At 39.3% G+C, this 72089-nt stretch overlaps 1 protein-coding gene and 2 long non-coding RNA genes across 3 annotated transcripts; all 3 read left to right on the forward strand.

Annotated features, from left to right (window-relative positions):
- The first annotated feature begins 17933 nt into the window (after positions 1-17933).
- LOC138898605 (peroxisomal and mitochondrial division factor 1-like) lies at positions 17934-18914 on the forward strand. The gene is made up of 2 exons (XM_070184682.1): positions 17934-18118; positions 18485-18914. The coding sequence occupies exons 1-2, from the start codon at positions 17934-17936 to the stop codon at positions 18912-18914; spliced, it is 615 nt and encodes a 204-aa protein (XP_070040783.1).
- An 8662-nt stretch (positions 18915-27576) lies between these two features.
- LOC104116777 (uncharacterized) lies at positions 27577-50972 on the forward strand. Its single transcript, XR_011411290.1, has 5 exons — positions 27577-28138; positions 28213-28687; positions 29020-29142; positions 49430-49517; positions 50741-50972. It is a non-coding gene; the product is annotated as an uncharacterized lncRNA (long non-coding RNA).
- A 14137-nt stretch (positions 50973-65109) lies between these two features.
- On the forward strand, positions 65110-69541 carry LOC138899576 (uncharacterized). Its single transcript, XR_011411291.1, has 2 exons — positions 65110-65811; positions 68750-69541. It is a non-coding gene; the product is annotated as an uncharacterized lncRNA (long non-coding RNA).
- Positions 69542-72089: the final 2548 nt, after the last annotated feature.

Here is a 72089-nt window from a genome sequence, read left to right on the forward strand (position 1 = left end):
AGTTTTCTCTACCGATCATGAGCGCTCTGAGTATCGTAATTCTCTCTCGAGTAACTATCATAATTTACTAGACATATTCTTCCGAATTACGCTAGCTGGCACTAAGTACGGCTCACTCGGATCGCACCAAGGTTTTGTTATTCCTAATCCCACCTTTAAACCCTCCGTATTGATCCCTTATATACGTTAGGAGTGATGTTGTTCAACAACTACCTAAATATGCACTCTCTTCCGAGTAATATACACTAAATAGGCACAATCGATTGAGAGCTCCTCAACCAACCACAATAATAACGTAGTTGAACAAGTAGAGAAATCCAACGGCTCAATTATATAAAATCATAACAAGAATTCATCCTACAAAAGGTTCTATCAAAACTCTAGATAACAAATTAGCTAATCATAATAGTATGCAAAACCACAATACTAGAATTCTTAACCAATAATGGAAATAGGAAGAAGGAAGTGAAAAACTCGTAGAAGAATTTCCCGCCTTGCTTCTAGTGTGTTCTTGCCTCCTTAGGTCAAAATCCCAGGTCTAATCTCAGTCTCCTCTCTGTCTCCCTTAAAAATTATGTTTAATGACTATTTATATGTGTAGGGTAAAGACCTAGATGAAATAACTAAGTCCAAAACCAAATAGGAGACAAAATATGTGTCACGACCCAAAATCTCACCAGTCGTGATGGCGTCTATATCAATCTTAAGCAAGCCCACAATCTTAATAAACCACCATATCTTTTAAATTTGAAAATAAAATAATTAAATTTAGTGAAAGAAATCTCACAAATACAAATATAACACTCCCAAAACCCGGTGTCACTGAGTACATGAGCATCTAATATGAATACAAATCTGGAAAATACGGTCCGTAATAGTCTGAGACCAAATGCAGTAATTAAGGAGATAGGGAAGGAGAGTCAAGGTCTGGAAACACGTCAGCTACCTCTGAATCTCCAGAATATCAACTGTGCGAAAGAAATCAACACCCGCTATGGCCGGGAATACCTGAATCTGCAGAAGAAATACAGGGTGTAGTATGAGTACAACCAACTCAGTAAGTAACAATAATAAATAAAGAACTGAAGATAGTGATGAGCTACACAATTATAGTTCACTTTCAGTAATTCCAGCAAAGAATAGACATGCTTTCAAATCCAGCAGTTTAAGTCAAATCAATTTTATACAGTTCAAGTTCATGTAATCCAGATACAAAATCTCTCAGAGAATTTCACAACAATGACAGATAACAACTAAGTGCAACAACAAATGAAAAGCAAGTATAGCCTCCCAGGGCAACAGTCACTCAACTCGTCACAACAGCTCAACCACTCGGCTCTCAGCCCTCAACACTCACACTCAATGGGTACCCGCGCTCACTGGGAGTATGCAGTGTCCGGAGGGGCTCCTACATCCCAAGCGCTATAATCCACACGGACAACCCACGTGCTGCACGGATAACTCACGTGCTATAGTATCAATATCTGGATCCGCACGGATAACTCACGTGTTGCACGGACAACTCACGTACTGCACGGATAACTCACGTGCTACACGGACAACTCACGTGCTATAGTATAATATTTGGATCCGCACGGACAACCCACGTACTGCACGGACAACTCACGTGCTATAGTATAATATCTGGATCCGCACGGACAACTCATGTGCTGCACGGACAACTCACGTGCTATAGTATAATATCTCACAATCAGGCCCTCGGCCTCACTTAGTCATAAATCTCCCCAGTCTCTCGGGCTCTCAACAATCATGAAATCATCCCAAACAACAATGATATGATGGATCAATAATGAATAATAGAGACTGGGATAAAATAATCAAGTAGACTATGACTGAGTACAAAACAACAATTAAGCAGATAGTTCAACATATACACGACCTCTGTAGGTCCCAACAATACCAATATATAGCCTAAACATGGTTTCTAACATGACTTACAGTTAAATTTTCACAACACATAGAGAGCACATAGCTAACAACAAGTTATTCAACTTTACAGTGTCCACGGGACGGACCAAGTCACAATCCCCTCGGTGCACGCCCACACGCCCGTCACCTAGCATGTGTGTCACATGATACCAAAATCGGAGTTCCATACCCTCAGGACCAGATTTATAACTGTTACTTACCTCAAACCGTGAAATTCTTATTCCGCTAAGCCTTTACCTCGTGAATTGGCCTCCAAACGCCTCGAATCTAGCCACAAATAATTCGATTCGGTCAATAAAATTTATTGGAATTAATTCCATAAAAAAATGCTAATTTTCCATAAAAATCCAAAATTTAGCTCAAAACACTCATGTGGGGCCCACGTCTAGGAACCCGACAAAAGTTACAAAATCTGAACTCCCATTCCGATATGAGTTCAACCATACCAATTTTATCAAATTCCGATAACGACTCGACCTCCAAATCTTAAATTATCGTTTTTGGAAGATTTTGCAAAAATCTTGATTTCTTCCATTTAAATCCGAAAATAAATGATGAATATAAACATAGAATCATGAAGTATAATCACTTTTGGATATAGAACGCTTATCCCAATCCATATGGTGAAAATCTCCTAAACAATCGCTTCAATCCGAGCTCCATAGCTCCAAACATGTTAAAAATGGCTGAAACCACGGAATATAGCTACTGCCCAGGTATTTACTCTTCGCGATCGCGAAGCACAAAATTTTTCAGCTCCAAAATCTCTCTTCGCGATCGTGGAAAACCAATCGCGATCGCGAAGAACAAACTCCCCAACTCTTCCAGACAGCCTCTAGTATAATGGTCATAACGTTTTATACAAAACTCCAAATTGTAAATGGTTTAACTTTCTGAAAATTAGATACCAAGGTCTGTAACTTTCATTTGTTTTGCATCTCCCAATTCCTTATAGATTGCTAGATATAAGCTTTCAAAGTCAGCCTTGTGCAACAAAGATTTCCAAACTCTTCCTAAATAGCCTATAGTGTATCCACCTTAACTTTTTGTACACAACTCCAAATGACAAATGGTTTACCTTTCTGAAAACTAGACACAAAGGGCTATAGTTTTCTTTGTCTCCAAATTCCTTATAGATTGCGAGATATAATCTTCCAAAGTCGTTCAGGTCAGTGCAGCAGAGGTTTGTTCTATGTGATCGCGAAATAGCTTCCGCGATCGTGACTCACAAGGCCCCAAACTGCTGTTTACTCTTACCGAACGCGACCTGATGTTTGCGATCGCGATGTACACCTCAATAGGCAGAAACCAGCAATTAAAAATGGCCTAGAAATGGTACAAAACTACCCTGAAACTCACCCGAGCCCCTCGAGACCTCAACCAAATATACCAACAAGTCCTAAAACATCATACGAACTTAGTCAAAGCCTCGAATCACATCAAACAACGCTAAAATCACGAATCGCACCTCAATTCAAGCCTAATGAACTTTGAACTTTTAAATTCTATATCTTGTGCTGAAATACATCAAATCAATCCTGAATGACTTCAAATTTTGCACACAAGTCATAAATGACATAACGAAGCTATTTCAATTTCCAGAATCAGATTCCGACCTCGATATCAAAAGGTCAACCCCCGATCAAACTTTCCAAAAATTTAACTTTCGGCATTTCAAGCCTAATTCCACTACGGACCTCCAAATAAGTTTCCGTATACGCTCCTAAGTCCAAAATCACCATACGGAGCTATTGGAATCATCAGAATTAAATTCCGAGGTCATTTACACATAAGTCAATAACCGGTCAACTTTTCCAACTTAAGTTTTCAATTATGAGACTAAGTATCTCATTTCACTCCGCAATCTTTTCGGACTCGAACCAACTAACCCGATAAGTCATAAATCAATTGTAAGGCATAAATTGAGCAGTTAATTGGGGAACAGGGTTATAATACTCAAAACGACTGGACGGGTCGTTACATTCTCCCCCACTTAAATATACGTTCTTCTTCGAACATGCCAGGAGTTGTTTCCAAGCCACCACATCACTATTCCATCTTACCACGCACATACCCGGGGTGATATCACGTCACCCTATTCTATATATGCCTGACCATACAACATAACTGAAAATCATTAATTTAACCTTAGCCCAAAAACCTTGGAGCCCAAATTTCTAACATCCAGAATTCTTTTCAAGACCCGAATCTCACATCAACACACTATATAAGCCTGAACAAGATGTACCTAGCCATAACCATAATCCCAAATACAATCGCATAACATACTACACAACTCGCATACTCGTAACACCATTTCTGAGCACAGTAACTACTCAAAACCAACCAAGTACTAGTATAAAACCTCGCATTTAACAGAACTTCATTTTAAAACCTTCGTACACTGCCAATGATGAAAGAAACAATCAAAAACTCATAACCACTCATCAGATCAACTAGCCATAGATCTCTCTCTCCCCAACCAGAACCATAATCCTCTTGAATATACCATAATCAAGCCTGATAGTACCCATTCTAGGTCCAATGACCATATATTATTAAACACAACTATCCCACAGACACGCCACATCAATATAACTCCAGCCACTACTGCGCAATTCGTGTACCCAAATATGGGAGATGTCTCAAGGAAGAGAACCATATTGCAAGTACAACAAGCACTACCACAACCACAATGTTACAACCAACTCCTCAAATTTCGTGAAGAGGATAACCGTAGGCGCATATGCACAATTGTAGAGGAAGGAAATTAATGAATCAGATAAATTATCATAGCAATACAATTCTCACATACGGCACAAACAACTCTCGTGCCAATAATATGAATCGCCCGGCATGGTCACAGGCCTCCAGCCCCATCATATCATGCATGAGCAATTAAACAAGTACACTTGTATATGACAATGAAATAAGATTCTCATGCTCCTGGACTGGTATAAATAGCACACCATAGTGTAAGCATGTGCAAAGTCTGCTATCACACTTCAAATCGATAATTTTACGCAGAATTAGTAACTACCCCATTTAATTAGGGAATCATCTTCTTTGTAACCTCAAGTATAGCCCAGATAGTTCTCAACAAAGGTACGAATACGGGAAACATTATAACTTTATACTTAACAGTCAACTCTAGGCTTATTATAGCCTAAGCATTCTTCCGAGTATGAATACTTGCTCTAATGCCAGCACATGGGCTCAAACCTCACATATATGCGCACTCATAGCGCATAGCTATTACAAATAATTAACGCAACTAGTGCCTCCACCAAATTTTAAATAAAATAGTCACCTCAATTAGGTCGCAACCCCGAAACAATATACTTCTGAGAACTCCCAGTCTCCAAATTCATCGAAAACATGAATCACTGTAACTGATCCCAACTACAACACTAAAATGACTAACACATCTTCCATTCACGATAATCCCATGAGGAATACTTTCATAATTCTTCCGTGTCACATAGCAATAATTTGAATATCAGCAGTCTTTCAACCAGGTGAGTATTACAATACCGATGAACATCTGTAAGTCAAAACACAATGCGCCTTCTGAAATACGCACCCTTCTCAGGAATTACCGCGCAGTTATAACATTCATCGAAATATCTGAAACTGACCATGCTATCCAACATTCGTTACCTTTTCTTCAAGACTGAACTGCCACCTTGTACATGTAAATCCTAATCACACACACCACATCACATCTATTATACCATCATGTGACAAGCACAAGAATCCCATTATCAACTCTGAGTCACCAGCAAATTACATACCTTATTAGTTAGAAACCTCTCTCTTGCTTCTTTCCAGGGGAAAATCACAATACACAACATGTTCCATATACCGATAGAAAATATCCGGTTCAAATCATGGTAGAAACCATCATGAACACTTTAAAATCCATTTGCACATAATCAAGCTATCAGAACTGAATTCCTCTAATTCGACCAAACCGCGTAGGTCACTAAAACCCAAGAATATTGCCACCAAAACATCTGTAGAGTCTCACCACATCATAATTACCCCTATAAATACCACAACCGAAACACCACTCTGAAAATACCTTATGCGAATTTAAATTTGTTCCTCTTTTCTTTCTTATACTGAAATATAGAATCCATAGTCATACAGAATTACGGCACGTCCCGATACCATCCAATGTAAGTAACTGATTCTAGTGATATACAAATTTAAAAATTTTTCAATTTCCACATATACATTTTGAATCCATTAGAACCCTCTCGATAGTCATCCACTCTGCTCAAATCTAATTTACTCCGTCCCAAACGGGCCGAAACACATGTGCTCCTTTAGCACAATCAACACTCAAATAAGTAACCATGCCTTAACATGACCAATCAAATTCATACTTCATGTGCACTACATCCTTCAAAATAACAACTTAATCATTCCATAATTTTCATATTTTCATAAAGTGCAATGCAACCCGTATCCAGGAATTTACTTACCCGAGTCATCCTCGATCTTTACCTCTGTAAGTCATAACTAAACCACAAGTATGCCTTAGACCAAAACTAAAATTTAACACATATGCATGAAATTGAATTGTCAATAGCAGACTCCCCCGCTTAGCTCAAAGCCATAGAACAAAACACTCGATAACTCATAATTCCCATACTTTATTACTGCCATAATACTGCAGTCAGTTCAACGAAAATTCTTCTCAAGCTTATGCAACACCCACCATAAAATACCTCAATCATCCGCTAAGTTCGCATTTATTCTCGCGACAATCAAGTCAACTTTCTCAACAAGATTCAAATTCAAATCTCAACACATACGCCCCGCTGGTAGAAAAGAAACTCTCCACTCAATATTATAAGGAGCACACCTACGTAGATTACTCTGCAGGAGATAACCCACCTGCTTAGTCTCAAATTGGTATCTTGTTATACCCCTTCGCGGCCACAATTACTATGAAATCACTTAATCTTTCTGAGTCCAAACTCATTAACCAGACACGAGAATTTAATTTTCCCCAAAATTTAACAACGTGAAAGATCTTTCAAAACATTCACACTCGAGATTGTACGCCACATCAAAACGAAAATAAAGCACCCAATGGCCTCCCTTTACATTTCAAGGAAACACTTATCGTCACATTCAAATCGTCTTAACACATCCCGCAGTTACATCATACTCATCACAAAGCTATTCCACTATTCATCGAGCCACAAATTCCATTCGTAGGGACATTACCGGACATATGAGTCCAAATGTACATGTTACAACTGAAGCTACCGAGCCTAAGCTGCAGTCTTAACCTGGCCTCAAGTCCTCCAGATTGGCCCATCACCAGAACACGGAATACACATCTCAATAATCATTCATGGAACCACAAGCCAGTGATGCACAACTGATACCGAGCGTTCATGTGCGCATACGAATGTGTGGAAGGAATTCAAAGAGTTATATTTCAAGCTGAATCAATTATGCACGATAGAATACAAGAAAGTGAAATTTTCCTAAGGGTTCGGCAACCTCTCGAAGATAAGTGCAGACGTCTCCGTACCGATCCACAAGATTCTACTAAACCTGCTCATGACTCGTGAAACCTATGTCACCTAAAGCTCTGATACCAACTTGTCACGACCCAAAATCTCACTAGTCTTGATGGCGTCTATCTCAATCTTAGGCAAGCCCATAATATTAATAAACCACCATATCTTTTAAATTTGAAAATAAAATAATTAAATTCATCGGAAAAAATCTCATAAATACAAATATAACACTCCCAAAATCCGGTGTCACTGAGTACATGAGCATCTAATATGAATACATGTCTGGAATATACGGTCCATAATAGTCTGAGACCAAATGCAATAATTAAGGAGATAGGAAAGAAGAGGCAAGGTCTGCGGAACACGACAGCTACCTCTGAATCTCCGGAATATCAACTGTGCGAAAGAAATCAATACTCGCTATGGCCAGGAATAACTGAATCTGCACAAGAAGTGCAGGGTGTAGTATGAGTACAACCAACTTAGTAAGTAACAATAATAAATAAAGAACTGAAGATAGTGATGAGCTACACAGTTATAGTTCACTTTCAGTAATTCTAGCAAAGAATAGACATGCTTTTAAATCCAGCAGTTTAAGTCAAATCAATTTATACAGTTCAAGTTCATGTAATCCAGATACAAAATCTCTCAGAGAATTTCACAACAATGACAGATAGCAACTAAGTGCAACAATAAATGAAAAGCAAGTATAGCCTCCCAGGGCAACAGTCACTCAACTTGTCACAACATCTCAACCACTCGGCTCTCAGCCCTCAACACTCACACTCAATGGGTACCCGCGCTCACTGGGGGTGTACAGACTCCGGAGGGGCTCCTACATCCCAAGAGCTATAATTCACATGGACAACTCACGTGCTACACGGACAACTCACGTGCTGCACGAACAACTCACGTGCTATAGTATCAATATCTAGATCCGCACAGATAACTCACGTACTGCACGGACAACTCACGTGCTATAGTATAATATCTGGATCCGCACGGACAACTCACGTACTGCACGGACAACTCACGTGCTATAGTATAATATCTTACAATCAGGCCCTCGGCCTCGCTCAGTCAAAAATCTCCTTAGCCTCTCGAGCTCTCAATGATCATGAAATCAACCCAAACAACAATGATATGATGCATCAATAATGAACAATAGAGACTGGGATAAAATAATCAAGTAAAGTGTGACTGAGTATAAAACAACAATTAAGCAGATAGTTCAACATGTACACGACCTCTGTAGGTCCCAACAGTACCAACATATAGCCTAAACATGGTTTCTAAAATGACTTACAGTCAGATTTCCACAACACATAGAGAGCACATAGCTAACAACAAGTTATTCAACGTTATAGTGTCCACGGGACGGACCAAGTCACAATCCCCTAGGTGCACGCCCACACGCCCATCACCTAGCATGTGCGTCACCTCCAAAGTAATCACATGATATCAAAACCGGGGTTTTATACCCTCAGGACTAGATTTATAACTATTACTTACCTCAAACAGTGAAATTCTTATTCTGCTAAGCCTTTGCCTCGTGAATTGGCCTCCAAACACCTCGAATCTAGCCACAAATAATTCGATCCAGTCAATAAAGTTTATTGAAATTAATTCCATAAAAAAATACTAATTTTTCATAAAAATCTGAAATTTAGCTCAAAAATCGCCAGTGGGACTCACGTCTCGGAACCTGACAAAAGTTACAAAATCCGAACTCCCATTCCGATATGAGTTCAACCATACCAATTTTATCAAATTCCGATAGCGACTCGACCTCCAAATCTTAAATTTTCGTTTTTGAAAGATTTTGCAAAAATCTTGATTTCTTCCATTTAAATCCGAAATAAATGATGAATATAACCATAGAATCATGAAGTATAATCACTTTCGGATATAGAACACTTACCCCAATTCATATAGTAAAAATTATCTAAAACATTGCTTCAATCCGAGTTCCATTGCTCCAAATATGTTAAAAATGGCTGAAACCACGAAATATAGCTACTGCCCAGGTATTTACTCTTCTCGATCGTGAAGCACAAAATTTTTCAGCTCTAAAATTTCTCTTCGCGATCGCGAAGAACAAACTCTCCAACTCTTTGAGACAGTCTCTAATATAATGGTCATAACGTTTTGTACAAAACTCCAAATTATAAATGGTTTAACTTTCTGAAAACTAGACACCAAGGACTATAACTTTCATTTGTTTTTCATCTCCCAATTCTTTATAGATTGCTAGATATGAGCTTCCAAAGTCTGCCCTGTGCAACAGAGATTTCCAAACTCTTCCGAGACAGCTTATAGTATATCCATCATAACTTTTTGTACACAACTCCAAATGACAAATGGTTTACCTTTCTGAAAACTAGACACAAAGGACTACAACTTTCATCGTCTCCAAATTCCTTATAGATTGCGAGATATAATCTTCCAAAGTCGGGTCAGTGCAGCAGAGGTTTGTTCTATGCGATCGCAAATTGGCTTTCGCGATCGCAATTCACAAGGCCCCAAACTGCTGTTTACTCTTCGCGAATGCGACCTGATGTTCGCGATCGCGATGCACACCTCTGTAGGCAGAAACCAGTAATTAAGAATGGGTAGAAATGGTCCAAAGCAACTCTGAAACTCACCCGAGCCCCTCGGGACCTCAACCAAATATACCAACAAGTCCTAAAACATCATACGAACTTAGTCGAAGCATAGAATCACATCAAACAATGCTAAAACCACAAATCATACCTCAATTCAAGCCTAATGAACTTTTAAATTCTATATCTTGTGCCGAAATACAGCAAATCAATCCAGAATGACTTTAAATTTTGCACACAAGTCATAAATGATATAACAAAGCTATTCCAATTTCCAGAATCGGATTCCGACCTCGATATCAAAAAGTCAACTCCGGTCAAACTTTTCAAAAATTCAACTTTCGATATTTCAAGCCTAATTCCACTACGGACCTCCAAATAATTTTCCGGACACGCTCCTAAGTCCAAAATCACCATACAGAGCTATTGGAATAATCAGAATTAAATTTTGAGGTCGTTTACAAATAAGTCAATATCCGATCAACTTTTCTAACTTAAGTTTTTAATTATGAGACTAAGTGTCTCATTTCACTCCGAAATCCTTCCGGACCCGAACCAACTAACCCGATAAGTCATAAATCAATTGTAAGGCATAAATTGAGCAGTAAATTGGAGAAGATGGTTATAATACTCAAAACGATCGACCGGGCCGTTACTATAGACCTGAAACCCGGAACACGCGAACATCTCGCGAAGGCCTCGGGGGAGCCTGCTCTAACGCGAGCTTTTTCGCTCGTTTCGGCTGATGCTTCTCTGCTTCAATTCATTTTGTTGCCTAACGTTTGCTTCAACTTTCATTCTTGTTTCTTGTCTTCTTTTGTAATTGACTTTTGTCTTCTTTTGTAATGTTACACTTTACTTATTGTATATCCAATAATTAATTGATCATAACTCCATTCTTGTAGTGTATAAAATACACATAAAATCTCTACTTTGCTCTCAGTTTCGTCTTTAATGTACCTACACATAAAATAAGCTCAATTAAGAACAAATATAGTATAGTTTAGCATTAAAATCCCAAAATGTAAGGTAAGTAATGCACTAAAAATATATAATTATAGCCAAACATCAGCTTGTAAAGCTTGGTCTTGATCTCCTTCTTGAACTTGGATTTGGATTTGATCGCGAACAAGTAATTTGATCTCGAACGCTTTGGTATATGATTTACCTTCGATCTTGATCTTGAACTTGAACTTGAACTTGTAGCTTGTAGAGAAATCTGCGGTGTTTGGTCCACAAGCTCTCTGCTTGCTTCTTATTGTCATTTTTGGTGTCTTCTAGCTTTATGAAGTCCTCTATTTATAGTTGTAGGGAGTGGTGTGGCTCTGCGATTTGATTGGTCCATTTGAACTGACTAATACCATCCATACACTTGGCACAACTCGATTGGTTGTTGATTTGACTTGGTATGCCACCCTCTCTTTACACATGGCATAATTTTATTGGCTCATTTATTTTTCTTGGATCGCCACATCATTTGACATGTGTCTTGATTTTATTGGCTCGTTCTTTTGACTTGGATTGCCACATGACTTGACACATGGCATGATCCTGGGGTTTTAAGATGGGCTAATAGCCATTTGGACATTGGGCCAATGAAGTGGGCTTGTCATTTAAATTATCGTCTAATTAAATAGAATACCCCAACACATATATTGAATTTAAATAATGTATTGAATTTAATATGGTCCAAATTATTTTATGCGTTTAAATCCGATAAAATTTAAATTCTTACAAATACCCCTACTTCAAGGTTTATTGGGGGTATAAGTTTATTAATCCTCAAAGATTAGCCTTGAAGTAAGACAAAAGATTTTTAATTGTCTTCTTGCAATTTCTTTCAGAGAGTGGTTGATTATAAAATCAAAGGTTTAATAGTCTTGTTTCAAGATTAAAACCTTAGTTAAGGTCATTATATATCACATATGACCCCACGTGAAGCACCTCATGAGTTTAGCTACTTTGAGCTTAACTTTTTAAAAACTAAGCAATAAAAGTTGAGCTTAACTTTTAAAAAACTAAGCAACAAAAGTTGAGCTTATCTTATTAACCCACCAAACTCCACACAATCCTCTCCCATCTTTATGCCTAATTCCACAGAATTTGAATTTGTATGTGTTTGACTGAAAAATATTGATCTTTGGTTAAACGAATTAATTAAAAAGATGAGGGATTAATCCTAGTTAAAAATAATGACTTCAGATCTAAAATCGGCCTGTATGGGTTGCGTAGAATAGTGAAAGAGCAAATTTAATGTGATACGCATTAAATGTTCACGATCACTAATGGGATGAGAATAACAAGCATTAAATAATAATAAATGACACTAAATGTAAATAAGGAAGAAGATTCACCCAATATTGAATGAGGTGGAAGATTCTTCCCTCTGACAATGAAATATGACAAATAACTACGGGGATATTGGAGACTTTCTCGGATCTGATGTGAAAAGTATAGAATAAACAGCCAATCGAATCTCTTTAGAAAGGTAGTATTTGTATTTATCTAGAGAGTCAACTTTTCAAGAGAGTTCTTATCAAAATCAATAATATCTGCCTTTCACCTTCTCTCTCTTTCTATTTATTTGGGACATGCCCCCAATCAGACCTAAAGGTACAAGTACAGAGAATATTCAATGGAATATTCTCCTAAATATCCTATTACCAAACTAGCCGTTACTATTACTCTTGGCCTTCGACCTCGACCATGATTGACTGCTCGGCGGTGAACCCATCAGTCATTGGTCGACCTCGGCTTAACTGCTTCTAATAGCATCTCTTCGTGCCGAATATCCTTAGTTAGATTTTGACCCATACAGTTAGTCCCTCCGCTTATCGAGGTCGTCCCTCGGGCGGCTTGGATGAGCGGACTTCACTAGTCATGGTTGAGAGATTCTAGGTGGGCAGGTCGAGCAATGACACTCATGGTGAGGAGATAACGTGGCGCTTTGTGAGCCATAACTTTACCGTTACGTCGGTTCAGAATGATGTCATGACATCATGCGTCATTATTACGCATTTTTCCGATGCGTTATGTCGTTTCCCGCGCCCCTGCCATTTCGATATTTGTGCAGTGACGATTGGCATTTTCGATTAAGGTACCTGAATTTCTTATAAATAGGGACAGAAATATTCTTCTTGATCCTTTGCGTTTCCAAATACTTGAACCTCTATATCTTTCTTCTTTTCCATTATTCTCGATCTTGTAGTCTCCGTTTTCACAGCCCAGTTCTCCCTGGTTTTGTTTTTGCAATTTCTGCTACTCTTACCCCTTCTGTGTCCGTAATTCTTTCACGTGCAAACAACCAAAAATGGTTAATACATCTTCCACTTCCGGGGGTAACTCTGACCCGATTCCATTGGCGGTGAGCAACCCCCCTCATGACGATGGAGCTGCCATTGTTGCAGAGGATGAGAGTTTTTCCACCGTAGATGAGATTTATAATGACCCAACCAGTCATTTTAACTCTTAGAACCTCAGTTCCTCTAAATAAAGCTCCCCGTATGTGCTTTTATAAATTTATGACTTACGGGAATGGTTGGTTCGGGATTTGTAAGGGTTCGGGTTGAAATCTGAACACTTGATTCCTTAAGTTGGCCTTAAAATGCTAAGTTTGACTTTGGTCAACATTTTGAGAAAATGTCCTCGGAATGGAATTTTGATGATTCTAACAGCTCTGTATAGTAACTTTGGATTTAGGAGCGTGTTCGAAATTTTATTTGGAAGTCCGTAGTTAAATTAGGCTTGAAATGGCTAAAATATGAATTTAAGCTTGGAAGTTTGACCGGGAAATTGACTTTTTGATACCGGACTTGGAATCTAGTTCCAAAAATTTTTATAGCTCCGTTAAGTCATTTATGACTTGCGTGCAAAATTTGAGGTCAGTCAGACTTGATTTGATAGGTTCTGGCGTCGTTTGTAGAAATTAAAAGTTTCAAAGTTCATTAGGCTTGAATCTATGTGTGATTCGTGTTTTTATTGTTGTTGAATGTGATTTGAAGACTCGACTAAGTTCGTATGATGTTTTAGGACTTGTTGGTATATTTGGTTGAGGTCCCGAGGGGATTGGGAGTGTTTCGGATGGTATTCAAAGTATTTTCCTTCATTTTGGCACTGCGCGATCGCGAAGATTGGGACGCGATTGCGTAGGCTTAGTTGAGGCAGTGTTAATTTATTCTTCGCGATCGCGTGAGGTCAACCGCGGTCGCGTAGGTTTGGCAAGCTGTGCATCACGATCGCGTGATGTTGTTTGCGATCACATAAGGTTAATTGGGGCTGCTGAGTTTTGTGCTTCGCGATCACGTGAAGCGGGATGCAATCGCGTAGCTTTGATATTTTGTAACTCGCGAACGCGTGAAGAAGGTCGCATTCGCGTAGAGTAACGAGGCATAAGATGGGCCACACGCTTAATGCTTCGCGATCGCGTGAGAAGGCTTGCGATCGCATAGGCTTGGGAAGACTGTGCTTCGCGATCGCGTGGGATTTTCTGCGATCGCGTAGAGTTAAATCTGGGCAGTGGAAATTTGTACTTCGCGATCGCGAAGAGTAAAAGACTGGGCAGAGAGGTTAAGTTCTGAAAATGGAACTTTGTCCCATTTTCCATTTTTAACGATTTGGAGCTCGGATTGAGGTGAGTTTTGGGAGATTTTCAGAGAAAATATCGGGGTAAGTGTTCTTAACTCAATTTTGGTTAGATTACCCAAATCCATCACTATTTTTATCAGTTAATTGGTGATTTAAGTTAGAAAATTTTGAAAATCCTCTTAAATAGATTTGAGGATTTGAGGGTCGAATTGTTATTGAAATTTAGTCATTTTGGTATAGTTAGACTCGTGGTTGAATGGGCGTTCATATTTTATAAGTTTCGCCGGATTCCGAGGCCATTTTTGAGTTAATTTCGGATTTTATTGAAAAATATAGTATTTTCTTATGGAATTGATTCTATAATTTTTGTTGGCTGTATCGAATTAATTATGACTAGATACGAGTCAACCGAAATCGAAAAATTGAGAAAAAAGGCGTACTACTTAGTTAAATTGGAGCAAGTCGAGGTAAGTGACTTGTCTAACCTTGTGTAGGAAATATTTCCCTAGGATTGGTATTAATTGTAATGTGATGAAAGTCGTGTACACGAGGTGACGAGTGTGTACATGGGCTAAATGTGAAGGATTATATTTTTAAATTGTGTAGATCACTGTTGCATATTAATTAAATTAATAAATCTTGTTATATTCTCCATCATTGATTTGATTTATATACTTTAAATTTGCTTAACCTTTTTCCTGCTAATTGTTTTACCTGTTTAGTTGGAACTTGGTTTCTTTTATTCTGTGCATTATTTGAAGGTTTTTTTTCTTTAAAATAAATATTATTAATATGAAGTATTTGACATTTTTTAATTTGGCATTGAAGCAACATATTAAAGATTTTAAAATATTATTTTACTGAATATTTTTGTAAGATTTTCGTACTCATTGTGATGGAGCCGTGAGCTCTTTATTGTAGAAAATATTATTGATGATTTATTTTGGCATGAGCCGTGAGCTATTTCTTGTGGAAAAATATTGTCATTAAATTATTTTGGCAAGTTAAATTATTTGAGCACTTGAGGTGCAAATTGTAATATATTGAGATATTGATACGCATGCGGTGGTATAAGGTCTGGGTATTGAAACGCATGCGGTGAGATAAGGGTGGCTTGATACGCGTGGCTAGTAGGGGAACTACTAGAAGTCATACGATGTGATAAGGATGGCTAAAACACGGGATGCTATTTCGGGAAAAATGATTTCTTTAAAATAAATTGTGAAGGCTCCCGCGGTGAGATAAGGGAAATGAGATATTGTGAATTTATTATGACTTGGGACTACGAGGCGGTACCTCGGGAGTGCCCTTGTTGATATTGATTTATGGCCGTAGTTGCCTTTGATTTTGTTGTGATTTTTTTTAAAGTTGAAAAGAAATTCTGTTTTGTTTCACGAGGTATTATTTGCTATCATTTGTGTAATTAAATGGTGACCTACTACTTGATTTATTTCCATTGTCATTTTATTTTATTATATAGTGAAAAATTTTACCATGCCATTTATTATTATTTTCCAGTAGGGCCTGACCTGACCTCGTCACTACTCTATCGAGGTTAGGCTTGGCACTTACTGGGTACCGTTGTGGTGTACTTATACTATGCTTCTGCATATCTTTTTGTGCAGATCCAGGTACTTCTTACCACCCCAGACATCAGTGAGTACCTGTGCACGGAGACTTCGAGGTATATCTGTCAGCGTTCACAGACTCCGGAGCCCCCTTCTATTATTGTTATGTTGTTTCCTTATTTTTTTAGACTCTGTTATATAGAGACATTGAGGATAAATCCTTAGAAGCTTGTGACTTATTTCTACCAGGTTTTGGGAGTTGTAATTATGTAAAGTCTCAGATTTCTATTTTTATTCCGCATTGATAGGCTTACCTAGTCTTAGAGACTAGGTGCCATCACGACATCCTACGGAGGAAATTTGGGGTCGTGACAAGATTATCCCTCGCAAGAAGAAGGCTAGGTCGGATTTCTCAAAACGGCCCGAGGACGATCCAGAACCTGTAGAATCAGAAATGGACGTTGTTGTCCTTGACGACTTTAAGGCTAAGTTCAGAATCCCAGCTCACATCGACCTGGTCCCGGCCGGCCACGATGTAGTACAGGTTCACCACCTTGGATATTGTGTATTCTACGCATATCTATTTCTTGTGGGCTATTTTCTTCCCCTTCCCTTATTGGCGGAGGAGTTCTACCCTTACTACGACGTCTGCCCGGCCCAGCTTTCCTCTTACATCTACAAGCTTATCCTCATGTTGACAAAGTACGCAGAACTGGCTAGCCGCGGGATCTCTATTCACCACCTACTGTATTTTTACGCGCCTAGTTTCCACAGGGGGACGATTTTACACCTTCGTCACCGTGGAGGCAAACGTTTGGTGGTGAAGATGGACGATAAGGCCAATCATCAGTTTTGGTTTAACTTTTTCTACGTTAAGACCGAAGACGTAGTGGCAAACACTAACGGGTTCCCCGAAAAGTGGAACTATGCTCGTAAGTACCTTCGCCGACTGTTCATTTTGCTTATTTTGGTGGTAGTGTAATCGTTCCATTTTCTATTCCCTTTTTTTTAGCTGAGAAAGAGCCCCCTCCATTGGTCGCAGATATTCACGACTGGGTCAGTCAGGTCTTACCCCATACGGTGGGGATCCGTGAATGGCCGACTTTCTATAAGAAATTTAGGCCCAAGCCCTCAGCGACTGGTGACTTGCTTACTTGAATTTTGTTGCTTCGGCCTTTAGGTTGTCCTTTCCTTTTTTGTATCGTAGGGGTTGACTTAACCCTATTTTTGTCATTAGGTCGAAGAGCATCGAGGAGGATGAGGGCTCCTACTCATGCGTTCCGCCTATCGGGTGCCGTGGCGGGGTCTTCCCATGCTACGACTGCGGATCAGTCTGCCCAACCGACCTCTTCTTATCAGACCCCGATATTACGTGGACCTAGTCGACTGCCAATGACCTAATTGACAGGGACTCTGGCCACTGCCGTACTACATTTGATCGATAAGTCATCACTAAGCGACGAGGAATCGACTCCGCTCAAGAGGAGGAGGGTGGATGTCGGCGACGTGGCAGTTAGAGCTGCGAAATCTACAATGGACGACCACGAGCTGACCGTTGTTGCGTCAGAGGGAGATGTAGATCTGCCGACTCCAGCTTCGGTGTCTATTGGGATTGTAGAGGATGTTTCTTTTCCCGAGGTCGTGGTTGAAGTTGGGGGCGATCTGAGGCTACTGATGCCATGCTAATGAATGATCCATCGTCCTCGGGGCCGGTCGGCGTTCCTTCGTCGGCCGAGGAGAGAGCAAAAGGCATTGTCAAGGAAGGTTATGAAACTGGTTCTGACGTTGACCCCGAGGAGGTGAGAGCAAAAGGCATTGTCAAGGAAGTTTATGAAACTGGTTCTGACGTTGACCCCGAGGAGGTGCAAAGGTATAGTGAAGGATTTACTCGGGTGGAGGTGAGGTTGGAGGGGTCTTCTTGTACCATCTCGATCCCCATGGATCATGACCTTTTGGTTGACATGGAGGATGTAGTCCCCTCTTTGGGTCCCCTCTATTCTAATACGAAAAGCAGAACCTTGGCGACGTTCAATGATGCCGCCCTGTCGTCGGGCATAGCCGGCCTCGCCTTGAGGGTAAGTTTTTTGATCTTCCTAGTTCCCATGCTTGCATCTTTTCCTCCTTTTTATTTTTAGACTAATTCTCTTTTCTTTTATTTTTTATCGACCATCATCTTGGAAATTGAGAATGCTAGCCGAGAGGAGAGTCACAGAGCTACTTTCAAGAAAATGTAAAGGAAGTACTGCGAGTACTACAACAAGCACCGCGAGATCTACAGGCAATTTGGTACGAGTGCGAATTTCCAAGATATCAGAGACGAGCTGAAGCAAAAGGACGATGAACTTATGAAGGTCATTAGCAAATGCAGCGAGCTCGAGGGGGAGCTTAGGGACAAAGAAGAAGAGCTCGAAATGAGCAAGAGAGTTGAGGCTGAGTGCGTGGATCTTCAGACCCAAGTGGTATCTTTGCGGGCTGAGCTCAAGCAGTGTACGATAAGGGCTGATGTATTGAATAGTGAAGTTGCCGAGAAGTCGGCGGAATTGGAGAAGGCCAAGTCAGCTCGGTTGGTGGCTTCGGCAAAAGTGGCAGAATTGGAGGATTCGATCCGCGTCCTCCGATCTGAACGGGCGAATGATATGGTGGCGGCCACGCTCAGGGAGGCATGACTTGATGAACGGATTGAGGGGATGGAGAAAGAGGTCTCGAACCTTGGAGATTAGATTTCTGCCCTCGAGGCCGAGAAGGCGCAGTTGTTGGCTCAGCCATCCTCCTCTCACACTTTTGCTTACCCCGATGTTTCACGGGACTTGTATGAGATGTGGATCCATGCCGAGGCCCAGTTAGACATATTCAAGAATTTGATGATGGAGGAAAGAGTTCCTGAGGCTGATTTTGAGGATGTTCATGCTAAGGCGCGTGCAGCTCGGATCGCCCGTGGTTATTACCCAGCTACTCTGGGGACCGGCGACGAGGAGGATGAGGAGGAGGAGGAGGAGGAGGAGGAGGAGAAGGAATTGGACGGGATTGAGCAGGACGCATGGTATGAAGATGAATATCCTCAAGGCAACAGTGGAGATGGCGGTGTTGGGCTAGGTGGTGAATAGTTATTTCTTTTGTAATTTTGTGCACATTTTGTGGGCGTCTGCTTAGCCCTTGTAAATGATATATATTTTGTGAAGTATGAAATATTATTTTGCTCGTTCGTCTTCAAATCTTCTTTGTTTGGTCGTGTGCTTCTACCGTTTGGTCGCCTTGATCGTAATAAATTCGATTCTAGCCATGGCCGGGGTAGGTGAGTGTGAATTCGAATGAGGTCGAATGTGAATTAATTCGAGCGAGGTCAAATGTCACTTTAATTATTTTGAACGAGGTCAAATGTGAGTTAATTCGAACGAGGTCTAAAGTCATTTTAATTAATTCGAATGAGGTCAAATGTGAGTTAATTCGAGCGAGGTCGAATGTTGCTTTAATTAATTCGAACGAGGTCAAATGTGAGTTAATTCGAGCGAGGTCGAATGCCACTTTAATTAATTCGAACGAGGTCAAATGTGAGTTAATTCGAGCGAGGTCGAAAGTCACTTTAATTAATTCGAACGAGGTCGAATGTGAGTTAATTCGAGCGAGGTCGAATGTCACTTTAATTAATTCGAACGAGGTCGAATGTGAGTTAATTCGAGCGAGGTCGAAAGTCAATTCGAACGAGGTCGAATGTGAGTTAATTCGAGCGAGGTCGAATGTCACTTTAATTAATTCGAACGAGGTGGAATGTGAGTTAATTCGAGCGAGGTCGAATGTCACTTTAATTAATTCGAACGAGGTCGAATGTGAGTTAATTCGAGCGAGGTCGAATGCCACTTTAATTAATTCAAACGAGGTCGAATGTGAGTTAATTCGAGCGAGGTCGAATGTCACTTTAATTAATTCGAACGAGGTCGAATGTAAGTTAATTCGAGCGAGGTCGAATGTCACGTTAATTAATTCGAACGAGGTCGAATGTGAGTTAATTTGAGCGAGGCCGAAAGTCACTTTAATTAATTCGAACTAGATCGAATGTGAGTTAATTCGAGCGAGGTTGAATGTCACTTTAATTAATTCGAACGAGGTCGAATGTGAGTTAATTCGAGCGAGGTCGAATGTCACTTTAATTAATTCGAACGAGGTCGAATGTGAGTTAATTCGAGCGAGGTCGAATGTCACTTTAATTAATTCGAACGAGGTCGAATGTGAGTTAATTCGAGCGAGGTCGAATGTCACTTTAATTAATTCGAGCGAAGTCGAATGTGAGTTAATTCGAGCGAGGTCGAATGTCACTTTAATTAATTCGAGCGAGGTCAAATGTAAGTTAATTCGAGCGAGATCGAATGTCACTTTAATTAATTCGAATGAGGTCGAATGTGAGTTAATTCGAGCGAGGTCGAATGTCACTTTAATTAATTTGAATGAGGTCGAATGTGAGTTAATTCAAGCGAGATCGAATGTCACTTTAATTAATTCGAGCGAGGTCAAATGTGAGTTAATTCGAGCGAGGTCGAATGTCAATTTAATTAATTAGAATGAGGTCAAATATGAGTTAATTCGAGCGAGGTCGAATGTCACTTTAATTAATTCGAACGAGGTCGAATATGGTGCGGTGTTGTTTAAGTGAAAACGTGGGCAAACTTCATGTATGTGTGCTTTGCTTATATAAATTTGGAGAAATTTACATGTTTTTTAGGCTGGCATTCCAGTCCCAGTCTAGCTTTCCAGGCTGGCATTCCAGTCCCAGTCTATCTAGTCCCTTCATTGGTTGACCTGGACAAGTATTGAGAGGTTGAGCAATGAACTGATCAGCCTGCACCCTCATATATTCGCACTTTAGCTTGAAATGTCCTCCTCGCTGCATCTTTGAAAACCTTCCCGAGAAAACCCAATTGGGACAAAACTCGGGTGAGGGAAAAAGAGTACGGCTCGGAGAACATTTTTCCTTAGAAGTTAAAGTACTTGAGGTGGGAGATGTTCCAGTTGTTTGGTAGTAATTTTCCTTCCATCGTTTCCAGTTGGAATGACCCTTTGTTTGCTATTGCCGTGATTTTGTATAGGCCATCCCAATTCGTTCCCAGTTTGCCTTCCCGAGGGTCCTTGCTTGCTTGTGTTTTGGGCTTGAGTACGTAGTCTCCGACTTTGAGTGGTCTGACTTTAGATTTTTTGTTGTAGTAGCATTCTGCCTGTTGTTTTTGGGCGATCATCCTTATGTAAGCCATATCTCTTCGTTCTTCGGCTTCGTCGAGGTCCTGCCTTCTGCTTTCGTTGTTTCTTCACCCGCTCTCATGGGAGTATCTCAGACTTGGTTCTCCGACCTCGACCGGTATTACTGCATCAGTCCCATAGACTAATGAGTAGGGCGTCTCTCCTGTGCTTGTTTTTGGCGTTGTGCGGTATGCCCATAGCACTTCCGGCAGTAGTTCCAGCCATAGTCCCTTGGCGTTCTCGAGCTTTTTCTTCATGATGTTCAGTATTGATTTGTTGGAGGACTCCGCTTGCCCATTTCCCGCGGGATGGTATGGGATGGAGAGTATTCTTTTGATATGTCATTTCTCGAAGAACTTGGCGATCTTTTTCCCGGTGAATGGGGCTCGTTGTCACAACTGATCTCTTTGGGGAGCCCGAAGCGGCACACAATATTCTTCCATATGAAGGCGATCACTTCTTGTTCGCGTATCTGGGCGAACACACCTGCTTCCACCTACTTCGAAAAATAGTCAGTTAAAACTAAAAGAAATCTTACATTACCTCGCCCCGCTGGGAGGGGGCCGACGATGTCCAACCCCCATTTGATGAAAGGCCAAGGTGAGGTGACCGAGTGGAGGTGCTCGCCCTCTTGGTGGATCATAGGGGCATAGTTTTGGCATTGTTCACATTTTCTCACGAAGTCGGCAACCTCTTTTTTCATGGTAGGCCAGTAGTAGCCCGCTCGTATGAGACATCTGACCAGAGCTCGATTGAAGGAGTGAGCTCCGCAGTGGCCTTCGTGGACTTCTTCTAGAACACGTCATGTCTGGTTTGGGCCTAAGCATTTTTCTAGGGTGCCGCCATACGTCCTTTTGTATAGGTCATCGTTTATGATGCTGTACCTGGCCACCTACATTCGAAGCTTTTTGGCTTTTTTTTTATCGTCTGGGAGCATGCCGTCCTGCAAGTATGTAACAATACGATTGCGCTAGTCCCAAGTTAGGTTTATGGTTCTTACCTCGATTTGATCGATCAATGAGTGGAGGAGAGTGACCACGTTTCCTTCTCCGGTGATGCTTTTAGTGGCTGCCGCTAGTTTGGCGAGGCTGTCCGCCTCGATATTTTGTGCCCGGGGGATCTAATCGAGCTGACATTCATCAAATTCGGGCAGCAACTTGCAGATCTCGGCCTGATACTTCTGTAGTCTGTGTTCTTTGATTTGGAAAGTCCTTGTGACTTGGTTGATGATGAGTTGGGAGTCGCAACGTAGGACGACTCACATTGCTCAGTATTTGAGTGCTAGCCTTAATCCTGCAATCACGGCCTCATACTCGGCCTCGTTGTTAGTCATGTCTGGGCATCTTATGGACTGTCGAATTACTTCTCCTGTCGGGACCTCGAGTACGGGTCCTAGTCTAGACCCTGATGCATTAGAGACACCATCAGTGTATAAAACCCATAGGTCCTGTATTTGAGGCGAGGTGTTGGCGGCTTCTTTTTCGACTTCAGTCATTATTTTTGTGCTGAAGTTGGCGACGAAGTCGGAAAGCACTTGCGACTTTATTGTCGTTCATGGTTTATAGGTGATATCATGTTCGCTTAATTCTATGACCCATTTGGCCAATCTGCCCGATAGCTCGGGCTTATGCAGAATACTTCTCAGGGGAAAAGTCGTGACTACCGAGATAGGGTGGCACTTGAAGTAGGGTCTAAGCTTTCGTGAAGCTATGACCAAAGCCAGGGACAATTTTTCGAGGTGTGGGTACCTCGTCTCAGCTTCGACTGAGGTTTTGCTAATGTAATAGATGGGAGATTGCGTACCTTTATTTTCTCGGACTAGGACTGCACTCACCGCCACATCGGACACAGCTAGGTAGACGAGAAAGTGTTCTCCGGGTTCTGCTTTAGAGAGAAGTGGGGGAGATGATAAGTATGCCTTTAGCTCTTTCAGGGTGTCGACGCACTCAGAGGTCCATTGGAGACCGTTGTCTTTTTTGAGTACGCCAAAGAACTTGTGACATCTGTCGGAGGGCCGTGAGATGAATCTTGACAGGGCGGCTAAGCGACCGGTCAGTCTTTGGACCTGTTTCTTGCTGGTTAAGTTCTCCGGTATACCTTATATAGCCTTGATTTGGTCGGGGTTGACCTCGATACCTTGTTGTGACACTAGAAAGCCCTGGAATTTCCCCGAGGTCACACCGAATGCGTATTTTTCAGGGTTCAGTTTCATTCCGTATCGCCTGAGTATATCGAAGGCCTCTTTCAGATGATCGATGTGATCCTATTTCCTTTTTGACTTGACCAACATATCGTCTATGTAGACCTCCATGGTTTTGCCGAGTTGGTCTTTGAACATTTTTATCACCAACCTCCTATACGTCGCCCCTGCATTTTTCAGTCCGAAAGGCATCACCCTATAACAATACATTCCTTGGTGGGTGATGAAGGTGGTCTTCCCTGGTCCTCCTCTTCCATGAGGATCTGGTTGTAGCCCGAGTATGCGTCCAAGAAGCTTAGCAGCTCGTGCCCGACCGTTGCGTCAATTAGCTGGTCAATATGGGGTAGCGAAAATGAGTTTTTGGGGCAGGCTTTGTTCAAATCTGTGAAGTCTACGCACATCCATCATTTTTCGTTTTTCTTTTTCACCATGACCATGTTGGCGACCCATTGGGGGTATTTTGACTCCTTGATGGAGCCGTTTTCCAGCAACTTTTTGACCTTCTCGCGGACTACATCGTTTATTGCAAAATTGAACTTTCGCCTATTTTGTCTTACCAGGGGTAAAATAGATCAACGTCCAGATTGTGTGTCGCTATCTCCTTTGGGATACCTGGCATGTCTGCATGGGAAAAGGCAAATAAGTCTGCTTTATTAGTCAAGAAATGACGAAATTTACCTGGTTCCTGAAGCTTGTGGCCGATGTAGGCTTTCTTGCTATGGTCGTTATCATTAAGTTGGACGGGGTCGAGGTCTTCTATAGTTGATCCCGTGGCTTCTATGATTTCGGGTCTTTGTTCACGTCCTTTCTTTCATCACCGTTTGACCTCGACCCTGTTGATTGCTATGCTTCTTTGGCCTTGCCCTTCATTTGTTGGGTGTATGTACAATCCTGGGCGATGCGGTAGCATTCTCGGGCAGTGCGTTGTTTTCCTTGGATGCTGTATACTCCCAATGGGGTGGGAAATTTGATGACTTGGCACAAGCTGGAGGAAATAACCTTCATGGAATGTATCCAAGTGCGACCTATTATGGTGCTGTACACCTTGTCCTGATCCATGATATGGAATGTAGTTTCCAGGGTGACGCCGCCGGCCAGGATGGGGAGTGTGATTTCTCCAGATGTCTGTTCAACTGCATTGTTAAAGACGGTTAGTGTGATGCAGCGTGGCACTATCATATCCTCGAGTTTCATTTGTGCAAGTACTCGAGAGTGGATAATATACGTGCCGCTCCCATCGTCCACCATAATACATTTCACATTTGTATCTAATATGCGTAAAGTGATAACAAGAGCATCATAGTGAGGAAAAACCAAACCGTGGGTGTCTGACTTATCGAAGATGATACTTTCTTCGAGTTCGTCGTACCGTTCGTGAGTGATCGACCATTTGAGTTTGTGGGTGGTTGTAAACTTTACGCTGTTGATCGATGCGTCATCGCCCCCTCCAATGATCATTTGAATGGTTCGAGTAGGGGAAGGTGATTTAGGTGGGCCCTGGTGCTGTTCACGTCCTCGAGCGAAGTTGGCCCTTCCTCGGTCGCTCAATAGCTCTTTCAAGTGTCTATGGTGGAGCATGTTCATGACCTCTTGTCTTAGAGCGATGCAGTCTTCGGTTTTATGACCTCGTTCCTGGTGGAATTCGCAAAGGGCGTTTGACTTTTTGGTGCTCAGGTCGGACCTCATCTTTTGTGGTCACTTCACCTTTGGGCCGAGCTTCTCCAGTGCGTAGACTATTTCTGAGGTTGAAACACAAAAATTGTGAGCAGATAGTAAGGGAGGCATACCTCTCTCGTTTTGGTGAGTCCTTGTTCTTGGCCTAGATGGGCCTTCGTCGTGGCGGGAAAGGCGGCATGATGGCACCTCTGATGTATGGTTGATGTCTTTCTCGGTTGGGTCGGGGGCCTGCCAGATCCCTTATGTTGTCGTTTCTCCGATCCCTTCTGGACTCGGCTTGTACTGAGGTCAGTCGTTGGGTTAGTCCATTTAGGTCGTCTTCGTCAGCTCGAACTTCGGCACAATAGGCATTGTGTATTTCATCCCAAGTAGTTGGGGGATATTTCATGAGCCGGCTCAGCAGCTTTCTGGTCGCCCTTGAGCCGCTTCTGTTCAATCAATTCTGGAAAGCTACAACAACCATTCCTTTTGATACGTTTGGTAAGGTCATCCTTACGCGGTTAAATCAAGCAAGGAAGTCCCGCAGTCCTTCTCCAGGTGATTGTTTGATGGCAAATTTATCATTTACTCTTGCCTCCGCTTTCTTGGCTCCGGCATGGGTTATCACAAACTTATCAGCCATCTCTTTGAATTTTTCAATAGAGTGCGCATGCAGCTGTGAATACCAAGTTAACGCACTCCCAGTGAGGGTTTCGCCAAACTTTTTCAATAAGATGGAGGACACTTCCTCTTTGGCGAGGTCGTTGCCTTTTACTGCGGTGATATAGTAAGTCACATGATCCTCAGGGTCTGTCGTACCATCGTATATTTTTAGGTATAGAGGCATCTTGAAGGTTTTAGGTATGGCATGCGGTGCGGATTCATCACTGTACGGCTGCTCGACGAACCGGCCAGCGTCTCTTTTTGGTAAGAGTTTTGGGGCGCCTGGTATTTTGTCTACCTTTTCTTGATGCTCTTTCATTTGGTCTCGTAGAATTTTGTTTTCATTTTCCATCTCTTCCATTTTCCTTAAGATGACTATGAGGGTGTCATTACCTGCATCATTAACATTATGAGTTATACCTGCTGCGAGCGGAGGATGGCCGTGGTGTTCGACTATTGTTGGTGCAATGCAGGTCCCTCCACCCTCTACGATCGCCTTTTGAGCGGGTTTGTTGGGTTTGTCAAGCAACTTTTCACCGCTAATGGTGCCTCTTCCGTTGTGGACGTGAAGGCTCCTTTATTGTGGGTCGTTGCGACACTACCATGAGGAAGGGGTGAGCCACTTCGCCCGGGGGAGGCGTTTGGTGTCATGTCCTCACCCTTCGTTTCAGAGACCTCGTTGATGGTGTTAAGTAGGTTGGCGGTGAGGTCGGTTACTGCCTTCCTCCTTTCTTCTCCGTTACCTGCCATGTTAGATTTGTGTGGACAAAAAGGTGTAGGGTCTTGCATTTTTTTTGGTTGGTTATAGATTTAGAAGAAACTAAAATTTTAACTAGGAAATCCCCACAGACGGCGCCAAATTGTTTGACCGAAAAATATTGATCTTTGGTTAAACTAATTAATTAAAAAGATGAGGGATTAATCCTAGTTAAAAATAATGACTTCAGATCTAAAATCGGTCTGTATGGGTTGCGTAGAACAGTGCAAGAGCAGATTTAATGTGATACGCATTAAATATTCACGATCATTAATGAGATGAGAATAACAAGCATTAAATAACAATAGATGGCACTAAATGTAAATAAGGAAGAAGATTCACCTAATATTGAATGAGGTGGAAGATTCTTTCCTCTGACAATGAAATATGACAAACAGCTACGGGAATATTAGAGACTTTCTCGGATCTGATGTGAAAAGTATAGAATAAACAGTCAATCGAATCTCTTTAGAAATGTAGTATTTGTATTGATCTAGAGAGTCAACTTTTCAAGAGAGTTCTTATCAAAATCAATAATATCTGCCTTTCACCTTCTCTCTCTTTCTATTTATATGGGACATGCCCCCAATCAGACCTAAAGGTACAAGTATAGAGAATATTCAATGAAATATTCTCCTAAATATTCTATTACCAAACTAGTCGTTACTATTACTCTTGGCCTTCGACCTCGATCATGATTGACTGCTCAGTGGTGAACCCATCAGTCATTGGTCGACCTCGGCTAAACTGCTTCTAATAGCATCTTTTCGTGCCGAATATCCTTAGTCAGATTTTGACCCATACAGTATGGAATAGATTTTGGAGTTTTCAAGTTACAATTGAAGTGTAACTCTCTTGTACTTTATCCAATCTCCCATAAACTTCGAGTGCTTAACAGAGTTAGTATTGGATTTGGAGTCAACCACTGTCAGCTTATCCTATAAATAGGGCGCAATATCATTCTTAGACGCATTAATCCGAACACCGATAAAGCCTTGACTCATAACAATTTGGCTAGAGAAGTACCATTGTTTGAGGTAAGTCGCTATTTTTTTTTTTGGCAACATTCATTTTTTTTTTTAAAATTCGCTTCTAGCCTTCATATGCACCACTGAACTTCTTACGTGGAAATACATCTTGCTTTCTGCCATGTTTAAGTCTTCTCCATGAGATACTATATTTCATATATTTGAAGAGCATATTGTTCACTAGTCCTTTATCCTTCTTTTTTTTTGGATACCAGTTGCATTTTGTAAATAAGGTTCTGACCTTCTCCGGAGAAGCATTGTCTTCTTGTAGTTCGGCAAAGATGTAAACCGTGAGTCCTACATCCCAGCTTTGGCGAAGCAGCACACAGCAATTTCCCTCCATTCAATCTAAGACAAAAGGTGTTCCCATGTTTCCAATTTTGTTGGCCTTAAATTTTGCACACCTTCACGAAAATATTTATTTCTTAATGTAGGGTCAATGGAATACAAGCCGCTTAATATTCTGAAACTAGGCTTCAAAGGACGTGGCCTATCAAAAATCATAGACAAATTCTTTACGGATCAGCTGGTATTAATTTTCGAAGTTGATCAAGAGATCTATCACGCTGACTTTTCGAATTTGTATGCTTTGGCGGATAAATTCATATCCCAATCAAGAAGTATTCAAATTGCGAGACGCATAATGGCACAGAACCACAACTCAAAGGTATTCAACATATTCAAAACTCAGAGCCTAATTCCTTCTGGATTGGCCTGAACAAAATTTCGAAGCTGAGGTACCAGCCTCGCGTTTTAGCCTTACTGCTTCACGCGCTTGCGGGAAAGAATTAGTCCATATCTTGCTGTAGGAGCATCGAAAATACGAGCCGCTTGATTTTCCTAAAACAAGACACAAAGATCTGCAACATATCCAAAAATCGGAGTAAAAATCCTTCTGTACCATCTCAGGTAATGTTTTAAATTTTCGTTTCAGATGCTGCCCCGTTCAACTTTTCAGATTGCGCACCTTCGGTAATAAAAATCATATCTTGGTGTAGGAACATCGAAATCTGCTGCTCCAAAAACTTAACTTCTAGAGCTACGACATATATAAAAAATAACTATCAGGATATGTTAGAACTTTTTATGGACTTGCACATATATGGTATTAAGAATAATTGTATGTTAGTTGCTATCATTAAAAGGTTAACCCAAATTAAAACTGATCTACTAAGGTTTAACGTTAAATTGGTTCTATAAGACACCTCCTAATGTATGGAGTCTAATGTGTGGATACCCAGATGTAATTTTCCCATCAGACGGAGGGTTCTTTATCGCATCGGTGGAAAAGGGAGATTCGTCTTCTGTGCAATTCCTGCATTAACCGCAAGACTGAAGAATCTCGACAGTGCTTATGGATTCAGGTACGCTTCCGTATCTAATTTTACGTTCTTGATGATTTGACATGATAGTTCTTGGGTAAAAGACGAAGGATTTCATTAATAAAGTAATTTAGTTTTAACAATTTGGTATCACAGCCTCTGTTGTTGTGTTGAATCATTGGGAAAATTTCTTTTAGAAAAATGTAAATAATTGAAAGGAAAAAAAAAAGGTTTAATGGCAGAAGAACGTTTGATTAAGTGATATGAAATATAGTTAAAAATCGTTTGATTGCTGACGCTGCAAAACAAGTTTGTGAATTGAATTGAAGTGGAGGTTTGTCTCCAAAACCAGAAGAACGTCATATAAAGCCTTTGGACTCTTAATTTATTTATTACTGGTTTTAGGCTTTTTTAAAGAATAATATAAAGAATAAAGTAAAGGCTAGCAACAGACTTTGAAGCTGTCAATTTTGCAACTTAAAGATTTTAAGGAAGGGAGGCTTTGTCCTCCTTTACTTTGCTCCCAGAAAAAAATAATTTTAATGCTATTGAATAATTTACTTTGGCTGTTTTTTTTTTTTAATTAAAAAAAAAAGGATTTCAAACTCAAAGCAATCGCTTCTGTTATGTGAATCTGATAAATTGGAGTTTGACCTCCGTTTGGAATGTGTGGCCAGGAAAGGCCATAAAAAGTTACCATTGTGATCTCTATTATCACGTGATGCACGAAAGTTATTTAGGCTCCTTTGATGATTATATAATAACAGTATTATTTTTGTTTCTATTGAATTTAAAATAAATGAGTAAACAAATATGGTTTTGGGCTACCTACTTGTAGCATATGGATTCAGAAATTAGTAAGATTTATCCCTTTTAGTTAGCCGCCCTAATGGCAAATTCAGTGATTTGGTGTATTTGTTTACTAGTTAATTTGACCGCGCTTAGCGCGTCTTAAACGACCTCATTAAGTTTAGGAATGATCCCTTGCTAATATCTGAAAATCAAAAATAACAAAAGTTAAATTCTTCTAAAAACTAAAAAAGTAAGAACATTCAGCAAAAATAAGAGGATTTAGTATTGTCACATATCCAAAGAAGTCTTTCTTTTTGATCTATTTTATCTTCTAACATATTTTTCCATAGTAACATTTGCTTCTTGATACAATTGGCTTCTCAATATTGGATGATTTTTCATAAAATAATCAAGCACCCCTTTTTCTATGTTTATGTACAAAAAAGTATATATAGAATATTTAATTTCACGGCTACTCACTAGCAAGAGCTTCATGATGTGAAGGCTTCCTAAAATCATCACCGTCTAAGATCATTGGTGAGTTTAAATAAGACGGACCTGTTAATAAACAACAACAAAAAAATTGACTAAAAATTAAACCAATAATAATCTTGATTAGAAATTGACGAACAAAATGTTCTTCCAATAATCTTCACACTTCAGTTCATTGTTGGAATCTTAACATTAGTTCTCTGGCTAATGAAGAAACGCGCAAGGAAAAAAGAGAAAAGAATAAAGCAAAATACAAAGGTAGATCACAAAAAAAAAAAAAAAAAAGACAAACAGATTGTATACAGTAAATAACCATATTGCATTCTCGCAAAATCTCATCAACAGATTCAACAAAGAAACTACACTTGAACAATTAAAATACTAAAGAAAGTTAAATATAGAATGAAAACAGAAAACAAAAGAAAGGACCAGTATAGTTAAAATCGGCAATCTCAAGTGAATGTAAGGAACAATCTTAATATTAAGCCCAACAAAAGATTGCCATTGCATCTTAAAAAATTTGTACCCTATATTGAGTTTACCCAGTGTTCGACGAAGGCAAGATAATAGTTTTCCATCATTGAACATTCATAATCACCTCGGACAATAGTATCCATCAATCTAGAAAACAAGATCAGGCCTAAGTTCTTTTTTATCATTCCAGATACAACGAAATCTTTCTCCCTCTATTGTCACGTAACTGTCCAATTTATACTGCAGCAATAATCTACCAGCTTTTAGAAGAGTGTGCCCCTCATTAAGTCTTTATTGTATACTAAAGTAGTAGAACTGTCTCATTGTCAAATTTTGTCTCATGAAAGTTCTATTGCTTATATCTACCAAACGAATTCCAAATCTATATCAGTCTTTATCATACTGGTGAATTAGTAGACAGTTCAAAGACATGAAACTTAGGAGTAAATATGTAATTCTTTGAAGTCCCTTTTTTTGTCGCATTCGCCTCTGATTCGAACACACTCTGAAATGTCTAGTTAAGTGTTTCTTTCAAACAATTAGAAGGGAGGAGCCGAATACCTCAGATGTTGTTCCTTCAATTACAGCTTGTAGACATAGAATTACTGTTGCTTTTAGCATCTGATATAATTGGGGTTCCATCAGTATATCTAATGAAGAGTTCCTGAGACAAGATTATGATAAATTTGAGCAAATGTACATACATTCATACTAAATTATTAAAGAATTAGAAAAGAAAGAAAAGAAGGTAAAGGAATATATACCAAGTGTCTAGTGTCCACAATTGTATTAACTCTGGACATATTGCAAGTCTCCTAACGTGCTAATGATATCAAATAGAAGCTTAGTTTGATCTTTGCACTGTATATTTACCACGCAATAGCCTTGTGCCAAGGAGTTCAAAACTGATACAATCAGGGCATCATTGCTAGTCCTAGTCACTGACTTTCTTTTATCATTTAGTGAAGTTTTCTTTCTCTATGTGTCACAACCATAGGAACTGATGTTTTAGCACTTCGAATATTATTATCCCCCTTGAGGACATTTCTTAAATGGGCTTCAATTCTGTCAATCTTCTGATAATCCTCAATGAAAGATCCCCGATTAGCTTTCCTTCACATAAATTAGGGTGGCAATTCAACCATTTTGAGTGCACTATTTCACTTTGACTATGTTGCACTGTAAATCTGATAGCATAGCTAAAACCTTGGATAAAACGCCAACTCGCTATCCCATTTAATTCCGTAGCTATCAAACCATTATAGCCTTTTGAACATGAATGAAGAATTGCCCCAAGTGATTATTTAACAATAAAAAAATATTTAAATATATTCTAAAGACTCATTCAAGCATCTAATTAATTTATGTTAAACTACTTTGATCATGCATAACCAAAATTTGATATCAGGGCAAATGAAGAATCCAAAGAAGCATAGTTTATAATGTAATTTATGTTCAAATTACAACTATATAAATATTTGTTCGATGTAATTGATGATACTTTATCAAAGTAAATTTGTGTCCATTCAAGTCGGTACTGTGATAAAGTATATACTCATAAAGGAAAATTGAAACGACAAGAATCAATTAAAAGTGTTACTTAAAATGCTCTTAAACTGAAACGTTTAATGAACTGAGCTCACCATCCATAAACCACCGATCATGAGAGGCGATGAAAGCTTTCTTGATCGAAATGATAAAGTATAATACTGAAGATAGAGCTGTCAAAACGGGCCAACCTAGCCTAGACCAAGCCTCATGGGCTTTTAAATTTGATAGGCTAGAACGGGGCGGCCCGCCATATGAATGAGCCTTAAAATGGCCAGCCCAACCCATCTCTAAGAGGGTCGCGGGCTAGGGCGGTTCGGCCCTTCAATTATTTTTAGAAAAAAGAATTTGTTTAAATCCTTAAATATTTTTTCTTGACGTAGTCGATTAATTATGTAAACAAATTCTGTTTGCGTAGAGCGTACAAAAAGCTAAAATAGCTTTAAAAATCCAACAATCCCCCACATGAATGGTGAATGGCTATATCACGAAAATATGCATGAAAAACTGCGTGATTCGCAAGCAAGGATTAATCGCATCTGGATAAGTAGGTTTCCCTTTGAACTTTTCGTAGTGAACGTATGTCGGATATACTCGGTCAATCGGTAGATTTGATATCTTTGAACCATCGAACTTTGTTGTATACCTAGACAACCATAAGTCACACAATCAACCCTTCACCGTCTTTGGTTCTCATTGTTGTGTTAGTTTCAGTCATGAACACTGCCTGATTTCATAAGTGCGTAGAGAACTGGCCTTACAAAATTTTTCTTGAAACAGCTAACACTTCACACTTACATAGGTGATTCCTAAACGTGTCTCCCCGTAGATACGTATCAAATTTAGAAATTATTAAAAAGCCTTAATGCTTTATCCTTGGTACTGAACATTATCTCATCACGAGAATGGACCAAAATTTTAGTTGACAATGTTGAACCGTCATTAATGACTTTATTTGATCTCCTTGAATCTAGATCTTGGGATCTCCAGTCTTCTAGGTAGAGTTACCACCACAATGACTTTTTCTCGGCCATAGTCCCATTCCCCTTGATGATTTCTCAACTAACTCTCTAGTTAGGCCTTTTGTAAGTGTATCCGACATATTATCACTTGACTTTACGTAGTCAATCGTGATAATTCCTCGGGAGAGTAATTGCCTAACAATTTTATGTCTTCGTCGTACATGACGAGATTTATCGTTATACATAACGCTCCCAGCCCTTCCAATTGCTGCTTGACTATCACAATGTATGCATATTGGTGCCAACGGTTTGGACCAAAATGGAATGTCTTCCAAGAAATTCCGGAGCCATTCAGCTTCTTTACCGGCTTTATCTAAGGCTATGAACTCAGCCTCCATTATAGAGTTGGCAATACAAGTTTGTTTGGACGACTTCTCAGATACCGCTCCTCCACCAATAGTGAATACATATCCACTTGTGGACTTAGAATCAATTAAACCGTTGATCCAATTTGCATCATAGTATCCCTCAATCACCGCAGGATATTTACTGTAGTGCAAAGTAAAGTCCTGGTTATGGTTTAGATATCCCAATACTCGTTTCATTGCCATCCAATGAGATTGACCTGGATTACTAGTGTATCGACTCAATTTACTTATAGCACATGCTATATCTGGCAGTATACAGTTCATGATATACATTAAACATCCCAACACACGAGCATAATCCAATTGTGATATGCTTTGGCCTTTGTTATTTGCTAGTGTAAGATTCACGTCAATTGGAGTCTTTGCAACTTTAAAATCTAAGTGCTTGAAGTTTTCAAGTATTGTCTTAATATAATGAGATTGTGACAATACCAGACCTTGAGGAGTCTTATGGATGTTAATACCCAAAGTTAGATCAGCAACTCCCAAGTCCTTCATATCAAACTTGCTAGTTAGCATACACTTTGTAGCATTTATGTTGGCAATGTCATTACTCATTATCAACATATCATCCACATATAAGCAAACAATAACTATGTGATTTGGAACATTTTTAATGTATACACATTTATCACATTCATTTATCTTAAAACCATTTGACAACATTGTGGTCAAATTTCGCATGCCATTGTTTGGGTGCTTGTTTTAGTCCGTAAAAGGACTTAACAAGTCTACATACCTTCTTTTCTCTACCTAGAACCACAAACAATTGAGGTTGTTCCATGTAGATTTCTTCCTCCAAATCTCCATTTTAGAAGGTCGTCTTAACGTTCATTTAATGAATTTCAAGACCATAAACTTCAGCTAATGCTACTAACATTCATACGGATGAAATTCTTTTAACTGGAGAGTATGTATCAAAATAGTCAAGACCTTCTCGCTGTCTATACCTTTTGACCATAAGTCTTGCCTTATATTTATCAATAGTGCCATCATCTTTCATTTTCCTCTTAAAAATCCATTTAGAACCCTACGGTTTATTTCCAGGAAGAAGATGAACCAATTCCCATGTATGGTTGTTCAATATGGATTCTATTTCACTATTGACTGCCTCTTTCCAAAATAATGATTCCGAAGAAGACATAGCTTCTTTAAATGTCCGAGGCTCATTTTCCAATAAGAAAGTCACAAAATCTGGTCCAAATGAAGTAGATGTTCTTTGTCGTTTATTACATCTTGGATCCTCCTGATTAAATGTACTTTCTTTTGTTTCTTCCCGAGGTCATTTAGATCCTTCACCAATCAACTCACAATCCTTTTTATACGGATATATATATTTTCAAAGAACTCAGCATTATCTGATTCTATAGCCGTATTATTATGAATATCGAAATTTTCTGATTTATGAAACAGAAATCGATATGCTTTACTATTTGTCGCATATACACAATCAACGGTTTTCGGTCCTATTTTTACCCTTTTAGGTTTAGGAACTTGCACTTTTGCCAAACACCCCCACACTTTGAAATAATTCAAGTTGGGCTTCCTTCCTTTCCTTTTTTCATATGGAATCGATTGCGTTTTGCCATGGTGTCATGCCCCAAAACCGAGGAGCGCGTCCGGCGCTCAACCGAGTGAACCCGACTGAGCAAATCTGTTAGATTTTATTCTACCCAAATCCATCCGTGAATAAGAGGAGATGTACTCCGTTAATCAAATATTGAAGACATTTCATTAACCGCTTCCATTTCATTCCCATTAATAGCATCATTCAATATTTCCAAAATAATACGAGTTTATAGATTTAATAAAAAATATGTTGCCAAATACCAACAGTTCTAATCTAATTCCCAACATCAAATACCACCCACAACCTGAGCCTCTAAGTACAACTGAAGAGCAATATGGAAATGCCGGCAACAAGGCCCCTACTATACCTCAACCACAAAGTATATGAGAAACAAAAGATACATGACCCCGAAATGAAGTGGGGCTCACCAAATCAGCTGAAAGGAGTGTACTGCTATCACTGATCAATGCCACCTGATGTAGAACCACCTGCATCCATTAAAGATGCAGCGCCTCCGGTAAAAGGGACGTTAGTACTGTCGAATAGCACTAGTATGTATAGCTAGAAATCCTCTTTCAAAATAGAATTCCCACATGGTCTATACGTGGAACACATAATATAATGTAATTAAAACAACCTGTACAAAAAAGGACAATAAAATGGGCACCTATAATGTGTCTCATTAGACCGTCCTTAGTGTTCACATATCATATTATACACTTATGCGTTTCATAGACCGTTCATAGTGTTTATTCATATCGTACACCTATACCTCTTATACACAATGCACATATGCGTTTCATAGACCGTCCACAAGATTTCATATCACAATGGATTTCATAACACAATGTACCTATGTATTCATAGACCGTCTACAGGATTTCATATCACAATGGATTTCATAACACAATATACCTATGCGTTTCATAGACCGTCCACGGGATTTCATATCACAATGTACCTATGTGTTTCATAGACCGTCCACAGGATTTCATATCACAATGCACCTATGCGTTCATAGACCGTCCACAGAATTTCATAATACAATGTACCTATGCGTTTCAAAGACCGTCCACGGGATTTCATATCACAATGTACCTATGCATTTCATAGACCGTCTACAGGATTTCATATCATAATGTACTTATGCGTTTCATAGACCGTCCATAGGATTTCATATCACAATGCACCTATGCGTTCATAAACCGTCCACAGGATTTCATAACACAATGTACCTATGTGTTCCATAGACCGTCCATAGGATTTCATATCACAATGTACCTATGCATTTCATAGACCATTCACAGGATTTCATAACACAATGTACCTATGCGTTTCATTGACTGTCCACAGGATTTCATATTACAATGTACCTATGTGTTTCATAGACCGTCCACAGGATTTTATAACACAATGTACCTATGCGTTTTATAGACCGTCCACAAGATTTCATATCACAATGTACCTATGTGTTTCATAGACAGTCCACAGGATTTCATAACACAATGTACCTATGCGTTTCATAGACCGTCCACAGGATTTCATATCATAATGTACCTATGCATTTCATAGACCGTCCACAGGATTTCATAACATAATGTACCTATGCGTTTCATAGACCGTTCACAGGATTTCATATCATAATGTACCTATGCGTTTCATAGACCGTCCACAGGATTTCATAACACAATATACCTATGCGTTTCATAGACCGTCCATAGGGTTTCATAATACATTGGAAACAAAAATACAAATACGTACATCTCATAACCTTTCACACCACATATCACCTAATCCGTACTTTCAACCACTTACAACATTATTATTTCATTGGCTCTCTTGGCCATACATATGATTCTTTATTCATGGAGCAATGGCCGTATTTCATATTCCACACTTTCATTTCTTCCCTTTACATCATCATAATTATCAATAAGTAGAATGTTCCGGAAATCACAACTTTAAGTTCATTAGTAATGAAGGCCTTAAACACAATCGATTTCTTTCCAATAAATGGAGTATAAAGATTGGCAATTGAAACACAAATTAAAATCATACACAATTTTCACTCATGAATATGTAACAACGCAAAACACATTGAAAATTACTTACAAAGCATAACATTAGCTAAAACATCCACATATGGGCATCACTTGAGTTCATAAACTTTTAGCCGATTATATTGTCGAAGTCAATTTTGGAATAGTTAAGTCAAAGCTCATTTCATAATCTTTCTCACATTATTTCATTTCATTGGCACCATCGGTCACAAGTATAACTTTCACTATTGGCACGTTGGCCACACTTTATATCCCCAATTCACTGATTTCACTTTCAACCTTCTTTATAGGCTATGAACAATAAGACATTCCCAATCAAGACTTTAGATACACATATGAGCAATTAGAGTCTTAACAATATTGAGATTTTCTCACACAATTTGGCATACTAGCTTTCATTTGAAATACGATTCAAAGCCACAACATTTTAACACGTAACCCATACTTTGAAACTCACGGGAACATTATGGAATTCAATTCCAAGAGAGAAAGTTTAGCCAACATACCTCAATTGAGCTTTCCTTAAATTACTACAACGTTCCGAAAATTCTAGCAATCCCAATCTATTTTGAGACATAACAAAATTTAACAACAATTAGGAAGATATTCATGGTCTCAACTCTTTTGAGCATTTTATCAAACACTAGGTGTGCAAATTTAACCACAAGGTTCTTCTACAAGATTACTTTCACTACACAACCCAATCTTACTTATTTAGGCTCAACAATCTTCCCACAATACTCTCATACCCAAGAATCATACTCCTAATCAACCATATTCTACCCAAATTCAAAATTAAAGACTAGGGTATGGAACCTTACCTCTTAGATGAAGAACTTGTGGGTTTTCCTTGTTAATCTTTCAAGATTTGAGCAAGACTTGATGAATAATTAGCCTAGGGGTTTTCTCTCTCTCTAAAACACTCTCCCTTCTCTCTAAAACATCAGAATATTTGCTCAAAAATGACCCTTTGTGTGTATTTAATGAAGTAGGGTCGGATTTTAAAAACTCAAAAATGGAGCTCCGGAACAGGTTCTGCGGTTGTGTGGACCGTATACCGGTCGCATAATTGGTGTCCAAAACAACCAATAATATGTCTGTGTCTGTGGTCACTATGCGGTCCGCATAACTCTTCTGCGGTTGCATAGTGCACCGCATAATAGTTATGCGGTCGCATAGTCGACCGCATAATTGCTTTCCACTGGCCCTATTAACTGCCTCACTCTGCGGCCATTATGCAGTCCGCAGAGTGATTCTGCGATCGCATAATGGACCGCATAAACGCGCTTTTTTGCCAAAATATTTTCTTTACTTTCTGGTGCATTGTTCAACCCAAAGAGTCTGAGCTTTACACTTAAGTACAATCCTCAAATACGTAAGCCTAGTCTGGCACCATGAAATATTATTTTCTTTGCAAAATTTATCGGGCTTTATACTTAAGTACTTCAAAATTTTTCAAGGTGTTACACATGGGGTACTCGATTTAGTATCTAGTTATCCGTAAGAATGGCTTCCCCCCCTCTCCCCTCATAAGTTCTATGGCAAACCAGAACTTATCAACAATGCGTTTATCATCTCCTTTAATGAACGATTCTTTCTTTCCGCAATCCCATTGGATTGGGGCATGTAAGGGGCCGTTGTTTGATGAATAATTCCATATTCTAAACATATTTATTCAAAAGGAGATTCATATTCACCACCCCTATCACTTCTTATCATTTTGATTTTCTTGTTAAGTTGCGTTTCAACTTCATTTTTTATTGCTTGAATGCGTCTATTACTTCATCTTTACAATTAAGTAAGTAAACATAGCAATATTGAGTACTGTCATCAATAAAAGTTATGAAATACTTCTTTCCACCGCGAGATAGTATTAACTCCATGTCGCAAATATCTGTGTGAATTAAGTCTAAAGGATTTGAATTCCTTTCAAGTGACTTATAAGGATGTTTAACATACATAGATTTCACACATATTTGACATTTTGATTTGTCGCATTCAAACTTCGGCAATACTTCCAAATTAATCATTTTTCGCAAGGTTTTATAATTGACATGTCCCAAACGTATATGCCATAATTCATTTGACTCAAGTAAGTAAGAAGAAGCTGAAGTTTTATTATTCTCAATGACCATTACATTCAGTTTGAAAAGGTCCTCAGTGAGGTAACCTTTTCCTACAAACATCTTATTCTTACTTATTACAACCTTATCAGATACAAAAACACATGTAAACCAGTTCTTAACGAGAAGTCCAGCAGAGACTAAGTTCTTCCTAATCTTGGGAACATGAAGGACGTTGTTCAGAGTCACCACCTTGCCATAAGTCATTTTTAGAAATATCTTGCCACATCCTTCAATTTTGGCCGTTGCAGAATTTCTCATAGAAAGCGCCTCTTCGGGTCCAACGGGAGCATATGTAGCAAACGCTTCTCTCACAGCGCAAACATGACGAGTGGCTCCAGAATCAATCCACTACTTCTTAGGATTTCCCACCATGTTGCATTCAGAAAGCATAGCACACAAGTCATCAATATCTTCATGCTTTTCAACCATGTTTGCCTGACCCTTCTTCCAGTCTTTCTTTGGAGCACGACAATCTGCAGATTTGTGTCCAGCTTTCCCGCAGTTGTAGCAATTTCCGTTGAACCGCTTCTTGCTTGGGTTGTTTTTCAGTATAGAAGCTTTCTTCCTCTTTCTATTATTTTGAGGAGCATCCTCAACAATGTTTGCTCCCATTATTGTTGAGTTTCCACGGCCTTTATTTTCAAAAACTTTGTTGTCCTCTTCGATTCTCAACCGAACAATGAGATCTTCAAGCGACATCTCCTTGCATTTGTGTTTCAAGTAATTTTTGAAGTCCTTCCACAAAGGAGGCAACTTTTCAATCATCAATGCAACTTGGAATGCTTCATTGATGAAAAGACCTTCAATAAAAATTCTGTTAGTAAAAACAATATAATTAATACTTTCAACATCAGTATTAATTTGACTTATACCTTCAGAAAGGAGATAGTGAATAATCACTTGCAATTCCTGGACTTGGGTAATAACAGACTTGCTATCTACCATTTTTTAGTCCAAAAATTTTGCGGCAACGAATTTCTTTAACCCGACATCTTCCGTTTTGTATTTTCTTTCAAGCGCAATCCATAGTTCTTTTGATGTCTCCACATTACTGTAGACATTATACAGATCATCCTCCAGTCTGCTAAGAATGTAATTCTTGCATAGAAAATCAGAATGCTTTCATGCTTCAGTCACGAGAAAGCGTTCATTGTCTGGAGTTTCATCGGGCAGAACAGGAACATCTTCCTTAATGAACTTCTGTAGACTTAAAGTCGTTAAGTAGAAGAACACCTTCTGCTGCCACCGCTTGAAATCAATCCCAAAAAATTTTTCGGGTTATTCTGCCGGTGCTAAAGCCGGTGTTGTTCGGCTTGTCGATGCATTAGCAGTCACCATAGGAACAGTCTGGTTTCCGTTGTCATTCGTCATTACTGTAAAGGAATGACATAAACAAATGTTAAAATCACGTAGATTTTAATCTCCAATGGAGTAGAAAACCACAAAGATTTTAGTCTCCAGAATAGTGAGTAAAACACAAGCTTAATTTGTTAAACTGTATTTGTTAAATAATTCTGGAGAAGATATAATAACATATAAATGGAAATGTAAAATAAACAGAATTTAATCTGAGCCCACTAAATTTACAGTGTTTCCTTAAGGAACTTAATCCCCTCCTAGCACCCGAGGTTGTGGATTATTTCCTCCCAGGATAGAACGAATTACATACTGGTGTAGCGGCACTTCAAACCCCAGTGTTTCAGCGAACACAATGATCTGTAGCAAATCACATTTACTGTTGCTTTCCTTGTAGTTACAACTATGCAGAACAAAGGAGGAGAATACAGAATTTCGCATGAAAAATCTGTGAGAATGGACTGCTATTTTTAGCCCCAACCTGATAAGTTCAAACGAAGAGGGTCAGTAAACCGGCCATAAAGTAAATGGCCAATCACGCAAATTAAAACGGGAATTCAAACGCAGAGGAAATTACTTTTCCATTACAAAAAACGGACGGGCAGAGAAATTACTTTTCCGTTACACAAAACGGACGGGCAGAGGAGATAATTTAGATTTAATTTAATAATATTACGTTAATATTTACTATTAACAAATAAATTTGGTCCAGAAAAATAATCAATCAATCGATCATTTGACCAAATCCAAATCCTAATCCAAATCCGAAGCCGAAGCCGAACGAGTTATCAACGTTTGTCTAAAAAGGTTAGAGAAAATATTGGAGGTTGGGGCAAACGATTGATGCAAAGGTTAATGTTTGTGCAAGGCTTCTGATTTTTTTGGTGAAATTCGAGACGAAGTCTGCTAATGCGCTACATGGCTATCGCATTTTGGAAAAATTTCGGAAGAAGTGTAATGATTCTTAAAGGCTCGTCGTGGATGAATATGTGCTTGATCTCTAGTGGCATAACTATCAACTATTATTATTTTAATCTAATTTATATGTATGGTTAGTCATCACTCACTCACCACTACTCCTTTGCCGCTTACAGTAAATTTGGTGATGGATGCACAAACACTTCTTGAAAGTGCAGTCATTCCTTAGAGAATTTTTGCTCACTACTAGGAGAGAAAAAATGGCAGTCCGATTCACTAAACTTTTGCTATGAGCTAGGTCCGGGGAAGGACTGGACCATAAGGGTTTATTATACGCAGCCTTACCCTGCATTTTTACAAGAGACTGTTTCCACGGCTTGAACCTGTGACCTCCTACTCACATGGTAGCAACTTTACCAGTTACTACTAGGAGAGACACCCAATCATTTCTTCTGAATAGCGCTTGTCAAATGAACTATTTTGATGTGTTTCAAAGTGTGTTAGAATTTGAATTCTACTTTCTTGCTACTTTCTTTGTCAATGGTACTTTAAAATATCGGATTCAAGCAAAAAAGTAACATCGGAGATTTGCGAACAAACCAACTTGGGACAAAGAAATCCGGATGAATGCCACAAGGAGAAGGGGTGGGGGAATAGGGCTATGTGAATATGGCTTTTACTAAGAGAAAGATGTGCCTTGATCAAGATGTATGATTGCCTCAGATTGTCTCGCGATATCCTCTACAGCTTGACCCGCAGGAGTCCCTTGACCAACTCCAGGTCTAAGTTTGTGTTTGTTTCGCTTTGTTTGGTTTGTATGCTAATTTAGAATTTGATTACCTTCAAAGAAAGAGACAAAAAACCCAATGGGGTCAATTCTGAAATGGGCTAACTTCTAGTTATTCACAGAGGTCTTCTATAATATAATTTTAAGGCATAATGGCCTAAATGGCACCTGTACTTGTGCCACTTTATCATGCCAGTCCCCAAACTTAGCAATTTGCCAATTGAACACTTATACTCATTAAAATCGTGAATAATAAACGCTTATGACAGAAGGCTGCCAGTGCGTGTAATATAATCTCCTACACGTAGGACGCCACGTCAATAAAATAAAACCACTGTATACGATTAAAATCGAGCCCACCCGATTTTACTATTTGACCGAGACCGGGAGTTTGCATTGAACGATGACTCCGAAGTGGATAGGATCGAGGTACAAAGACAAGGTACCGAGATCAATGTTCGAGGCACCTGCCAAGATCGAGGCCGACAACAATCGAGACCAAACGAGACAGGCATCGAGCAATACCGAAGATAGCGTAATAACAGAAAAGCGAGATATCCGCGACTGATCGAAGATCATGGCGGAAATCTAAGAATGGATCGAATCAAGAACGGTTATTTAGTTAATCATGGGATTTCCTTATGTAATTATAATTGTACCATATATAGAATTTCCCTACTATATAAAGGGGGTTCTAACCATTTGTAGGGACGACTGATAAAAAAGAGATGTAATTTTATTTCTCTCTCATGCTCTTATTCTTTAGCTTATCGTATTTTTATTGTCCTTGCATCTACCAGTTCGAGGGTACTCCAACTCAAAGGCTGAGTTCTACTTAAACACTGGTTTGATTTGCCTTATAGTTCAATTCTGTCTTTAATCTTCATATTTATCAATTGGTATTAAGTGAAATCACGTATTCTTAAATCCACATTATAAGTTTAATTGTTATCCAATTTTGAGGGTAAACAGTTTAGCGCCCACCGTGGGGCTAAGGATAATAGTGATTGCTTAATACCGATTCCAATAACATACACTAATTTACGCTTGTTCTTGTAAGTGTTTTTGTTTTTAGGAAAAAACATGTCAAACTCACAAACAACAACCGCACATGGTGACAACGGTTTTGGATTTTACGGGGACAACGACAATATAGCCTCCCCAAGAATCGAGGTGCCTCAGGCTGATCTTGATGAAGTACCAATTACAAACCCCATCGACATCAGTTCATATATCGCCCTAAATACAAATTTGGGCGTTGATCCCGAAGGTAGTGTACACAGGGAAGGTCGATATGGTGGTCGAGGTACACAAGGTGGAGGAGATGTGGAGTTAGCCTCCAATTGATATTTGAAATGTTACAGGCTCAAGAAGCTGCTATAGTGCAACTATAAAATCAACATCGAGCGGCGAGTGGGGTAGAACCAGAAGTCGTCCACAGGACCGAGCCAGTGCCGGAAAGGTCGAATGCTGACGAATAGGGTACTGACCCCGTCATTATGAAAATGCTCGAGGAGCTCACTAAACAAATTGAAATGGGAGAAAAGAAAATCGAGGCAAATGACAAGAAAGTAGAGACATATAACTCCTGGGTTGACCAAATACTGGGGAGCACCACCAATTTTAAAAGGTTTGGACTCGAAGAAGTTTGTGCTGAAGCCGTTCCCCCCAAGTGAGGCTCCAAAGCCCATACTGAAGAAATTTTGCATGCCGGAAATCCCCAAGTACAATGCGACCACCGATCCAAATGAGCATGTCACCTCCTATATATGTGCGATAAAAAGAAATGATTTAAAAGTTGATGAGATCGAATCAGTTCTACTAAAGAAATTTGGAGATACTCTATCGAATAGGAAAATTAAATGGTATCACAATCTGCCACCTAATTCCATCGATTCCTTCATCATGCTTGCAGACTCTTTCTAAAGGCACACGTCAAAGCAATAAAGTTTGTAACTTGGAAGTCGGACCTCTTCAAGGTAAAACAAAAAGATAACAAAATATTGAGTGAGTTCGTATCTCGGTTCTAGATGGAACACATGGAACTAACACCAGTCACAGACGATTGGGCTGTTCAAGCTTTTACTCAAGGTTTGAACGATCGGAGTTCGGTGGCCTCATGACAACTAAAGCAGAATTTAATTGAATACCCAGTGGTAACCTGGGCCGATATACATAATCGATACCAGTCGAAGATCAAGGTCGAGGATGATCAATTAGGGACCCCTTCCAGTTCTGCTTATCCGATCAGGCCCGTTGGAACAGAGAGATATCGACAGAGACCCTCGGTCGAACAGAGATCGATATCAACCATACAATGCAGACCGTAGAAACGGCAGCCTAGGACGCAATCCCTTCCAAAATGATCGAAGGAATGATTGAGGACAAATCTCTCGAGGGTTCATGAGCAAAAATGGTTTTGATAAACGTGCCGATCCCACAGAAGCACCGCGATTATCAGAATACAACTTCAGCATCGACGCATCACGTATTGTGTCAGCCATTGGGATAATCAAAGATACTAGATGGCACATGCCCCTACAGACCGATCCATCCCAAAGGAACCCCAATCAAATATGTAAATACCATGGTACGCATGGTCACAAAATCGAATACTACAAACAACTAAGGGAGGAGGTGGCCAGCCTATTCAACGAGGTCACCTTCGAGACTTAGAAACAGGGATACAAACAGAAAAACGAGCAGAAAGAACCACAACATGTGATTCATATAATCGTTGGTGGGATCAATATTCCACAAGGGCCCGTTTTAAAACGCACTAAGGTATCGATCACCAGGGAAAAACAAACTCGAGACTGTGTACCAGAAGGCATTTTATCATTTAACGATGAGGAAGCAGAAGAGATCTCACAACCCCACAATGATGCATTGGTAATCTCTATCCTTGTGAATAAAATTCAGGTTAAACGTATTTTAATTGATCCAGGAAGCTAGGCCAATATTATTCGATCGAGGGTTGTGGAGCAGCTCAGCCTACAAGATCAGATCGTGCCTGCAACTCGAGTTATCAATGGTTTCAACATGGCAAGCAAAACGACTAAAGTAGAAATCATTTTACCATTAAATATAGCTGGGACTATTCAAGAAACCAAGTTTCATGTGATCGAATGCGATATGAGATACAACGCCCTGTTCGGTAGACCCGGGATTCACAATATCAGGGCAGTCCATTCAACACTTCACCAAATGATGAAGTTCCTAACACCGTATGGAGTAAAAACAGTGTACGGGGAACAACACTCTACTAAAGAGATGTTCGCGGTCGACGAAGTGATACCAATATTGGCACTTTCGTCAATAAAAGAATCGGATTTCAAAGGAAAATAGGAAGCTAAATAGCAACCACAACTGCCAACCTCGACTCAATAGGAGAAGCAGGGAATGGACGGGGATGATGACTATTGGATCCTTCGATCCTTCATAATCCCCGAGGATTCCGATGCCACCAAATCGACAGTCGAGGAGCTGGAGTATGTAGTACTGATCGGGCATCTGCCCGATCGAAAGGTATACTTGGGAACGGGGTTAACCCCCGAGATCAGGGAAAAACTCATTAAATTTCTTATCAATAATATGGATTGTTTTGATTGGTCCTATTTAGATATGACAGGGATCCCGCCGGAAATCTCTACACATCGATTGAGCTTGGACCCAAAGTTCCGCCTGGTAAAACAAAAGAGAAGACCCCAGTCTGAGGTAAAACATGCATTCATCAAGGATGAGGTAACCAAACTTCTCAAAATAGGACCCATTCGGGAGGTAAAATATCTCGAATGGTTAGCAAACGTAGTCGTAGTCCCTAAAAAGGGAAATAAACTTAGGATATGCGTAGATTATAAAGATTTAAACAAAGCATGTCCTAAAGACTCTTTTCCTCTGCCGAATATCGATCGCATGATCGATGCCACGACCGGCCATGAGATCCTTAGTTTTCTAGATGCCTACTCCGGGTACAATAAAATACAAATGAACCTGGAGGATCAGGAAAAGACTTCGTTCATCCCTAAGTACATCACATATTGTTATAATGTAATGCCGTTTGAACTAAAAAATATCGGTGCCACTTATCAACGCTTAGTAAATCAAATGTTTGAAGAACAAATAGGTAAGTCAATTAAAGTTTATATTGACTATATGCTAGTTAAGTCCCTGCGAGCAGAGGACCATTTGACACATTTGCAGGAGACCTTCGATATACTTAGGAAATATAATATGAAACTCAACCCGGAGAAGTGTGTATTCGGGGTCAGCTCGGGCAAGTTCATCGGCTTTATGGTATCAAATCGGGGTATAGAAATCAACCCCGATAAGATCAAGGCGATCGAACACATCACAGTCGTGGATAATGTAAAGGCCGTACAAAGATTAACAGGGCACATAGCCACCCTAGGCCGATTTATCTCAAAGTCTTCAGATGGAATTCACAAGTTCTTCTCGCTGCTCAAAAAGAAGAAGAATTTTGCATGGACCCCGAAATGCCAACAAGCATTGGAACAGTTAACGTGGTACCTCTCGAGCCCGCCACTACTTCATACTCCAAAAGTAGACGAGCAACTCTACTTGTACTTAGCAGTCTCGAAAATCGCGGTAAGTGGATTCCTGGTTCGAGAAGAGCAAGGTACGCAATTTTCTATTTACTATGTTAGTCGAACTCTAGGCAAGGCCGAGACCCAGTACCCACACTTACAAAAATTGGCGCTTGCCCTAATAAGCGCCTTTAGGAAATTAAAACCATATTTTCAATGTCACCCAATTTGTGTGGTGACCACTTATCCTCTTTACAATATTTTGCATAAGCCCGAACTTTCGGGCCGATTGGCCAAATGGGCCGTCAAAATCAACGGGTATGATATCGAGTATCAACCCCGAACGACCATCAAGTCTCAAATCTTAGCAGACTTTGTGGCTGACTTTACGCCAGCCCTCGTACGTGAGATCGAAAAAGAACTATTATTAAAATTGGGTACAACATCAGGGGTGTGGACCCTATTCACAGATGATGCTTCGAACGTGAAGGGGTCCAAGCTAGGTATCGATTTGAAGCCGCCCACAGGTAATACAATTAGGCAGTTTATCAAAACTTCCAAGTTAACTAACAACGAAGCCGAGTATGAGGCCATGATTGTAAGTCTCGAGCTAGCTAAGAGTTTGGGAGCAGAGGTCATCGAAACCAAATGTGACTCCTTACTTGTGGTAAACCAAGTCAACGGAACCTTCGAGGTTCGAGATGATCGAATGCAGAGACACTTGGATAAATTACAGGTGACACTACATAGGTTTTAAGAATGGACCCTACGGCATGTACCTCGAGAGCAAAACAGCGAAGCCGATGCCCTTGCAAATTTGGGGTCGTTGGTCGAAGATGACGAAATTAGCGCGGGGACTATCGTGTAACTTTTGAGGTTAGTGATCGAAGAAGGCCACGCCGAAATAAACTCCACAAGTCTGACATAGGATTAGAGGAGTAAATATATCGAGTACCTGAAGAACAGAAAGCTTCCATCGGATCCTAAGGAATCGAGGACTCTACGTACGAAGGCCGCACGATTCACATTGGCCGAAGATGGAACACTATATAGAAGGATGTTCGATGGAACATTGGCAATATGTTTGGGTCCCGGAGACACTGACTACGTCCTACGGGAAATTCATAAGGGAACTTGCGAAAATCATTCCGGTGCCGAATCATTGGTTCACAAAAACATCAGAGCAGGATACTACTGGGCCAATATGGAAAAAGATACGAAGTAATTCGTTTGAAAGTGCGACAAATGTCAAAGATATGCGTCGATGATCCACCAACTCGGGGTGCAACTCCATTCGGTCCTATCCCCATGGCCGTTCATGAAATGGGGAATGGATATCATTGGCCATCTACCATCGGCCACAGGTGAGATTCGTCGTTTCGAAATTGTTATGTGTGATTTGATGCCTCGAGTAAGTCCGTATTATGTTATAGGACTTGTTGGTATATTCAGACGGGATCCTGAGTGGCTCAGATAAGTTTCGGATGAGGGTCAGGTCATTTCATCGCATGTTGCTTTGGCTAAGGCTGTTGGTTCTGGTGTGGCCACATCTGCAGACAATTGGTCGTAGAAGCAACATCGCAGATGAGGGGTCTTCTTCGTAGAAGCGAGGTGAGACCTGGGCAAGGAAGATCGCTGAAGCAAAAATTGGGGCGCATCTGCGGCCCCGCAGAAGCAAGCTTGAGCGCAGAAACATGTTTGGCTTCGGTTGCACAGAAGCGGATGGGAATCCGTATGTGTGAGGGGTCAGCTGACTAGTAGAGTCCGCAGAGGCGGAGCTCGTGTCACAGAAGCGGCTCATGTGTCTGCAAAAGCGGAAATGGCTGGGCAGAAGCTTTTAAATCGAGGATTTGGTCGTTTTATTTATATTTGGAGCTATAGACCTCGAATTGAGACGATTCTTGAAGAAATTCTCACCATGTGACTTGGGGTAAGAATTTTTGACTCACTTGTGATATATTTCGTGATTTTATCTTTGTTTTTAGTAATTGGATTATGTATTTTAAAGAGAAAATTGGGTGGTTTAGCCTAAAGTTCTATAGAGTGAGTTTTTGAGTTTTGAACATCGATTAGGAGTCGGGTGAAACTAGTATGGTTGGAATCATAATTGAATGGGTTGTCAGATTTTGTGAGTTTTGTCGGATTCCGAGGCATGGGCCCTGGTTGGACCTTTTGGTTGATTTTGGGCTTTTGAGTAAATATTTGACCTTTATCAATTGGAATTGTTTCCTTAGGCTTTATTTGATGTATTTGAGTTGCTTTTGGCTAGTTTCGAACCGTTCGTAGGTCGGTACGCATGGGATGACATTTTCGGAGCATCGTTTGGCTTGCTTGGTGTTGGATTTGGCTTGTTCAAGGTAAGTCACACTTTTAAACTTGGTGCTGAGGGTATGAAATCCCGAATTACGTGTTATGTGTTTGATGTTGAGGTGACACACATGCTAGGTGACGGGCGTGTGGGCGTGCACCGTGTAAATTGTGACTCCGTTATTTCTGTGGTACTGTGTAGTTACATGATCTTATCTGTAACCATGAAATCTCTACTTACTAGAGCTTTTGAGTTGTGATTCATATTAGAAACCATGTCTAGGCCACATCTTATTCTGTTAGGACCCACCGAGGTCATTTCTGTTGTTGAGTTATTTGCTTACATTGCAATTACATACTTAGTCATACGCATTCATTTGCATATCATATCTCAGTCTCTGTCACCATTTATTGATACATCACATCATTATTTTGGGCTTATTTTTATGACATTGTGAGCCCGAGAGACTGGAGAGATTGATGGCTAAGTGAGAACGAGGGCCTGATTGTGGGGATATTGAATTATGATGGGAGCGGGATGCACACCGCAGCCGATATTATTGATTCATGCAATGATTGACTTACATAGCGCTTGGGCTGAAGGAGCCCCTCCGGAGTCTGTACACACCCCCAGTGAGCGCAGGTACCTACTGAGCGCGAGTGCCGAGCACGAGTACTGGGTGATTGGGAGGATTGAGTGACTGTGAGGACTGAGTGGCTGTGAGGACTTAGTGAACAGGAGGACTGGGTGAATTGATAATCTAAGAGTATGCATATGATTTTAACACTGAGTTGCATCGCATTCGACATGCAAACTTGACATACAGGCATAAAGATGCATTTTTCTCATGTTGTTCGGCATTACGTCATTCATGACTTCTCATACACATTGACATGTAAGCATAGAGACGTGTTTTTCTCATGCCAGATGATAAAAAAATCTTATATGTTGTTGAATGTTTTGGAAAAAATCACAGTATTCAAACTTACTTATATTTTCGATGATTTCGGCAAATATGAGTTTTACTGTAATACTTGAAAAAGTAAATGACTATTGTTTTTATCGCAACTGTGAACGAGATGAGCATTTTTATCGTAGAGTTATTACTTGTGTTACTTTCATTATATTGTTATGCATTGTTACCGGTTATTGGTGTTAGACTCTGGCCTCTGTTCTAGTTTGTCACTACTTTCAACCTAAGGTTATGTTTGTTACTTATTGAGTACACGGGGTCGATTGCACTCATAATATACTTCTGCACCTTGCGTGCAGATGTTGATGTTGTTGTGTTCGACGGGAGCTGGATTTGAAGATGTACCTGGATTCTAGTTATAGCTGTCTCTTGTGCATGGTAGCTCTAGACTTATGAAAGATTTGTTCATGTATATTTCAAACATATGATGTACTTTATTTCATACTAGCTTTGTAAATTCTAAATCTTAGATGCTCATTATTTGTACTACCAATCCTTGGGGAATATATAAGATGCGGATATTTTCTTTTACTTAATTGTCTTATTAAATTTTATTAGAATTGGATAGTTATTAATTGTCTTACCTAGCGGGTAGGGTTAGGTGCCATTATGATTAGTTGGATTTTGGGTCGTGATACAATGAGGGGTAGATTTGGACCTTCACATTACCATAGAGAGATTATCAAGAAGTTGTACAGCTTGGTGCAAGGTCACCAAAGTGTTGAAGAGTATTAAAATACCATATAGGTGCTTAGGATGAAGGCCAACCTAGATAAGGCCGAGGAAACCATTATGACTGGATTTCACACTGGGCTGAATAAGAACATTGCTAATCAGATTGAACTTTCTAGGGATTATTATTCTGTAGTAGAGATGTTGCACTTGGCTACTAAGGTAGAGAGGATACTTAAAGATCAAAATAAGTCATCCTCTACTAGTTAGAACATGATAGAACTACTTCGAGATGTTCTTCGAATAAGAGTAAAGAGGTAAAAACTGAACTCAAGCCATCGCAATCAGCTGAAAAGAGTAAAAAAAAGGTAGAGGTTAAAGAGGGAGGGAACTCTACTCAACCTAAACCTTATAGAAATTCGAGTTCTATTATTTGCCGAAGATGTCAGGGGGAGGGGGACATATGCAATATGAATGCCCTAACTGATGAGCTATTTTGATTAAGGAGAATGGAGAATATGAATCTGATGATGGTGTGGAAGAATCTGATAGAGAGGGATCCACAGATGGTATTACTAGTTGTGAGGAGGAAGAGCCCACGAGCACATAAGTAGTTGTTAGGAGATTAATAGGGGTTATGAAAGAGGGTGATTCTTATCAAAGGAAAAATTTATTCCATGCTAGATGTAACATTAGTGAAAGAATTTATTTTGTGATTGTGGATAGTGAAAGTTGCACTAATGTGGCTAGTGTGTCTCTTATTGAGCAGTTGGGTTTTGGACCACGAATCATCATCATCCCTACAGGCTTCAATGGTTGAATGATAGTGGGGAATTGAAAGTAAACAAACATGCTCTTCTTTGCTTCCAAATTGGGAAGTATATGAATGAAATTTTATGTGATGTTGTACCTATGCAGGCTTGTCATCTATTGCTTGGGAGATAATGGCAATATGATAGTAATGCGCTACATGAAGGGAGGAGTAATAGATATACTCTTGAGATAAAGGGTAAGAAGTATCTCTTGAAGCCTTTGACTCCACTTTAAGTGTATGAAGATCAAAAAAGAGTTAAACAATTGGGTGAGGAGAAGGTGGGAGAAGAAAACAAAAGGAGAACAAGTGTAGAGGTAAAATTTCACTTATTGAGATTGAGAAAAGTGAGGAAGCGAAAAAAACAGAAGGTATCCAAAAGAGGAAGAATGAAAAGAAATTGAGTGATGGTGAGAGGAAAGAGGCAAAAGGAAGAGAGTTGAACCTTTTTGTAAAAGCCAAGGAGTGTGAAAAGACCCTTGGTGAAGGAATGATACTTTTACTATGTGTGTATAAAGGAGTTTATTTGAATACTAACGAACTCTCCAACTCTTTGTCTAGTGATTTTATCTCTTTACTGCAGGAATACAATAATGTCTTTCCTGAGGAGCTACCTGAAGGATTGCCACCACTTAGAGGGACTGAACACCAGATCTACGTTGTACATGATAACAGATTCCGAATAAACCATCTTATAAGAGCAATCCAGATGAGGCTAAGGAGCTTCAAAGACAAGTAGAGGAGTTGCTAAATAAAGGGTTCATGAGGGAGAGCATAAATCCTTGTGTTGTACCAGTCATTTTGGTATCAAAGAAGGATGGGTCTTGGTGTATGTGTGTTGACTGTAGATCTATCAACAAAATCACAGTAAAGTATCGCTATCCCATTCCTAGATTGGATGATATGTTGGATGAGTCGCATGGTGAAAAAGTATTTTTTATAATTGATTTGAGAAGTGGATATCATCAGATTAGGATGAATCCTGGTGATGAATGAAAAATAATATTTAAAACTAAAACTGGTTTGTATGAATGATTAGTTATGCCTTTTGGGTTAACTAATTCACCTAGTATATTTATGCATTTGATGGATCATGTTTTAAAGACATTTAGAGGCAAATTTGTTGTTGCCTATTTTGATGATATAGTTATTTATAGTCATTCTTTGGATGATCATCTTTTGCATGTTAAAAGTGCGCTTGATGTACTTAGGAAAGAGAAACTCTTTGCAAATCCTAAGAAGTTTGATTTTTGTATTGATAGGGTGATTTTCTTAAGGTTTGTTGTGAGTGGGAATGGCATGTAGGTCGATGAAACAAAAGCAAAAGCCATTAGAGAGTGGCCTATTCCGAAGAGCGTGTCAGGGGTTAGGAGTTTTTATGGTCTCGCTAGTTTCTATAGGAAATTTGTTAAGGGTTTTAGTACCATAACTACTCATTTAACTGCGGTAATTAGGAAGGATAGGGGATTTAAATGGGTTAAGGATCAAGATTAGACTTTTGAATTATTGAAAAAGATGCTTAGTTCAGCCCCTTTGCTACAACTATCCGATTTTAGTAAAACTTTTGAGGTTGAGTGTGATGCCTCTGGGGTAGGTATAGATGGAGTTCTTATGCAAGACCAAAAGCCTATAGCTTACTTTAGTGAGAAATTGAGTGGAGCAACCTTAAATTATTCTACTTATGATAAAGAGTTGTGTGCCCTTGTGAGAGCTTTAGATAATTGGCAGCATTATTTATGACCTAAGGAATTTTTTATTAGGACTGACCATGAGAGTCTCAAATTTCTAAAGAGTCAGTCTAAGTTAAACAAAATACATGTTAAGTGGGTAGAGTTTATAGAGATATTTCCATTTATTATCCACTATAAGCAAGACAAAGATAATATTGTGGTTGATGAACTTTCTAGTTTATACTGATCAATGCGTTAACTGGTAATTTGATAAGGTTCGAGCATATTAAACATTTATATGATAGTGACCCAGATTTTAGTAGTAAGTACAAGGAGTGTAAGTTGGGTATGCTTGATGGATTACTTATGGATGATGGTTATTTGTTTAGGAATGGAAAATTATGTGTCCCTAGGTGTTCTTTGAGTGAATTATTTGTTAGAGAGGCACATAGTGGCGGATTGATGGGGCATTGGAGTTTCTAAAACATTTGAACGCCTAAAAGAAAAATTTTATTGGTCCCATATGAGGAGAGATATATGTGGAGTTTGTGGTAGATGTATCGAGTGTCTTCAGGCTAAGTCTATGGTTAAGCCACTTGGTTTATATACTCCATTGCGTGTTCCCAAGGGTCCTTGGTTAGATATTTCTATGGATTTTGTTTTGGTCTTACGAAGGATTAGGAAGGGTGTAACGACCCGACCGGTCGTTTGAGCATTTGCACCTCGCTCGGTAGTTTACGGGCATGAGTATCTTTGTATTATGTATTATGACTTATGAGAATCGTCTGTTTTGGTTTTCAGGTTATTCGGAATCGAATTGGAAGAATGAATTTCATTGTTGAAGCTTTAAATTGGGAGAGTTGACCAAGTTTGACTTTTTGTGAATTTGAACCCGGAACGGAGTTTTGGTTGTTCCATTAGCTCCGTTGGGTGATTTCGGACTTAGGAGCGCGTTCGGATTATGATTTAGAGGTCCGTAGTGGAATTTAGCTTGAAATGGCGGAAGTAAAAATTTTAGAAAGTTTGACCGGGAGTGGACTTTTTGATGTCGGATTCAGATTGTGATTCCGGGAATTGGAATAGCTTCGTTATGTTATTTGGAACCTGTTTGCAAAATTTGAAGTCATTCCGGATTGATTTGCTATGTTTTGGATCGAGTTATTGAATTTGAAAGTTCAAAGTTTATAGATTTCAATTTGAGGTGTAATTCGTCGTTTCAATGTTGTTATGCATGATTTGAGGCATCGATTAAGTCCGTGATATTTTATTGGACTTGTTATTATATTCGTACAGGTCCCGAGTGGCTCGGATGAGTTTCGGACGAGGTTCGGATCGATTTTGTTGCATATTGCATTGCTAAAGGCTGCTGGTTCTTGTATTTTCGCACCTGCAAAAATGGGCTCGCAGGTGCGATCGTTGCAGGTGCGACAAGGCGTCGCAGATGCGAGATGAGAGCTGGATGAGGAGGCCCGCAGAAGCAGCCAATGCGCGTAAAAGCGCGATCGCATGTGCGGTCCTAGGCATCGCATAAGCGATCATGGCTGGCCAAGCTGTTCTCACATAAGCGAGATTTTTCCCGCAGAAGCAAAGGTCGCAGATGCGACCTCTTGTCCGTAGGTGCGGATTGGCTAGGAAAACCCCTTTAAGTTCGAGGGTCCGCGATTTTTCACCCATTTTCATTTTTTGGAGCACGGTTTAGGCGACTTTTGGAGCAATTTTCATCTCAAGGATTAGGGTAAGTGTTCTACACTTGATTTTGATCTTATTCCATGAATCTACCTTCGTTTTTGGTAATTGGATTGTGAAATTTATAGAGGAAATTGGGGGTTTTGGCCTAAAGTTTCATAATTTGAATTTTTGAGTTTTGAACATCGAATTGGAGTCAGATTTGAGTGAAACTAGTATGGTTGGACTCGTAATTGAATGGGTTGTTGAATTTTGTAAATTTTGTCGGGTTCCGAGGTGCAGGCCCGGGTTGGAATTTTGGCAAATTTTGGGCTTTTGATTCAAGATTTGATCTTTTTCAATTGGGAATGGTTCCTTTAGCATTGTTTGATGTACTTGAGTTTTTTTTTGGTTAGTTTCGAGCCGTTCGGAGGTCGGAACGTGCGGGATGGCATTTTGGAGCATCGCTTGGCTTGTTCGGTGTTGGAATTGGCTTGTTCGAGGTAAGTAACTCTTGTAATCTTAGAGCTGCGGTATGAACCCTAGATATATGTGTTGTGTGTTTGATTTTGAGGTGACGCACATGCTAGGTGACGGGCGTGTGGGCGTGCACCGTGTGAACTGTAATTTTCGTTATTTCTATGGTACTATGTAGTTACCTGAACTTGTCTGAAATCATGAAATCTCTATGTACTAGAGTTATCGAGTTGTGATTCATGTCTAGGCTATATGCTTATCCTATTGGGACCCACTGAGATCATTTCTGTTGTTTAGTAATCTGCTTTCATTGCATTACATACTCAGTCGTACGCACTCACATGCATATCATATCTCAGTCTCTGTTGTTATTTATTGATGCATAATTTCATTGTTTTCGGGCTGGTATCATGACATTTTGAGCCCGAGAGACTGGAGAGATTGATGATTGAGTGAGGTCGAGGGCCTGGTTATGAAGATAATTATGGGATCGGGCTGCACGCCGCAGCGGGTCAGATTGGCTTACTATAGCACGTGAGTTGTTCGTGCAGCACGTGAGTTGTCCGTGCGATTCCAGATATTGATATTATGGCACATGAGTTGTCCGTGTGGATAATAGCGCTTGGGTTGTAGGAGCCCCTCCGGAGTCTGCACACCCCCAATAAGCGCAGGTACCTACTAAGTGCGAGTGCCAAGTGACTGGAAGGACGGAGTGAATTGATACTCTAAGAGTATGCATATAATCTTTATCACTGATTTGCACCGCATTTGGCATGCACACTTGACATAGAGGCATAGAGATGCATTTTTCCTCATGTTGTATAGTATCACGTCATTTATGACTTCTCATACATTTTTACATATGGGCATAGAGAGGAATCTTACACTTGCTATCTAAAAGGAAAATGAAACATCTTAATTATTGTTTAAAGGATTTTGGGAAAAATCATAGTTTTCAAACTTACTCATATATTATTATTTTTTTTGGGTGAAAGATTTGGATTTTCACTGAGATACTTGAAAAGAAATGCCTATTTTTCTGGAACTGTGAACGAACTGAGCCTTTTATTTCTGAGATACTTCTTTTGTTACTTGTACTGTGCTATTATGAACTGTTGTGAAATATTGGTGTTGGACCCGACCTTTTTGTTAGCTCATCACTACTTTCAACATAAGGTTAGGTTTGTTACTTATCGAGTGCATGGGGTCGGTTGTACTCATACTACACTTATACACCTTGCGTGCAGATATTGGTTGTTGATGTTGTTGTGATCGATGGGAGCTGGATTAAAGATGTACTTGTGTCCCAGTTGTAGCTGCCTCTTTATCGTGGTAGCTTTAGATCTGTAAAACTCTGTTTATGTACTTTTCAAAAAGATGATGTATTTATTTTATTTCAGCTTTGTAAATTTTATTCTTAGAAGCTCATGATTTGTACTACCAATTTTTGAAAAATGTATCACATTCAGATAATTTCTTTACTTAATTGCTTTATTGATTGTTATTGGAATTGGTTAGTGGTTAACTGGCTTACCTAGCGGGTTGGGTTAGGTGCCATCACGACTAGTTGGATTTTGGGTCGTGACAAGATGGAATCAGAGCTCTAGGTTCATAGGTTCTACAAGTCATCAGCAAGTGTCTAGTAGAGTCTTGCGTATCGGTATGATGACGTCCATACCTATCTTCAAGAGGCTACAAGACATGTAGGATATACTTCCCATCTTTCTTTCCTTATCGTACGGCATTGATTCAGCTTGAAGCGTAACTCTTTGAATTCTTTCCACGTATTCGTATGCGCATGTGAGCGCTCGTATCGGCTGTACACCGACGGCTTGTGATTCCATGGATGAGGTACGGGATGTGTTCAGATTATTCGAATGGTCTCGAGTTATGGGTGTATGGAGGGATCTCTCATGTTGTTTAGTTGTGGAGTGAAGTAGATTCTCATGTCTTATTGACGAGTTCAGAATCGAGAAGATTAAGTGATTGCGTAGTAGTCGTGACTGTGGAGGGGTGTAGAGAGGTGTCAGTTTGAGGCAAAAGCAGGTGGGTTATCCCCTGCGAGGTGTCCTGAGGTTATGTGATCCCTAAGATGTTTTATAGAGAGTTCGCTTTTACCGGTGAGTGATAAATGTTGCAATTTGAGTTTGGATCACCTGCGGAAGTTGGTTTAACCACTATGAGGATGAACGCGAGATTTGCAGATGATTTGAGGTACTAGATACTTTTTGTTGCATGGGCAGATAAAGGATTTAATGGAATCTCACTATGGTATTATGGTAGAAATAGGGTATGGTTATTGTAAGTAGTCGGATGTTTTATTCCATGGCTTTGAGCCAAGTGGGGGGGTCTGTTATCGACGAGTTGATTGCACGGTTATATGTTGTATTAGTTTTGGTTCGGGGTATACTGGTGAATCAGTTATGACTTGCAGAGGTCGAGATCGAGGATGACTCGGGTAAAGGAATTTCTGGATACAAGTTTTATTACACTCTATGGGTATATGAGAATCATAAAATAATTAAGTGGTTATTCGCGAATGATGTAGTGTACATGGAGTAGGAATTTGCTCGGTTGCTTAGGAGTGTGGGTTACTCTTTACTCCCTTGGGTGTTGGTGTGCTAATGGGGCACGGGTCGTTCGGTCTATTTGGTCGGTTTAATTGAAATTTGAGTATAGTGGATGACTCTCGAGAATGGTTCTAATGGATTCAAGATTTATATGTAGCGATTTGGAATTTTTAAGATTTGTATATGGCTAGAAACTGAGAGTTACGTTGGATGGTGTCGAGACTTGTGACATTTTTATACCATTGTGGATTATGCATTTCAGCATCAAGAAGGTGAAAGAAACAATTTTAGGTTCACATAAGGTCTCTTTAGAGTGGGGGTCGCGGTTGTGGTGCTTTGGGTTACTTAAGAGGGAAGTCAGCGGCTTATGGGCCTTAGGGCGTTGTAGTTTTATACTAGGGTCTCTTGTGTGGTGAATTTTGGTTAAGAATCGTGGTGTTCTAGCAAGGAGAAGTATCAATTTAAAGGAAATTTAGAAAGGATTTGGAGAAATAGGACAGCTTGGTAGTAGGTTGGATTAGCACGGTAATAGATGTAATCGATTCTTTGGGTACTTATGACGTGGCTAGTCTCTACAGGTATTTCGTCGCAATGCTCTTGGGTTTTGGCGACTTGCGTGGCTGGGTTGAGTTAGAAAAATTCGATTATGATTATTTGGTTATGTGCAAATGGGTTTCAAATAGTTCTCAATGGTTTTTTTTACAACGGTTCGAGGAGTATATTTCCTACCGGCGTGAGGAATATGTTGTATATTGGGATTTTTTCTGGGATGAGACCAAATGGAAGGCTTCTGACTGATCGGGTATGTATACTGCTTGGGACTCAGAGTTGATTACGAGATTCTTATACTCTTCACAGGATGGCATGGTAGATGGGATTTTGTGTGGGATTGAGATTTACATGTGCAAGGTCACGGGTCAGTTTGGAAGGGAAGGGCATAGATTCGTAGGCAGCATGGACGGTTTCAGATGACTAGGTAACTGATATCACTAATCAGTATAGCTTGATAAGAGTATACATTTCAGAAGGGGCAATGTATTTTGATTTATGGGTACTTCACGGGTACTGCGACACTCTTTTGGTTGATCGACTGCTGATATTCAAATTTTGCTAGGTGGGACGGAAGAATTTTAGAAGTATTCCTCGTGGGATGATCGTGTATGAGAGATGTGTTAAACATTCGGGCGGTGGAGATGGCATCAGATATGGTGATTTGTGTGTTTTATGGATTTGGACGCTGGGAGTTCTTAGGAGCAGATTGTTTCATAGTTGCAGACTGTGGGGTTGTGTCCGAAGCTAGCCAGATGATAGTATGTGTTATAATTCAGTCATTGTGGATTTTCGAAGGGTTATTTATCTCTTGGTGGGTGACCAGAGTCGATTTAGGGGTCCATTGGTAGGCCCAATTAGGATGTGTATTCTGCATCGAGTTGGATTGGTTGATTCCATACTACTATTGTTGAAGGATGTGCCATTCGGTTGTTGCTGAGCCTATTCGTGTTCTGAAATGATCTGTGAGTTACTCTTCTATGCTACGAGGGGTTGCGATTCGTGGGTTATATGCATACCCGGTGTGGTTCTATTTGGGTTTTATAGCGGAATTTGAGCGAGATGAGTATTTGGGTATTGCGTGATTGATTACGCATTGGCTATGTTCTTTCTGGATTGTGGTATTGTGTTATTTTCTCTCCGTGGTTACGGTGATGCACTTTGGGTACTTGATGTCAAATTTCGCGTGGTTATTGATTTTGAGCATGGTGGCTGAGGTATTTCATATAGACTAGTGTTTGGATGGGGTCACGCATTGCAGCGGAGTTATGTTGAGACATGATCCCTTGTGTTAGATTCATGTGTTTTGGTTCTACGGTGTGTGATAGGTTCTTAGCATTGTGTTGTGGTAGTACTTGTTGAGCTTGAGGGATAGTTCTCCCGTCTGAGTCAGTTTTCCATGATTTGAGTATATTTGGAATGTTGCTTATTGGTGCACGGATTGCACGGGTTATGGATTTAGATTGTATTGATGTGGCATGTCACTACAGTTGTCGTGTTGGATGAGATGAGATCATTGGACCTAGGATGGATACTATCGGAATTGATTACAGCATGTTTGGAAGGATAATATCGAAAGTCGGCTTAGAATTTGCTATAGTTCTTGTCGAATGAAAGGGAATTCCATGACTGGTTAATCTGATGAATGGTTATGAGTTCTGCGTGTTTCTTTCATCAGCGGCAGTGTACGAAGGTTTTAGAACGAGGTTTTGTTTGATATGAGGTTTATTACCGGCATTGGGTTGATTTGAGAAGCTACTGTGATTAGAAATCATTTCTTCGAGCATTTGAGCTATGTGGTATTTGAATTTGAGTATTTGAGTTATGGTTACGGCTTTTGGTACAGCTTGTTCAGACTTATACAGTATGTAGATGCGAAATTTTGATCTTATAAGAAATTTCGGATGTTGAAAATTTGATTCGAAGGCTTGTGGGCTAGGTTGAATTGAGAAATTTCAGTTATGTTGTGTTATCAGACCTGTATGGGATTTGGTGACGTGGGATCACCCCCGGGTATGTGCATGGGAAAGTTATACGGCGGTTTGATGGCTTTGAGAATAACTGTAGACACGTTCGAGGACGAACGTATGTTTAAGTAGGGAAGGATATAACGACCCAACCGATCGTTTTGAGCATTTGCACCTTGCTCGGTAGTTTACGGGCATGAGTATCTCTGTATGATATATTATGACTTGTGAGAATCGTTGGTTTTGGTTTTCAAGTTATTCGGAATCGAATTGCAAGAATGGATTTCATTGTTGAAGCTTCAAATTGGGAGAATTGACCAAATTTGACTTTTTGTGAATTTGAACCCGGAACGGAGTTTTGATTGTTCCATTAACTCTGTTGGGTGATTTTGGACTTAGGAGCGCGTCCGGATTGTGATTTGGAGGTCCGTAATGGAATTTGGCTTGAAATAGCGCAAGTTGAAATTTTGGAAAGTTTGTCCGGGAGTGGACCTTTTGATGTCGGATTCGGATTGTGATTCCGGGAATTGGAATAGCTTCGTTATGTTATTTGGGACTTGTGAGCAAAATTTGAAGTCATTCCGGATTGATTTTCTATGTTTCGGCACGAGTTATTGAATTTGAAAGTTCATACATTTCGATTTGAGGTGCGATGCATCGTTTCGATGTTGTTATGCGTGATTTGAGGCCTCGAGTAGGTCCGTGTTATGTTATTGTACTTGTTAGTATATTCGGATGGTGTCCTAAGTGGCTCGGATGAGTTTCGGACGAAGTTCAGGTCAATTTCATTACATATTGCATTGTTGAAGGCTGCTAGTTCTGGTGTTTTCGCACCTGCGGAAATTGGCTCGCAGGTGCGACAAAGGCGTCACAGATGCGAGATGAGAGATGGATGAGGAGGCCCGCAGAAGCGGCCATTGCGCGCAGAAGCGTGAATTCAGGTGCGGTCCTAGGCATCGTAGAAGCGATCATGGCTGGCCAAACTGTTCTAGCGCAAGCGAGATTTTTCCCGCATAAGCGAAGGTCGTAGACGCGACCTCTTGTCCGCAGGAGCGGATTAGCTGGGCAGAACCCTTTAAATTCGAGGGTTCATGATTTTTCATCCATTTTCGTATTTTGGAGCACGGTTTAGGCGACTTTTGGAGATATTTTCATCACAAGGATTAGGGTAAGTGTTCTACACTTGGTTTTGATCTTATTCCATGAATCTACCTTCATTTTTAGTAGTTAGATTGTGAATTTTATAGAGGAAATTGGGGGTTTTGGCCTCAAGTTTCATAATATGAATTTTTTAGTTTTGAACATCGAATTAGAGTCGAATTTGAGTAAAACTAGTATGGTTGGCTCGTAATTGAATGCGTTGTTGAATTTTGTTAATTTTGTCGGGTTTCGAGGTGTGGGCTCAGGTTGGGCTTTTGGCAGATTTTGGGCTATTGATTCAAGATTTGATCTTTTTCGATCAGGAATGGTTCCTTTAGCATTGTTTGATGTACTTGAGTTGTTTTTGGTTAGTTTCGAGCCGTTCGGAGGTCGAAACGCGTAGGATGGCATTTTGGAGCATCGCTTGCCTTGCTCGGTGTTGAAATTAGCTTGTTCGAGGTAAGTAACTCTTCTAATCTTGGAGTTGAGGGTATGAAATCTGAATATACGTGTTATGTGTTTGATTTTGAGGTGACGCATATGCTAGGTGATAGGCGTGTGGGCGTGCACCGTGTGAACTATGATTTTCGTTATTTCTGTGGTACTGTGTCGTTACCTGAACTTGTCTGAAATCATGAAATCTCTACGTACTAGAGTTATCGAGTTGTGATTCATGTCTGGGCTACAAATTTACCCTGTTGGAACCCACTGAAGTCATTTCTGTTGTTTAGTAATCTGCTTTCATTGCATTATATACTCAGTCATACGCACTCACATGCATATCATATCTCAATCTCTGTTGTTATTTATTGATGCATGATATCATTATTTTCGGGCTGGTATCATGACATTTTGAGCCCGAGAGACTGAAGAGATTGATGGCTGAGTGAGGCCGAGGGCCTGGTTGTGAGGATGATTATGGGATTGGGCTACACACCGCAGCGGGTCAGATTGGCTTACTATAGCACGTGAGTTGTCCGTGCAGTACGTGAGTTGTTCGTGCAGATTATAGTGCTTGGGATGTAGGAGCCCCTCCGGAGTCTGCACACCCCCAATGAGCGCAGGTACCTACTGAGTGCGAATGCCGAGTGCTGAGTGACTGGGAAGACGGAGTGAATTGATACTCTAAGAATATGCATATGATCTTTATCACTGATATGCATTGCATTTGGCATGCACACTTGACATACAGGCATAGAGATGCATTTTTCCTCATGTTGTATAGTATCACGTCATTTATGACTTCTCATACATTTTTACATATGGGCATAGAGAGGCATCTTACACTTGCTATCTGAAAGGAAAATGAAACATCTTAATTATTGTTGAAAGGAATTTGGAAAAAATCACAGTTTTCAAACTTACTCGTATATTAGTTTTTTTTTTTTGTGAAAGATTTGGATTTTCATTGAGATACTTGAAAAGAAATGCCTATTTTTCTGGAACTGTGAACAAACTGAGCCTTTTATTTCTGAGATACTTCTTTTGTTACTTGTATTGTGCTATTATGAACTATTGTGAAATATTGGTGTTGGACCCAACCTTTTTGTTAGCTCGTCACTACTTTCAACCTAAGGTTAGGTTTGTTACTTATTGAGTGCATGGGTTTAGTTGTACTCATACTACACTTCTACACCTTGCGTGCAGATATTGGATGTTGATATTGCTGTGATCGATGGGAGCTAGATTGAAGATGTACCTGCGTCCCGGTTGTAGCTGCCTCTTGTTCGTGGTAGCTTTAGATCTGTAAAGCTCTGTTTATGTACTTTTCAAACAGACGATATACTTATTTTATTTTAGCTTTGTAAATTCTATTCTTAGAAGCTCATGATTTGTACTACCAATTCTTGGAAAATATATCAGATTCAGATAATTTCTTTACTTAAGTGCTTTATTGATTGTTATTGGAATTGGTTAGTGGTTAACTGGCTTACCTAGCGGGTTGGGTTAGGTGTCATCACGACTAGTTAGATTTTGGGTCGTGACAAAGGAACATGATTACATATTTGTTGTGGTTGGCCGTTTTTCTAAGATGATACATTTTATTCCTTGTCACAAGAAAGATGATACGTCTTACATAGCTACATTATTTGAGAGAGATTTTGAGGTTACATGGGGTGCCTAGATCCATTGTTAGTGATAGGGATACTAAGTTTGTTAGCCAATTTTGGAGAACTTGTGGTCTAAGTTGGGAAAATAAGCTTTTGTATTTTACTACTTGTGATCCTCAAAATGATGGTCATATTGAAGTAGTCAATAGAACTTTGGGTAGTATGTTACGAGCTGCACCGAGGGGATAGTACACTTCTTGGGAGGAGCATTTACCGTTGATTGAGTTTGCTCGTAATAGATCTATTTACTCTTCCATAGGTAAGTCTCCTATTGAGGTTGTATATCGCTTTAATCTACTAACACCTTTGGATTTGATTCCTTTGCCTATGAGTGATGTTGTGAATATAGATGGTAAGAACATGGCTGAAGCATCGAAGAGGGTTCATGAGCAAGTGCACTTGCAATTGGAGATAACATATGAAATGGTTTCCAATAGAGCAAATAAAGGAAGAAAATATGTTACTTTCAAACCTCGTGATTGGGTTTGGGTTCACTTGAGGAAGGAACAGTTTCCTGATAGACGCAAGTCCAAGTTGCATCCTCGTGGAGATGGAACATACCAAGTTCTTGAGAAGATTGGCAACAATGCATACAAGTTGGTGTGAGTACCTAACTTTTTATCATATTTAGATTTTTTATCACTTTCAGTATTTAAATAGGTTTTATGTTTAATCTTGATATTTTAGCGCTTGTTTCACCTTTTATAGGTTTTATTTGATAAAATTAAAAATCACAAAAAATAATTCACATTTTTAGTACTAGTTTTATTTTTAATTTACAAAAGAAAGAAAGTTTCCAATATATATATATATGTTTCATCTAGTCAGTTTAATTTCAAGTGAGAGACATTAATAATTAAATATTGAGTATATAGTAATTTTACCTTGCTATTTTTCATTTATAAGTAGGAATAGACTTTTTTTTATTATTTTATTTTCAAGAAAAGAAAATCAACCAAAAAAGGGTGAGCAAATGAGATTATGCCACTACACCACAAAATGACAAAATTTAATAACAAAGTTTGGTTCCTTTTTATCCAAAATTCGCATGGCATCACATATAGACTCACGTTTTGGCCATTTCAGTTTTTGGAGGTATATTTTCTCCACATTCCTTTCAATCTTATCCCCAATATTCACCTCACATTATATTAAAAAAAACACATACACCTGAAAACAGAGGGTGGACCTGGGAAAGAGAGAGAGAGCACGAGAGGAACGAGAGGGAGAAACAGACCTGGGAGAATGCACAAATTAGAAAAAAACTAAGCAGCCACATCTTTCTTCTTTCCTCATCATCAATCACTAATCATCTTTCTTTTCTTCTTTCCTCATCATCAATCACTAAATTTTCTTTCATTTAAACCATTAAAAAAAGCTCCTTGAAACTCCATGAAAAAGCCATAGAAAAGCTGCTCAAAAGCTTCAAAAGGCGAGCTGAAAATCTGCCCGAAAATGCCGCCATGAACCTCTATTAAACACCTCCAAAATTCAGCCCCAAAATCGAGCTCAAACCACCTATAAACCAACTGAAAACTCAACCCAACAGGTGGCTCCACCGCTGTTAAAACGCAGTCAAAATTCGATGTTCCAAAAGTCCGTTTGAGTCATAAGTTTTTTGGTCGAGGTTTTGTTCGCGGTTCGGTTCCGGTGCTTTTGTCGGGTTGTGGTTTTCCTCTTCATTTTCTTACATCGCTCAAGTTTGTTGAATCAGTTTTTGGAAGGAAAATTCTCAAAGGTGCATTTCAATTACATCATGCGTATTTAACCCACTGAATATCTTATCCTTTGTTGCTTGATTGTCTGTCGAGCTAATGAATAGCTTTTGTTTATTTAAGCTTTCAAATGCATATTTGGATGGGTTTACCTGAGGCTCATGGAATTTTGCTTTAAATGCTAATGTTAAATGTTCGTTGGCTTTAATGACGAATATTGGGTTGCTTGCTTACTTTGATAATTGGAGTTGGCTAAAAATCTGGTAGTTAATTTAGCCTTAACAGGCTATTTGGGAGATAGTTAGATAATAAAATTGGGCCATTAAGGTTAATAACCAATGAGTGGGTCATACAACTATTTGCTTAGCTTTCATTTAGTAAAACTTGCATGGGGCGCCTTATTTGGTCGTCACCTTTTAACTTATACCCATTTTATTTTTTTTGTTTGCATCCGTACCTATTTTTTTTTGTAAAAAGTGTTTTAAAAAGACGATTTTTCCCTTCTTTAATAAAAGACTATTGACAAATTATAGGACAAAAGTTTAAGCATATTTAGGCTGAAATTTTAGTAAATGAACTAAAAAACTTCAGCTTGTTTAGACTGAAGTTTCGGATAAAACTCAGGACAAAACTGTAGACTGCGTTACAAAACTTCAGCATGTTTTGGTATGAAGTTTTAGCAAATGAACTAAATAATTTCATCATGCATTAGCAAAAACTCTTTAAAAAATTACATACTGTAAGACAAAAACTTAAGCATGTTTAGTCTGAAGTTTTAGCAAATAAACTAAAAAACTTAAGCATGTTTAGTCTGAAATTTTAGCAAATGAACTAAATAACTTCAGCATATTTTGTCTGAAATTTTAGCAAATGAACTAAATAACTTCAGCATGCATTAGCAAAAACTCATTAGAAAATTATATACTGCAAGACAAAAACTAAGCATGTTTAGTTTGAAATTTTAGCAAATGAACTAAAAAACTTAAGCATGTTTAGTCTGAAGTTTTAGCAAATGAACTAAAAAACTTAAGCATGTTTAGTCTGAAGTTTTAGTAAATGAACTAAAAAAACTTAAGCATGTTTAGTCTTAAGTTTTAGCAAATGAACTAAATAATTTCAGCATGTTTAGACTGAAGTTTTAGCAAATGAACTAAAAAACTTAAGCATGTTTAGTCTGAAGTTTTAGCAAATGAACTAAATAACTTCAGCATGTTTAGACTGAAGTTTCGGATAAAACTCGTAATGACAAAACTGTAGACTGCATGATATATAACTACAGCATGCATTAGCATGAAGTTTTAGCTTCAACATGAAACAACTTTATGCTACATTAGCATGAAGTTTTAGTTTTAACGTGAAACAACTTCATGCAATTGTGATTCTGAAGATGAATCTGGATAAGTTTCTAATCTTTTGATAAAGCTGCTGAGAAGAGAGGAGGAGATCCTTTTTCACGAATGAGGTTGCAGATCACGCGATTAATGCGTGATGTAGGTTTTATGTCTTTTGTCAGGGGTGTAATTGTCATATTATTACGATTTTTTTGTCAGCTGGCTACCAAATCAATAATTTTTAAAAATAGGGTACATGTTAAAAGGTGGCACAAATATAGGGTACAGCTGCAAATCCCCCTTTATTTCATTAGTTGTTGAGTTTTTCCTATTGGTTTCTTGTTTAATTAGAAAACTTATTAATTTACATGTCAAAAACTATTGGTCCGAGTTTGGTACATAATCGGTTATGTTGGGTTTAATTAGACGTTGATGAGTAAGATTTGGGCAGATGGGTTTTGAAATTAAAAAAAAAGTCAAAAGTAGATTTGAGATTTTCCTTTTGGGCTCGATTAAGTTGAACCATGTCATGCCCAATTGATAAGAGCTATAGTTAGCCCAATCTTAAAAGGCGCATTTAACTGGCTCATTTACACCCTTCTCCACAAATTCATTCCATAGCTCTTGAGCCTCACAACAATCTCAAATTCAGAGAAAAAATAATTTAAGAACGACGTAGCTTGCTTTAGGCGCGATTAATAAATCATCGTGACTATGGGCACGGTTCTCGTGGTATAGTCACGAAACGTAACTCCAAATTCAAGTGTGTATTTCACGCGACTTGGCTCTAACTTCAAATAATTAATACTCGCTCTGTTTCAATTTAGATGAGGTAGTTTGAGTCTGCACGGAGTTTAAGAAGAAGAAAAAAGACTTTTGAAACTTGTGATCTTACAATTTTAAGAGGTAAAAGCTTTATGGGGTCATGACATTTGTGTGGTTATAAAAGCTTCTTATTAAGGGTAAAATAGGTAAAATTAAAAGTTTAAAATTGAATTATTTTTAAATTTAGAAACGTGTCATTTATTTTGGAACAGATTAAGAAGGAAAGTACCTCATCTAATTTGAAACAGAGGGAGTAATAAACATGTTGTTAATCGCGGGTGTATTTCGCGTGGCGTGATTTGCAATATGCAAAACAACAACGAGTGCGCGACATCACGACTTGTTCAAATAAATTTCATAAATAATAAAAGCGGTTAAATAAATAATTAAAAGCGGTATAGAAGCGGTAACGCATAAAAGATTTTTTAAGATGTAATAAATCAGATAATTAGGCCAATTATTAATAATTGAGCAACCGTGCTAAAACCACAGAACTCGGGAGTGCCTCACACCTTCTCCCGGGTTAACAGAATTCCTTACCCGGTCTTTTGTATTCGCGGACCGTAAAAATAGAGTCAATTTCCTCGATTTGGAATTTTAAAATAAACCAGTGATTTGGGACACCATAATAATTATCCCAAGTAGCGACTCCAATCAAATAAATAATTCCATTTCGAATAATGTTACTTAAATTAAAAAAACTCCCTATCCCTCGGAAAAAAGGAGTTGTGACAGTTGGATCTCCTAAGTGAGTTCAAGGTGAGTGCGGCATTTAATGTTTCTGACTTATCTCCTTTTGGTGCAGGTATGTAGGATTCATAGGCGAATCCTTTTTAAGAGGGAGGGATTGATACTATCCTAGATAGCCCAGGCAAAACGGAGAATATTGAAGATGACCCCAAATTATTTAGTGGACCATTGACTCGCTCCAAGTCCAAGAATGCCCGAGGGATGTACGCTGAGGAGCTGCATGATCTTCAATAATTGATTAGAAGATGTTTAGAGAGTTACTTGGAGAATTCATGCAAAGAATACCATGTTTGGAGTCTTGAGAATTGAAGAATTAAGACACCAAGTCAAATTGTGTGACACGGTTTCACCAACCGTTGGCTACGGTTCAAGAGTGTCCTGAAGATCTGAAGAAAATAAGCTTCTGGAATTCGACACAGTTCAGTTATGGTTGGGGTTACGGTTGAGACTGCAGTTTGTCCTGGCGAGTTTTTTTTAGAAATTAACTTTGAAACTTTTCCTATTTTACTCATTGGGTATTTATAATAGCCTAGGGCTATTTCATTAGCCACTTAGCATATTTTGACATAAGAAAACTCTTAAGAGAGATTTGGAACCTCTTGGTTCGAGTTCGACTTTGGATTGCCTGTTCTCAAGACTTTGATTCTTGAGAGTAATCTTCTTCTCCTTTCTTTATATCTAGGGTTTCTAATTTGTCGTTCTTGGGAGGCGATTAGATAGTATTTCAATTGTTTTTTGAGACGTTCACTTAGGGTTCTAGATTTTCTTTTATACTTCATTATTCAAGCTACTTTGATTATCTTAATCAAATCTATCATTAGTTTTACTTTAATTATTATTATTTTTATATTTCGTTATTTTGTTTATCTCGGATCGTATCAGTATTCTGTGCCAGTGACTTTTGTGCTTCGCGATCGCGAAGCTATTTCCCCGATTTCTATAAGTATCCCTGAAGCAGTGTTATAAAGTACTATCTCCGTTTCAATTTAGATGATGTAGTTTGACTTGGCACAAATTTTAAGAAGAAAAAAAAAAGATTTTTGAAACATGTGGTCCTAAAATCTTAAGGAGTAAAAGCTTTATGGTGCCATGATATTTGTGTGGCTATAAAAACTTTTCATTAAGGGTAAAATAGATAAAATAAAAAGTTTAAAGTTGATTATTTCCAAATATATAAATGTGTCATTCTTTTGGAACGGATTAATAAGAAAAATATGTCATTTAAATTGAAACAGAGGGAGTACTCTATTTCGAAGGTTTTGGTTATTTTATCACACTTTGAGTTTGGGAGATCAGATTTGGACGATTTTGGAGAGGATTTTTACCATATAGATTGAGGTAAGTATTTTTGACTCGGATTTAATTATTTTACGTAATTTCATCTTTGATTGTGGCATTTAAGTGATGAATTTAAAAGACAAATTGGGTGATTTTTACTAAACTTTTCTAAAGTGAATATTCGAGATATAAACATCGATTCGGAGTCGGATTTGAGTGAAATTGGTATGGTTGGACTCGTATTCGAATAGGTTATTGGAATTTATGAGTTTTTTCGGGTTCTGAGGTACGGCCCAAGTTGACTTTTTGGTTGACTTTGAGAGTTTGATTAAAGATTCGACCTTTATCATTTGGGTTTGTTTTCTATGCTTTTGGCTAGTTTAGAGTCGTTCAGAGGTCGTTTTGTACTGGATGGTGCTTCTAGAGTATTGATTTGGCTCGCTTGAGGTAAGTATACCTTACCTAAACTTGGTTGAGGCACTAGTTTCCTGAGTTATTTGTGATAGCTACATGTTATGGGTGACACACATGAGTGTGGCTAAGCCCACGTGCATGCACAGGGATAATATTCATGCTTGGGGTAGTGATTAGGCTATGATATGCTTTGTATTTATTGTTAAGCTTCATACTGTGATGGTTCTTTTATTTGTATCTTGTCATGAGCTATTTGATCTATATTTGAGGTTACATAGAAGTTAATCTCCTGATTAAACCTGTAATTGCTACTTTCATGATGTAGTTGCCTGATTTGAGCGATGATATGATACTTTGCACATGCATATACTTTAGCATGTCACTTATGCCAGTCTTGGAGTGTGAAATTTGATGTTCGTTGATCTGTACGTGCATTTCCTGTATACCTGCTTCTTGTGTGATATGGTTTGGACTGGTAGCCTGTGACCACGCGGGGCCAATTGTGATATTGAGTCTGTGACCATGCCAGATGGATTGTGATATTGGCACGTGAGTTGTCCGTACAACACGTGAATTGTGTGATTGATATTATTAGCACATGAGTTGTCCGTGCAATAGGTGAGTTATTCGTGCGGATCCAGATATTGATATTATTGGCACATGAGTTTTTCGTGTAACATATGAGTTATTCGTGCGGTTGATATTATTAGTACTTGAGTTATCCATGTAGCACGTGAGTTGTCTGTGCAGCGTGTGAATATGGATCCATCCCCCTAGGGTCACCCTCTCATGCTCCTTCTTGATGGTGTGCACGCGGATCGTGAGAAACCGATGGGTTTCTAGTTTATGTGGGCCTTGGGAAGGTTAATCAGTTGTTTGGTTTAGCTATTGAGATTCTGATGTGGGCCTTAGAGCTGTATTGTGATTTCTATTTGGATCGGGTTACGCGCCGTAACAAATAGATATTTAGTTATTGTATTTCATCTTTACTTGCAATCCTTGATTGTTTACCTGATTTATTTACATATCTTCCTTATATGCTGGATTGTTGACTGAGCAGAGTACATTAAGTTATTGTGTGCACCAATGTGGTTTTATCTGTGATTCGTGACTTGATCATATCACTGTTTTGTACATGTTGGAATTATGAGTTGTATAGGTGATTTAGCGAGTATCATTTATAATTCTTGCTTTTATTACCTCGCCGAGGTTAGTTATGATACTTGCTGAGTACATGAGGTCGGTTGTACTCATACTATACTTCTGCACGTTGCATGCAGATCATGGAGCTAAGATATTGTGAATAATGGGAGCTGGCACTGAAGACGTATATGTTTTCCGAATGTCACTACTAGAAATTCGCTAAAAACCGACCAAAATACCGACCAACGTTGGTCGGTTATGGCAAATTACCGACCAAAACGCGACCTTTATGGTGTGGACGGTATTTTGATGGTCGGAACGGCTTACCGACCAAAGTTGGTCGGAAATTACCGACCAGCTTTGGTCGGTATATTAAAACGACCATCTGACAAGTTTAATTACTTACCGATCAATTTTGGTCGGAAACATATTTTATTAATTTAATTTTACCGACCAAAGTTGGTCGGATTATCTTTTTTTTATTAATTATTAAAATTAAAAAAAAACCGACCAACTTTGGTCGGTAATTGAAAATATATATTTTTTAAAACTAATTAAAA

Source organism: Nicotiana tomentosiformis, chromosome 9, assembly GCF_000390325.3.
Source record: "Nicotiana tomentosiformis chromosome 9, ASM39032v3, whole genome shotgun sequence".
Lineage (NCBI taxonomy): Eukaryota > Viridiplantae > Streptophyta > Magnoliopsida > Solanales > Solanaceae > Nicotiana > Nicotiana tomentosiformis.

What these genes read in the sequence shown, in the direction of transcription:
- LOC138898605 (XM_070184682.1), top strand. Translation starts at nt 17,934, where the DNA reads ATGAATGATCCATCGTCCTCGGGGCCGGTCGGCGTTCCTTCGTCGGCC. An exon ending in GACCCCGAGGAGGTGCAAAG is followed by an intron (nt 18,119 to 18,484) that starts GTATAGTGAAGG and finishes GAAAATGTAAAG; the next exon opens with GAAGTACTGCGAGTACTACA.